Source organism: Glycine max, chromosome 20 (assembly GCF_000004515.6).
Source record: "Glycine max cultivar Williams 82 chromosome 20, Glycine_max_v4.0, whole genome shotgun sequence".
Classification (NCBI taxonomy): Eukaryota; Viridiplantae; Streptophyta; class Magnoliopsida; order Fabales; family Fabaceae; genus Glycine; species Glycine max.
Window position 1 is genome coordinate 5128677 of NC_038256.2, and position 72089 is coordinate 5200765.

Below are 72089 nucleotides of genomic sequence, written 5' to 3' on the forward strand. Positions count from 1 at the left end.
ATAAGAATGTGGGGTACCTCATCTCCCACCAGATTTCCCTCACAGCTCAGCATGACACATCCAGACTTAGATTCTCGACCTTAATTACAGCTTTATGTAAGGCTAGGGGAGTTCAGTCTGACTCTAGATCCTTGGAGAGTCTGAGTCCTACCATTAATTTGGATTATATTAAGAAGAACTATTGGAATCTTGATGATCCAATAGTAACTTTCAGTGGACCCAGGAAGGCCAGAGGGAAGAGATCTGAGGCCCTTTCCACCCTTTCCACTTCATCACCTTCTTCTTCTACCCTTCCTCCCTCTTCATCCACTCAGATTCCAGTGATTCCTCCAACACCTTCACAGATTCCACTACCAGCTCCTCTTTCTACAGGTCCAACAGATTTTATTTTCACTCCTCAGATGCTTCACTCCATGCTCTAGAGCATCCATAGAGGGCTTGGGCTTGGGCTCCATTATGGGCATGGAGGAGTTCGACGCACAGGTGGCCTGACCAGGAGACCAGCCTTCTTCCTCTGGAGGGGGTGGGGCCTCCACAACCTAGGAGCCTGTGACTGAGGAGCCACCAGCATCATCACCAGCAGCAGCAGAGGAGGAGACCACTCCAGCTTAGACCCCACAGCCATCTCCACCATCTGCACCTGCTCTTGAGGAGACTCAGCCATCAGCACTGGATCTTAATGAAGACCAGCCACAGGAGGAGCACGACGTTTAAATTTTCTGAATTTTTAACACTTTAGTTTAATTTCAGTTATTTTATGCTTTATGTCATTTAAATTTCAGCTTTTATGTTTCCGTTCTTTAAATTTCAGCATTTTAATTTTAGTAGCATAGTTGTTTGTTTGTTTGTACAAAAAGCTTGATTGAACAGTGAATTGATTGAACATTGTATGCAGTGGATTGTTTTGTATGAAATGAGTGATTGAAAATGATTTGATTGAGCAAATGTATGAATTGAATGGATTGGGATGATTAAATGATTGTTTAGATCAAGTTTGCCATCGTTAGAAGAGAATGAGCATATGATTGGAATTATGTTTGAAAATGTAAGTCAGTTGTCAAATTGATTGTGAAGGAATGCATTAACTGTATCCCAGTGAAAGTGTGATCTTTAAAATTTTGAGAGAAACGACAATCATTTAGTGCTGATTTTTGTGTGAATCTTTGAAGTAAGGATTGGATGCATGAACTTGAGGATGATGAAGGCCATGTTTGATTATGAATAGCTAATTAGCCAAAAATCTAACCTTGTGATTGAATGAATTATCCCTTGCACCCAGTTTGAGCTGAATGAATTAATTGATTGATTGAACCTCGAGCCTATTCAGTTGTATCTTCTGCTACCTTATTTTAGGTTGTAGGAGAGCATCATCCACAAAAGATGGTTCAAGGCAAATTTGTCCCAAATTTGGGGGAGGCACAAGGTAAGGATTGAAATGGTCAAAGAAAATAGTATATACACATTGTTTATATTTTTTGTGTTAAAAAAAACTGTAAGTATAAATAAAGTTAATAAGTGTGTATGCTATAAATTCAGGTATGAAAGCTAAGTGCCTAAGAAAAAGGGCAAGTATGCAGAAGGAATGAAAAAAAAATAAAAATGATTAAGGTTATTCTATGGATGAATGCTCTCCTAGAACCTAAGCTTTTGAATCCTAGAAAAACCATGAATTGTTGGCAGCCTAACCCCATTACAAGCCTAGAAAGTCCTTCGGATTCATTTTTGTGTGTTCATTACTGTATGATAGGAGATGAAATGCAAAGGTTGGAACTTGTGTTGGTTGTTTATGATGGAATAAGCCTAAACACTTGAGTTTGAGTGAAACAATGACTATGAGGTTTTGGTTGATGATCCTTCCTTGATTTCTGTCATGCTTACTAGCTTATTTCAGCTGTGACTCTAATACTTATGCTCTTATCTTTGAAAAACTGCATGCTTGTGAGAAGTAATTGATTTAAGCATTCTGTGGTATTCAGTTCATATGGTTGATGTCCTTGATGAATCAAACACCATTTTCTTTTGATTGGTCACTGTCTTTGTCACTTGAGGACAAGTGAACTGTTCTTTCTTTGCTTGAGGACAAGCAAAACAGTAAATTTGGGGGAGTTTGTTAATCGCTTTATACGACTAACTTTTGTATAGAAATCATTTTCCAAAGCTTGTATAGTTCCCCAATTTATGGTTATTTTGGAGTAAATTTTGTAAATAAATCTTTTTTTATGGTTAACAATGTCTCTAGAACATTTCCATTGGATTTAATGATGAAATCTGTGCATTTTTAGGTGAAAAAAAGGCTAAGTTTTGAATTGCAAAAAGTAGAAGTTGGGCTAAGCTCAACAGTTGGGCTAAGCGCATATCCACCGCTAAGCGCAGCTTCAGTGCTCTTAGCGCAAAAGAGAATCTGGTAGAGCATCAGCATCAAAGATGCGCACTAAGCGCGAGATCAATGCGCTAAGCATAACAGGTGCCTTCAGCCAGGCTAAGCTCGAGACTAGCGTTAAGCCCAATTTCACTTACTCGCGCTAAGTGTGAGGGTGGCGCTAAGCGCAATGTCGCGATTTCAGACCCTATTTAAAGTCTGTCTTGTGCAGAATTAGGGACACCTTTTATGCCACCTTTTAGGACAGCATTCTAGAGGAGCCACAGGCCTATTTGGGGAAAAGAGCCCTAGAATCAGAAAAGTGGAGCAACTTGTGCATTGAAGCCTAGGTTTTGTCATTTGTGAGAGATTATTGAGTAGAGAGTGAGTGTGAGATGCTGAGAAGAGGAGGAGGAATCCCCCTTCTTGTGTAAGGAACTATCATTCTTTGCTTTTAATCTCATTTATTGTTAGGGTTTCTTTGTAATGGATGGCTAAACATCCTAGTTGGGGATTTCTAATGAACAGCTGATGTAAATACCTAATATCTAATTGATTATGTTTTCTGTGTTCAATGCTTCATTCAATGCTTAATGTTTGTATGCTTTTGGTCTGATCACCCACTTGTGTGCACAATTTGGTGACTTTAGCATTGGGAAATGTATTGTTTCCATAGAACTTGATTGAAGCAGGATCGAAACTTAATCTTACACGAGGGATCTGCGGGTTAAGTTTTGGTTTTCATTATGTTGTTACAATAATGCCATTTAGTTTAGGCCTAGTCTTACATGAGGGATCTGCGGATGAAGCTTAGGCTAAATTAGGCTAAACTAAGCTACTTGAGCTGAGTTGAGTCTTACATGAGGGATCTGCGGATGAAACTCAGTTTAAGTTAGTCTAAACCTAAGAGGACTATCTAAATCGGGCCTAGTCTTACATAAGGGATCCGCGAACGAAGCTTGGATATTCAACCTGACGAGGGATCGAAGGTTTAGTAATTTAGGCTACAACATAGAACACAAGAGCATGATTGATTAGAGAAATATATTTCTATGCATCAGCTTGTTTGTTAGAAAAACCCAACATATCTACCTACTACTATCATTTTATTTACCTTGCATTTTATAGTTTTTAGCATAAAAGTTTAGTTTAAATCCTGTTTGAAATTATCACTTATACATGTTCTCTCAACAATGCTTCGACTCTGAACTTAATTCAGGCTAACATTAGTTCCCTATGTTCGATATACGGATTCATCCGTTTTAATTTTTAATACTTGACGATCCGGTGCGCTTTTCGGTAAACCCCCATTGAAATTTCCTTGAGACATAAATGCTCAAAAAGTAACTGCAATGGGGAGCGATCACTTCACTGTAAGCATTTCATGATATGATGTCCTTAATATGGGGTTTTTTTTTCTTTTGATGTTAATGTGAAAATTATGCACCTGTTCAACGATTTGCTTTGAGAACTTTTTATTCCAATCAAATATATTTTTTACTTAATAGCAATTGTGAGTAAAATATAAATGATAGTATTACTTGTTCCTTTTCTTGATTGAACGAAAAGTGAAATAATTGTGAGTAGTAGTTTATGTAGTTTTGCATAATTGAGTGATAGTGAAAAATGTCATTCTACTTTATAGTTGCTAACACGACTGTGATTGACTTATACCTGGATATTTCAGTTATACTAAGCATTAATTTATTATGTCTATTTCATTCTACTTTTTCTGTTTATTTTATCAAATGGTAGTTGGATAGACTACAACTCTCTTAATAAAGAGAAGTATATTAGAGGAGTCTTAAATTTTCTTGATTTTGCATTTGCGAAATCGTCAAAGGATGGAAAAATTTTATGCCCTTGTACCAAATGTGTCAATTGCAAGTGGCGCTCTTGGATGAATGTTTATGAGCACATCATTAGTAATGGTTTTCTAAAAGGATATGTTACTTGGATCTTTCATGGTGAACAAGTTGGCCCATCTAGTTCTTTAGGTACATCCCAAGTGGAAGGGGAGTTTGATCATGACATGGATACAATGGTTCATGATGCATTCACAATGCATGCAACTAATGAGAGTAATGATACAAATATAAATATGGAGGATGGAGATTCTAGAGCATTCATGAATGGGCCTAGTGTTCAAAAATCTGAAGACAACAATAATTCAGATAAGTTATATCAGATGTTAAGGCAGGCAGAGCAAAGTCTTTATAAAGGTTGTAAGAATTTTACAAAATTGTCATTCCTTGTACATTTGTATCACTTAAAGTGTCTAAATGGGTGGACTGATAAAAGTTTTTCAATTTTGTTAGAGTTGTTAAGTGATGCATTACCAAATGAAAATACTTTGCCAAAATCATTTTATGATACAAAGAAGATTATTTCAGGGTTGGGTCTATCTTATGAAAAAATTCATGTTTGTCCCAATGAATGCATATTGTATAGGAAGGATTTGGCTGATGCTGAAATTTGCCATAAATGCAATTTGTCAAGATGGAAATGCAACTCTGATGATGTTGAATGTAGAAAAAAGATACCAGCAAAGATTCTTCATTGGTTCCCTCTTATACCAAGATTGCAAAGACTTTTTGTATCACCAAAAACAGCTTGTTCTATAATATGGCATGAGGTTGGTCGAACTAAAGATGGAATCCTGAGGCATCCAGCTAATTCATTTGCTTGGAAGGATTTTGATCGTCAGTATCCTGATTTTGCTTGTGACGTTCATAATGTTCGACTAGGTTGTAGAAGCAAAGCTTCATGGTGAATCAAAGGTGATTCAAAAGTGTTTTGATGATAACAATGATGATAACAAAAGGCGATGACAAAAATCTCAAAGATCAATCAAAGAACAACTCAAGTGAATCAAGAACAAGTCAAGAGTTCAAGATAAGAATCAGGAAGAATTCAAGACTCAAGAAGAAAGTCTAGAGTCAAGAATCAAGATTCAAAGTTCAAGATCTCAAGAATCAAGATCAAGATTCAAGACTCAAGATTCAAGAATAAAGAGAAGACTCAATCAAGATAAGTATTAAAAAGTTTTTCAAAACTTTGAATAGCACATGAGTTTTTGACAAAACCTTTTACCAGAGTTTTTACTCTCTGGTAATCAATTACCATATTGTTGTAATCGATTACCAGTAGCAAAATGAGTTTGAAAAAGTTTTCAAACTGAATTTACAACATTCCAATTATTTTCAAAAAAGTTGTAATCGATTGCAATGTTTTGGTAATCGATTACCAGTGCCCTTGAACGTTGAAATTCAAATTCAAATGTGAAGAGTCACATCCTTTCACTTAAAAGCCTTGTGTAATCGATTACACTAATTTGGTAATCGATTACACTAATTTGGTAATCGATTACCAGTGACTCTTTCTGAATAAATCAAAAGATGTAACTCTTCAAAAAGGTTTTGCCTTTTTCAAATTGGTTTTAAGTTTTTCTAAAAGTTATAACTCTTCTAAATTGTCTTCTTGACCAGACATGAAGAGTCTATAAAAGCAAGGCTTTGATTTGCATTTTTCAATTAATTCATTCTATCAATCAATCTTTTCCAATCAATCCTTTACAAGCCTTGAATCTCTTTGAACTTCTTCTTCTTCTTTGTACCAAAAGCTTTCTGAAGTTTTCTGGTTTTCCAAACCTTGAAAACTTGTGCTATTCATCTTTTCATTCTCTTCTCCCTTTGCCAAAAAGAATTCGCCAAGGACTAACCGCCTGAATTCTTTTTGTGTCTCTCTTCTCCCTTTTCCAAAAGAACGAAGGACTAACCGCCTAAATTCTTTTGTGTCTCCCTTCTCCCTTGTCAAAGAATTCAAAATGACACAGTCTTAGAATTCTTTTGATTCTTCCCATTCCCTAATACAAAAGTGTTCAAAGGACTAACTGCCTGAGAATTGTTTTGTATCCCCATTCACAAAGTATCAAAGGTTTAACAGCCTGAGATCTTTGTCTTAACACATTGGAGGGTACATCCTTTGTGGTACAAGTAGAGGGTACATCTACTTGCATTTGACTGAGAACAAGAGAGGGTACATCTCTTGTGGATCAGTTCTAGTGGAGGGTACATCCACTAGGTTCAAAGAGAACAAGGGAGGGTACATCCGTTGTGGATCTTTGCTTGTAAAAGGATTTTTACAAGGTTGAAATAAATCTCAAGGACCGCAGGTCGCTTGGGGACTGGATGTAGGCACGGGTTGTTGCTGAACCAGTTTGAAAACTCTTGTGTGTTTGTTTCCTTCTTCCCTACTCTTTTACTTTCCGCTGTGCATTTAATTTCCGCTTTTACTTTCTATTAAGTTTCTCTTTTACTCCTCATTCTCTTAACAATTTAGTAAAAGCCTTAGAAGAGTAATTTTTTAATTAGTAAAGGTTTAGGAATAATTAATTCAACCCCCCCCCCCTTCTTAATTATTCTGAGGCCACTCGATCCAGCATAGGTTTGGCTACTGATGGCTGTAATCCTTTAAAAACTATGGCAATTTCCCATAGCACTTGGCCTGTTATCTTGATTCCGTACAATCTTCCTCCATAGATGTGTATGAAGCAACCTAATTTTGTACTTTAATTGCTTACTCCTGGTCCAAAAGGTCCAGGTATGAACCTTGATTTTTATATGCAGCCTCTTGTGGAAGAATTAAAGGAATTATGGGAAATTGGGGTAAAAACATTTGATGCATGTAAAAAAAAGTCATCCCAATCATAAGTGGAGATACAATAAAAGATATTTTGATGGAACCCAAGAGTTTAGAGCTCCACCTGATCTACCTAGTGGAGCTTTTGCTTTGAGACAGATGGAATATCATGGAGTTGGGGATTGGTCACCATGGAAAAAGAGAAGTATTTTGTTCACATTGCCTTATTGGCAACATAGTGTGCTCCATCATAATCTTGATGAGAGCGATGCAAACTTCTTTTGATTTGTTTTTATTTGTTCTATTTTAACATTTGGTTATATTTTGAGTATACATGTATTGAACATTTTGTCACATTTATATACGCTTATTCCTTTCTTTAGTTTTTTGTTCTTATTATTCATTACTCTTGTGTTTATTTTTTGTTATGTATAAAAATCACTCAAAATATAATGATGTTATCAGTTTTCAATCAAAATATGTGTGGTTGTTTCCTCAATAGTTTGATTCTTGGTGATTGGAGATTGGTGAAAAGATAGCTTACAAGCAATCTAAATTCGCATTTTAGGTAATTAGTTTATTCTTCTTTTATTTTTGGCATGGTGTTTAAAAAAATCATAGTCAATAAAGTAGCTCTATCTAATTTTTATTTTATTTTATTTTTTGGATTGGTTTATTCAACATACTATGGTAAAGCGCAGAAAGTTGAATATCATTCAAAATGAAGGTCAATCACAAGCAAAAGAGCAATCAATTGAAAGCTCTACTGAAGTGAACTAAAATAACAACTCTTTACTTGAAGAAAATGCACAATTTGAAGGAGATATAAAGATTTTATTAACTTAATTTCTTTATTTTATATTAAATTATTTATAACACAATTTTTTATTAACTAAATCAACAATCACAAACATAACAACACATACAAGAAGAAAGTCATGTTCAGTCTCATACTTCTCTTGAAAGTGCAAGTGAAAGTTCAACTAAAGGTATTATACACATATGCTAGGTGAGTAAATTGGATTATGCTTTTTGACATTCTTGTGCTCAGAAAGCTTATAGATATTTTGCTGATTCGTCCTTCAGTTTGTGACATTTTCATACATCCAATGTTGAACTTCCATGCTATTTGAGTAATAGATGAGATGAAGACATTTACATCTCCAGAATGATATCTGTAGCCAGAAAATAGATATGATGATCAAAAGTGAAACTTCCATGCTTTTTTGGGTTAGAATTATATGTACAATTTTGTTTGAGTTGAGTATCTTTTAGAATATGATAAGATTAAATTTACTAGTGAGTTTCTTTTTTCCATATAGTTCAAATCTGTGTGTGTGTTTGATAAATGTCATATCCATGAATGATTTAGGTAAAAAGAGAACCATAGGTTGTACACATATGCTCGATGTGTGGGACTTGCCAAATGGAGAATTCATACTTGTTGAAGTAGATCATTGGGGCAATCCTATGGGTTGGGAAGGGAAAACTCTACTGAATGCAATTGGGAGCTTGGTAAGGAGACACCAATGTGCTCCTATCAATTTTCTTAGCTGGAAAGACATGCCTGAGGACTATATTACTAACATGGTTGAATTAATTCAGGTCTAGTATAAAACTTTATAAGTGTTGGATCAAGTGGCCTCAGAACAATTAAGAAAGGGGGGATGAATTAATTATTCCTAAACCTTTAATAATTAAAAATTTACTCTTCTAAGGCTTTTACTATGTTGTTAAGAGAATAAGGAGTAGAAGAGAAACTTAACCAAAAGTAAAAGCGGAAATTAAAATGCACAGCGGAAAGTAAAAGAGTAGGGAAGAAGGAAACAAACACACAAGAGTTTTTATACTGGTTCGGCAACAACCCGTGCCTACATCCAGTCCCTAAGCGACCTGCGATCCTTGAGATTTCTTTCAACCTTGTAAAAATCCTTTTACAAGCAAAGATCCACAAGGGATGTACCCTCCCTTGTTCTCTTTGAACCAAGTGGATGTACCCTCCACTAGAACTGATCCACAAGAGATGTACCCTCTCTTGTTCTCAGTCAACAACCCAAGTAGATGTACCCTCTACTTGTACCACAAAGGATATACCCTCCAATGTGTTAAGACAAAGATCTCTGGCGGTTAAACCTTTGATACTTTGTGAATGGGGATACAAAAGAATTCTCAAGCGGTTAGTCCTTTGAAAACTTTTTTATAAGGGAAAGGGAAGAATCAAAAGAATTCTAAGACTGTGTTGTTTTGAATTCTTTGACAAGGGAGAAGAGAGACACAAGAATTCAGGCGCTTAGTCCTTTGTTCTTTTGGAAAAGGTAGAAGAGAGACACAAAAAGAATTCAGGCGGTTAGTCCTTGGCGAATTCTTTTTGGCAAAGGTAGAAGAGATGAAAAAGAATGAATAGCACAAGTTTTCAAGGTTTAGAAAACCAGAAAACTTTGGAAAACTTTTGGCACAAAGAAGAAGAAGTTCAAAGAGATTCAAGGCTTGTAAAGGATTGTATAAGATTAATTGGATTGATATAAAATGCAAAACAAAGCCTTGCTTTTATAGACTCTTCATGTCTGGTCAAGAGGACCATTTAGAAGAGTTATGACTTTTAGAAAAACTTAAAACCAATTTGAAAAAGTCAAAAAACCATTTGAAGAGTTACATCTTTTGATTTATTCAGAAACAATCACTGGTAATTGATTACCAATTAGTGTAATCGATTACACAAGGCTTTTATGTGAAAGGATGTGACTCTTCACATTTGAATTTGAATTTCAACGTTCTAAGGCATTGGTAATCGATTACCAAAACATTGTAATCGATTACAGCTTTTTTGAAATCAATTGGAACGTTGTAAATTCATTTGAAAACTTTTTCAAATTTATTTTGCTACTGGTAATCAATTACAACAATCTGGTAATCAATTGCCAGAGAGTAAAAACTCTTTGGTAAACATGTTTTGAGAAAAATCCATGTGCTACTCAGTTTTTGAAAAAACCTTTTCATACTTATCTTGATTAAGTCTTCTCTTGATTCTTGAATCTTGATTAAGTCTTCTCTTGATTCTTGAATCTTAAGTCTTGAATCTTGATCTTGATTCTTGGAAGCTTGATCCTTGAATCTTGAAGTGTTCTTGATTCTATCTTGAACATCTTGTACTCATTCTTTCTTGATTCTATCTTTCTTGAACTCATTCTTTGATTGACCTTTGAGCTTTTTGTCATCACCTTTGTTATCATCAAAACATCTTTGAATCATTCTTGATTCATCATGAAGCTTTGCTTCTACAATAAGTGTTGTTTCATCTGGCTTCTTGTAAAATTTTATGTCTTCTAATGTCTAACAAAATGATCTTTTTTGTTTGTTAATGATACTCATAATAGAGTAAGTTTCGATTTGTTCCTGAATTAACTGAACAAACAAAGAAAATATTGATTGATGACATAAGTTTGAAATGGAGGTGATTTAAATATGAACTAAAATCAAAAGGATATGATGAGAGCAAAACTAAGGAGGAAATGGTTGCTTACATCCCAGATCCAAGGATTGATCCTTCTCAATATCGTGATTTAGCACATTATTGGTGTTCTGAGAAAGGACATGTATACATGACAATGTCACCAACCTTTTGCTAACATAACAATTATATATTATATGTTTATTTTTATTATTGACTTTTTATATTTGTTGGTTATAGAAAATAAGCAACATCAACAAAAAGAGCCACTCAAAATATGAGGACTTGCATTGCATGGGAACCAAGAATCTTCCAAGACAGATTCATGAGATGGTTTGTCTTTTTTATATTTTTTAATATTAAATTGCTTAATACAAATACAATGATTGATTTTTTTAACTAATGTTAGACAACAAAGGCTAAGGGAGTGCAACCTTCTAGGGCATAAATTTATATTGACACTCGAACTCGAAAAGATGGAAGCATTGTTACTGAAAAGGCTTCTATTGTAATTGTAAGAATTTTAATTTTAATTTCAATACTTTTTCTTTGTTTTGCTTAATTTTCTAATAGAAGGTTATGGGGTGAGGAGGAGTAACTATTGTGGAGATGAGTTTTGTTTAGTGAAATTGAAGTATTGAGGATATTGATGTATGGTAATAATTTATAAGGTGTATTTACGTAGGATGAACTAAAAAAGAAAATGGTTGAAGCAGAGAGTTCACAAAATTTACAAAGCACCCAAGATTCTACTAATTAGACAAATGATATATATTCAAAAGTCTAAGGACCTGAAAAAAGAGGATGCGTGCATTGTCTTGGCAAGCTTCCACATCAAGCAAGTTCATCTCAAAGCTCTTAAGCAAACAATAGAATTCAAAAGTTGGAGAATTTGCTTGAAAACCTTGTCGTTGTGCTTAAAGTGTGATTTGCAAAAGATCCAAAAATTAATCAAGTCTTAGAAGCTATAGATGAGGAGGTATGAATTTATAATTCAACGATTTAACTATGATATGATACTTTACAAAGAAAAAACATTCTTTTAATTTAGGTACCTACAAATGGTTCTACTAGTAAAAATCATCAAACTACAAACAATCTCAACTAGAGGTGAGTTGAAATTTAATAGTTAATATGTTGACAATGCCATTTTTGTTAGCATATGGTATAGCTTGCAGTGTATCCGTACTATCTATGTATGTAGTAAGTTGACATTTAATAATTAATATGTTGACATTTTTGTTATTTCAAGAACATGGTTTAGATGGTAATGAAGATGTAAGCCAGTGACAAAATGTTCAAGTGTTTGGTTTTTACTTCATCTATTTGTCCAGCAACTCGAATTAACTCTTTTATACATTTAGAAATTTAGAAATTTGTTACATTTTAGTGATGATTCCCTCCATATAAAGAGCAAGGTCATGGTGCACCAAAAATATACACGTAGGAAGGACCATGCACATGGTACTAAAAAACAAGGCAAAGTGAATTGGAAAATTTTCTATAGCACTACTGATGCTAAATCATTTCACAATGACAAATGGATCAAGGGCTACAATATGTTAAAAAGCACACAACCCAGTTACAATAATCACAAATCAAGCTAACAAAAATCTAATTGTATGTAGCAGGTTGTTGTAACTTTCCAAAAGCCATGTTGCAGCAGATCTCTAACTTTGTGCAGCATAATAATAAGCTCATGTATCTATACTCATGTATATTTAATTAAAAATTATAATCAATAAAGAGTGTAATTAGGAACTATTTTTATTATTATTATATGGCATTTACCTACAGAAGACCGTAGGTACAAGTAAATTGACTTTTACCTACAGTTAGAGATTATAGGTATAAATTAATATCTTTTACCTACACATTTGAAATTTTCGGTGTTACCTATAGTGATAGTCAAATTTGACTGTAGGTAAAAATATATCTTTAGGTAAAGCCTATAGTGACAGACTATTAGTTGTAGGTGTATATCCCCTCAAAGTTGACACCCAAAATGTCCGTAGGACAAAGTCTTTTATACATCTACCTATGGATTTTGGACTTCTAGTGACGAATTTTGTCTATAGGTATAAGTCATTTTCCTTGTAATTTCTCCCAAATTTTCATTACTCTATATAACTAAATGTAAAGGAATTCCAGTAATTTAAACATCCTGCGTGCAAGAAAAAAAAAGACAAAAAATAACAAGGAATCAAAAGCAATCTTTAAACATAGATAAAATAACAGAATTTGAATCATCTTCTATTTTTAATCCCTAAAACGAATCTCAACCACTATTAACAATGACTAGTCATTTTCTGCTCAAAAGGATATTTATACTAGATTCTTTGATTTTGTTTTTTCCAAACTCCTAATGCCCCAATCAAACAAAAAGATATAGCATAAATCTGCATACACTACCTAAACCAACCACAGTGAGGAAACCCCAACCTTAGTTCCCAGTTTCCAACTTTGAAAGATAGAGAACTAATCAAAAGGATATGTTCTTGTGTGATGTTGGCAGGTTCGGTATTTCAAAAGCTAATTCTTATGTTGTTGTTTAGAACTTCTAAAGTCTACAAATAACTTATGATTAGAACTTATAAATAATAAGAGATTTGAACTCATGTACACAAATCAAGTCAAGTTAGTCTCTTATAATTCAAATGTTGAAAATACAAGCCTAACACACATATCCTTTTTTAATAAACATTCAAAGTTCTAGCCTAAAAAGCCCATACCCTAAAAACACATAGAAAATCATCAAAAAGGTTATAGAATGCTCCATGCTCACAAAATAATCAGCACATTACCAGTAGGACAAAAGTAATTGACAAATTGCAAGATTATTCATAGTGAAGAGTTAGCTTTAAACAAAAAGTCAGTGTATCTCTTGTTTTTAGATGCGGTGAGTTGAAGCAGAGCAGCCATTGAACTCACCAATTAACAGATTGAACTTCAAATCGAAGAAACATATGCATAACAAATCAGAATTAGCAAATCGAAATTAACAGATCAAACTTCAAATTAATTAAAGGAGTGCACATTTAGGATTTAAACTCACCAAACAAGAGAATAAGATGGGATGTGAGAAAGGATCGTATGTGGTGACACCCTTTACCCCGACATACATATAGTGAAAGGAAACATAGAATAGCGGGAGTAACTTAAAAAGATTTACTTCACAACTCAATATAAAATTTCTCAACGGAGTACAAATTTTACATTCACCAATTAACCAAGTTAAAATTTATCGGTAAGAATATAAAAACATGTTTCGACTCCAAACAAAGACCGTACCGATATTACAACTAAAATTCCAATGAGAAACATAGCAGTAAATCATGTTCAACTACATATCTCAAACTAGCATATGAAAAAAACAACATAAAATCTTAAGGCCCGATGTCACATCATATCAGAGCACAGTATAGTGTCTCAACGTGCTTTAGCATGAGCTTTTCTATAGCCATCCACCTAACTATTTGCTCCCATGAACAGAAGATTCAAGATTATCATAGGATCCAAACACAAACAACACACAATGAGTGAGTTATCACATTCATAGCTAATAGAGAGAAATGAGACAACATGTAGATATACATATCATATAAATGAAATATAGCTTACTTAAACACAGCTCACATCATTCAATCACTTATCGTACAACATCACGTCTTAACACAACACATCTCACACATTTTCACATCATTCACGTACTCAAAGATCAAAACATGATATCACTCAACCAGTCAATAATGATCAATACACAAGCATTATGTAATAGATATACTAAGACTCAATCCTAGATGTAATGTAGTACCATGTCAGTGAAAAACCTCGTCGGACGCTTAGGAGTACATGACATGACAAATCATACATTGGTAAGTCAAGTCACTCTCACTAGGTAAAATCATAGGGAGACCACCCATGATCACACTGTATTGCGAGAATGCTCCAACTATGTGAGATTGACACAGGCTTAAATGAGCATTCAAAATGAGTGTATTTACCCTTAAGGCCTAGATTCTGAAGATTCCGCAAGGGTTTCTCCTTCTTGATTCAGGTCCAACTCAAAAAATATTTTAACACACAGACTCTATCTATGAACTAAACAAAACACATGACTCTTCAATTATTTTGAAAATAATTTTAACTCGTCACGTCTCAAAGTGGTTCAACTCGTTGGGTTCCCACAGTGGATTCCATCACAATACTCGTCGTGCAAAAATTTGTTGTCCTCAAAGGACCCACAATCGTGTGATTGTGTGGTTCATAACTCACAATTCAATGCACATAATATCTCAATACACACGTGATCTCATAATTTAACACATACTCAACTTGTCACTTACACACAGTTCATCACACTTTCATAACCCCAAGACAACATGTTATCACACTTCATGCATCATATACATATCACACAATAATAAATTAATATGTTATGTTCATATGATTAATCATCTCATTAAAACAGGCATTTAAAATCATATATGTGCCACTAGAGTTTGATATGCAATACACACAAACTACTCAATTGTTTTTAAAATCATTTTAACTCGTCGCACCTCAAATTAATTAAACTCATCGGGTTCCCACAATGGAGCCCATCATAAAACTCATCGCACATTAACTCATCGCCCTTAAAGGGTCTTACAATTATGTGATTGTACAGTTCATAGCTCACAACTCAAAGCGTACAAAATCTCAATACACATGTATCTTATAATTCAACACATACTTAATTTATCACATACTCTCAATCTCAATCACAATGTTATAATCCCAAAGTAACATGTTATCAGACTTCATGAATCATATAAACATCACACAGTATTAATATTTACATGGCACAAAACATGTATATATTAAATTGAACTATATTATTTTCAATTAAAAAGATTTAATAAATAATTAAACTAAAAATGCATTGAAAGTATTTATTGTTGAATCTTAATATATTAATTTTCTTCAATTTAATTTTATTATTTGAACTATTAATTCCTAATTTATTTTAACAATTCATATACATATATATGTCTTATAATCATCAACACGTAATAAGCTTATGAGACTAAAACATGACAAAGAATGTTTCCAACAATATAATTCTCACGCTAATCTATTAAATCTCGTCCTATTCTTTATATAGCTTTATATTTATCCAATTGATTCAAGAGCAAAGCACAATCATGCGCATTCGCATGGTATCATGGAGTATTATTTAAAAATCTTTCCAACCATCATCAATAAGAAAAATACGGAGATTGTCGGCAGTTAATTGAACAATAATATATTAAAATCAAATAGATATCTTGTGACACAAATATACTGAAAGTGCACTCAATTCACTATAATAAAGCAATCAAACGTACAATTTATAGATACGAGAAACAAGAGAGAGACACACATTATAATCATAGATAAATATTTAAAGCATGAAACAATGGAATAGAACATATCAATTTCATAACAATTTCACATCGGAACATCAATTGGTTCATCAAACACAGTCAATTCGTGACTAAAAGAATGAAAACAAAATTGAATTTCATAAAACAACCATAAATTGATCTTCTAGGGATCCCTATACATGTTCATTCTAATATTCAAGCGTGAGTAACTCATCCCTTACCTCTAAGCGGCTCACATGTGTAGTCCGATAATGATAGCGGCGTTTCTAGCGGTTCCCTAACATTCCATAAGTTTTTTCTCTGGTTACTCTGCTAGGGTTTCCAAGCGTTAAAGAGAAGGAGAAGGGATTGGAGCATCAATTTGACTATCTCTGTGCAAGGGGCATATCTCTCTCTACAAAAATTATTTTATAAATTCCAACAGTGGGGATGTGCGAAAATAAGTTTGGAAGATATTATTTAGATTTTAGGACGATCCAACGATTAACGAGTCTGGGATAGTAGTTTTACTTGGATAGCTTTGAGTGTATGTGGGAAAGAGAGGGTTTTGGAAAATGAAGGGAGAACAAATTTGGAAGGAAGAAAGAGCGTGGAGACGTATCATAATTATAAAAATTGACCTAATATGTCTCTATTTATAGCTAGGATTCTGAGTCTACTAATTATTTTATTTTTTCTTTATTTTATTATTTCATAAAAAAGAATTCTATTTTACTTTATTAAATAAATAAATAAAACATCCTTTTTATTTTCTAAAAATATATTTATTTTAGTTACCTTAAAACCTTTATTATAATTAATAAAAATATTTCTCCTTATTTATTTAATTACAAAAATTTCATTATTTTTCTAATACTTTATTTATTTTAAAATAAAACCCTTTTTAATTTAATTAAAAAAAACATGGTGTTAAATATGCGAGAGAGAAGCTCGTATGCGAGAGACTAGTGTCAAGACTAAGAATCGAAAATCGTGGTGGCCGAAAATGACTTTGATGGCTATGGCTCAGTCGGGATATGCTAGGTGCACCCAGCAATATTGCTGGTGCACCCAGCAATTTATTGAAACTACCATTTTACCCTTCATTAAAAAAGTTTAAAATATTGAAATAGTTTTCTTCTCCTCTCCCGGAATCACTAAGCCTTCTTCTTGCTTCTGCTTTTCTTCCTTTGCGAGCCTTCTTCCGCGAGCCTTCTCGTTCTTCCTTCCGCGAGCCTTCTTCCGCGAGCCTTCTTCCGCGAGCCTGCTTCGGTTGGACGCCATTTCCGTTCGAGGTAGGTGTCCCTAATCTTCCCTTTGCTTTTATTATGCACTGTAGTTGTAGCATTTAGGGTAGGTTAGAAGAACCTTAGGTTAGCGGAACCGTAGGGTAGAAGACGAGAGCAGGAGACGCCGGAAAAAATGGGGAAATGGCTGACGACGGAGTCTTCCGGAAGACCCGTTAGGGGTTCTTCCGGAAGTTCCGGAAGAACGTTTTCCGGAAAGTTTCCGGAAGAAGTGTTCTTCCGGAAGTAACCAAACGTCTTCCGGAAGAACACTTCTTCCGGAAGACTTCCGGAAAACGTCTTCCGGGAACTTTCCGGAAGAAGTGGTTCATCCGGAAGAATTCCGGAAGACGCGCACTTCCGGAAGAAGTTTCAAAGTTCCGGAAGACCTTTCCGGAAGAACCCTTCTTCCGGAGTGTTTCCGGAAGAACCACTTCTTCCGGAAGTGGTTTTTTTGTTTTTTTTTTGTGTTTTTTTTTAAAAATTTTTTTTAAACAGAAATTGTTTTGTTTTTTTTTAAATGAATTATTTTATTTATTTTGGTTATTTTGTTTTTTAGATTTTATGAAAAATGAAGTTTGGGTTTTTGATGTCATATTTTTTTTATAATTTAAATTGTGTATTTTTACTAAATATTAATTTGTAAATTAATTTTTTTTTATAAAAGTAGTTGTGTTTGTTTTTGTTTATTGTTTTTTTTAAAATTAGTGTTTTTTCTTTAAAAATGAAGTTGTCTATTTTTATAATTAAAGTTGTGTGTTTTGGAAGTTTTATAAAAATACTAATTTTTTATAATTAATTAGTTTATTTTATTATAAATGAAGTATTTTATTTACTAAAAAAATTGTGGATGTTTACTAAATAATTTTTTTTTTACATTAGTTGTTTAATTTTTTTAAAAAATTAAGTTGTGGATGTTTAGTAATGAATTATTTTTATATTAGTTGTGTTTTGTTTTTATAAATGAAGTTGTTTATTTTTTTTTTAAAAAAATTAACTTGTTGATGTTTACTAAGTAATTTAGTTGTGTTTTTTTTTAGAAATGAAGTTTCTTATTTTTTTTTTTAAATTAAGAGTTGGATGTTTACTAATTAATTTTTTTTACATTAGTTGTGTTTTTTTTTATAAATGAAGTTGTTTATTTTTTTTTAAAAATTAAGTTGTGGATGTTTAGTAATGAATTATTTTTATATTAGTTGTGTTTTTTTTTTATAAATGAAGTTGTTTAATTTTTTTTAAAAAAATTAAGTTGTGCATGTTTATTAATAATTTTATTTTACATTAGTTGTTTTTTTTTATATAAATGAAGTTGTTTAATTTTTTTTTAAAATTAGGTCGTGTATGTGTGAAAATAATTTGATTTAAGTTAGTCTTATTTGTTTATAAATAAAGTTGATTTTTTATAAAGAAAATTGTGTATATTTTGACCGAAAAAAATACGTGTTCGACATGATTTACAGATCATGGCCAGAACACGAGGTTTAGGTCGTGCCATAGGTAGAGTTGTAGGCAGAGATGAATTTGTTTAATTTTTTTAAAAAAAAATTAAGTTGTGCATGTTTATTAATAATGAAGTTTTACATTAGTTGTTCATCAGATGACTACGGAGGGACGTGATATGGCTGAGGACGTCGCTGACATGACTGATGATGTCCCTGAGCAGCCTACGGAGGCACCTGAGATGCGTGCGGACGCACAGGGTGCTGATAGTGGTGAGGGGTCAGATGGTGATGATGCTGCAGAGGGATTCCCTGGTGGTCCACGTGACCCGTCAGTGCTCACATCATTTGCCGAGCATGTTGCACATGCCGTGTGGAGTGGACAGGTATTTTAATTTGTTAATTATTTGTCATTGTTTATTTATTTGTTTATGATTAATTTTTTTTTAATAATTGTATAATTTGTACTTCAAATCAGGAACGTCCTGATTTGAAGTTAGTGTCACATGGGAGGAAGCTGACACTGATTGGGAGGCCAGTGCCTGAGATTGAAGGCCTGGTGGCTGCCACAGGATTAAGTCCACTGATAGATTGTTCAGTTATTACTGGCGATCCTGGACTTATATCCGCATTTGTGGAGAGGTGGCACAGTGAGACTAGCACCTTCCACCTTCCAGTAGGAGAGCTGACGATCACATTGGATGATGTGTCGTCCATTCTACATTTGCCCATCACTGGCGCCTTGCACAGTTTCCACGCTCTTTCTACGGAGGAGGCCAGATTCTTGCTCACGGAGTTGCTGGAAGTGTCTGCGGAGGAGGCCAGAGCCGAGACAGCGCTCACACGTGGAGCATATGTACGATTAGGATGGGTTCGTGACATTTATGAGACCAGATGTCAGGCCCGGCGGTGGATTGTCGCAGCTCGCGCTTATTTGCTGCACCTTGTCGGTTGCACTCTTTTTGCTAATAAGAGTGCAACATACGTGCATGTGGTCCATCTTGACGCTTTCCGGGACCTCGCTCATAGTGGTGGTTACGCTTGGGGGGTTGCCGCGCTGGTTCATATGTACGACCAGTTAGATGAGGCTTGTAGGACCACCACCAGACAGCTTGCGAGGTACTTGACGCTATTTCAGGTAAATTTTGTGTTTATTAATATGTTAGGTTCGATTATGATTTAAACATGTTTTTATGTTATGTTAACCTCAATTATTGTGTAGTGCTGGATCTATGAGCACTTCCCTAGTGTGCATCAGTGCGTGACTGACGACACATACCAGGAGACGTCCCCACGTGCTTCCCGGTGGTTGACGTCGAAGGCGCACATGAAGGGCATCACAGGAGCACCCTACAGGGCACGTTGTGATGGTTTGACCGTCACAGATGTGTCCTGGTTGCCGTACACGGAGCATCGGGGTGTTAGGGCGTTTCAGGAGATTTCATCGTTCCAGGGTCAGCTCAGATGGGGTCCTATGATCGTCGCAGTTCGACCGGAGAGGGTGGTACGCCAGTTCGGTTACATCCAGAGCATCCCTCCGCCGCCTGTTAGTGCACGATTGTCACAGGATCAGATAGATGACAGGTGGATGGAGTTTGCGGATCACTTACTACCTGCGGGTCAGCCTTGTTTAGTGCCTGGGCAGGTATCTGCGGATTACATTGAGTGGTTTTTCCGCATATCTCACCCTTTCATGACACCGACCCAGGCAGCTGACCAGCAGAGGGATGCACCAGCTGCAGACCCTGAGGACTACATACAGCCGCCCAGCCCCCAGGTTCCAGTGGCATTTGACCCCCCTCCATATGTGGTAAGATTATTTGCGCGTTTAATGTTTTATGAGTTGTTGTTTATTTTGAATTTCATAATAAATGTTTTTACTGACTTTGACAGGATGATTACGAGGGATATGAGGCGATTGCACAGAGGTTGGAGCGTGTGCTCAACCTTAGGATAGTCACTGCAGGCACAGAGTTATATGACATTATGCAGGACTGCCTGACGATCGCGAGAGGGGGACCCAGTGCTGATGGGACGGTCAGGGCTCGTCAGAGACGCCGCACGGACCATTGATCATTGTATTTATTTTGTTGTGTTGTAGTTGACATGAATATTTGTAATTATTACAGTTTTTGTTTAATATAGTTGACGTGTTTTGCACAGTTTATTATTTTATAATATAGTTTGTTATTCCGATTGTTTGTGGTTCTTAAGCGAAGTTTACGGTTGTTTTAAATTTATTTTTAAAAAAAGGGAACCTAGAATCATGAGTTTTGTTTGTAAGAATTACATAAAAAATAAAAGTTTTTAAAATGATTAATAATTCATAAGTGAACCATTTTTCCATGTTCAAGTACCCATGTTTGTAAGAATTACATAAATGAACCCTTTTTCCATGTTTGTAAGAATTACATAAAAAACAAAGCCTCAAAATCGAAAAAAATAGGAAATGAACCCTTTTTCCATGTTCAAGTACCCATGTTTGGGATTTTTTTGCGTGGGTGTGCCTGTGCCCTGAGACAATGGAGGGCGGCCATTTCTCATGTTTGGACGTCAAAGAATCCAAAAAAAATAGTCCCGTTCCCCAGTTCCGTCAACTAACACGTCAAAACAAAGCCTCAAAATCGAAAAAAATAGGAAATGAACCCTTTTTCCATGTTCAAGTACCCATGTTTGGGATTTTTTTGCGTGGGTGTGCCTGTGCCCTGAGACAATGGAGGGCGGCCATTTCTCATGTTTGGACGTCAAAGAATCCAAAAAAAATAGTCCCGTTCCCCAGTTCCGTCAACTAACACGTCAAAACAAAGCCTCAAAATCCAAAAAAATAGGAAATGAACCCTTTTTCCATGTTCAAGTAAATAATTACTGTAATAACCGAATTCATGATTGGCCTAAAGCAAGCAGAGCTAGCATGCACAGTTCCATTATAGGCTACATAACAGCATATTAGACCTAATCATCTTGCTTGTTTACAATGTGATAAACGGATTAATTAAAGGATCCTAAAAAAGATCAAATCTTCCAAATGCACAGAAGCTCCACGATCACAATCTTCAAAACCTATTCATTAAAGAAGCAAGAGAGTTCATTAAAGTTCAAACTTGGAATATTCTTATTCCCCTTGTATTCTTGTAACTCTCGCAAGCATACTCATCGTCACCATTAAAACGCATTCACGCATAGAAGGCGGCGCGCACATTCTCCAAGCAATTAATAGCCACCTTAAGTTACATATGATTCACTCTCATCATCGTATATTCCTATTTCGTATTCATATAAATTGCCAACTTCCTTTCATATTCCCCACGTTCTACTACTGTTTCAGCAAGGAAGGGACTTATAATCCTTCTTCAATACTTCAACGTCTTTATATATCTTCGTGTCTGGAGCATGATCATGGAGTCTCAGCCACTTATGGGTTGGAGCTCTTTCTACGAAATAGATGAAGAACCATTTCCATTTACGTGCCAATTTTCTTACAGGTAAACTATGAAACTTCTGTTCTATATCTTGATGCCATGATGAAATAGGAAATGATACACTCAAAGCGAATTTGGTTACCTGTATCGGTGAATGGCTTCCAGTAGTGAATTTCATCCAAAAATTGTTTAACTTTGTTTACAAAAAAATAGACACGCGTAAATGTGTAGTCAAGTCAGCCAATGTGTTGTCGCTAATGTGTAGTCAAGTCAACCAATGTGTTGTTGAGCGACTGCTAGTTTCAAAATGTGTACTGAAGTCAACCAATGTGTTGTCATGCTCAAACTGTAACACGCATGCATGTCATTATGTGTTGTCAATTATGACAATGATGTATGCTGTACGCGTAAATGATTTTTGTTGGACCAACAATTTCCTTGCTTAACCAAACGAGTAGTTGATAATATTAATTGGTTAGTGACGGGTTACAACGAATTATATCGCATAATGAATACAAATAAATAAACAATGAATGTTTAGTCTTCATTTAGGTCTACATAGTGTGTTTTGAATGACATCAAGCTTGTGTATTCCTGCATTCTACTAATATATGGAATTGCCCATTGCTTTGCCTGAGAATAACAATTGGTTGACCACAACAGCGCTGGGGGCGGCAACGGACAATGGTCTTTCAAATAAACCTGTTGTACATGAACAAACATTATATCATGCGCTGACCGTGCCAAACGAACAAGCGAAGTCATTGCATAATTGTTACACTAACTATATTCAATGTACCTGAACAAAATGATTTCCAAACACGTGACCGACACATATGATGCGGTGGCCAGAAGAGTCAGGTGGTGGTTGACTTCTAAGAGGGAAAAATGTCATGCTTTGTTGTTGGGACAACGATACAAGGATTACGTTATACCGTGAAGCAATCACATATCCCATGTCTGTTATATCCATCCACTTGTCCACACTAACCTGAATGAACCAAACATACACATGTAAGTAATTTAAACATTGTTATTAAAAAAAATTAACCTAAAAACATACCTTTGAAAATCCATCAACAAGTAGGGACAACTTTAATTGTTCAAATCTCTCTGTGCCACCGAAGAGGTTCATGTACTCATGCGACCACCTGCCAAGTTCTTTAAGCAATTCATTACGCACTAACGGCCACGAATCTTCCCCCATACCTAATAAAGCGCCAATGGACCGATATCCACAGTTACCGTCCGCTTTCACATCCACAACGTCACGAATGAAACCTTGAAAGAATGACGCAAATTGATCCAACATCGGGATGATCCTTGTTGGCTGACGCGGTTGAGAACATGATGCACTTCGTTTCACTGGAGAGTTGCTGCTTTGAACAGAATGAAAAGCATCAACATACTCCCAGTAAGACGGATCACGCTTTGTGGATGTTTGACTTCTTTTCATCGGTTTCTTCGGTGCACCTTTAGTGTTCACCTTTGATGGAGGAGGGCACATAGAGTTATGATCAGGGTATGCGATTTCTCGAAGTTTACTCTTCAGATTTACTTTGCCAGCCACATCAAGTTCATCAAACCTTTTAGATATGACCTCTATTTCTTCCTTGATGGTGACTTCCGTCTCACATAACCCTTGGTCTGAAAAGCAAAGTCTCCTCCAAAAAAGATGGACTGACTCCAATGGGATGCTGCTAGCAGTATACCTAGAAAGCTCACATGCACAAGGAAGCCCGTGCGTGCTTCTCATCACACAACCACAAGAAGAGAGATTGTTGCCGAGATAACGTAGACGGTCAATCTCAGAAGCAATCTGATTTAAAGCATCCCTCGAAACCATCCCAAGAAGCCTCTTGTATAAGGTTTTTTTATATACATGGCCAACCACATGCGTACTGGTTTCAAAGGATGCTTTAATTTCGACGTGTTGCAGCGTGATCATGTTGTTCATGGCATCCCAAACACTACATAGGTCTCCAACGCTATTTTGTAGTACTCTTTTGAGAGCCCAATGAGCTGATTCAACCCTACATTTAAAATACACAACAAACATGAAAATATACAACAATTAAATACCATTTAATATTAATCGTTACTAACAAATAAAATCAGTTGTTAATACCTGTTTGTTGTTGTGTTGCCTAGGTGCATGACCTTATTCGTCCATGCTGTAATAAATTTTTCCTTGTGGGGGATAATCCATGTGTCGTTAACATAGTCAACGAACATCGGCCAAGGCGAACAAGCAACTTGAAACTTCTGATATGACTCATGGAACTCGTATTCGGACGGACAATCAACCAAAGTACCCCAGTTATCCATTACATAGTCCCACGCATTTTTTTCCCCGATTAAAGATTTGCACTTCGCCTTCACATTCTTATCGATATGAAACCTGCACAACAAATTAGTAGACTCGGGAAACACAGTTTTCACTGCATTCATCAGTGCTAGGTCTCTGTCAGTGACAATAACAAGAGGGAGGCGATCGTGTCTTAAAAATAGGCCTCGAAATCGTTCCAAAGCCCATACAATATTATTAACACGCTCAGCCTCCAGATATGCAAACCCAGCAGAGAATGTCATCGCCGTTGGTGTCACTCCAACAAAGTCAAGTAGTGGGAGTCTGTACCTGTTTGTTTTGTAGGTACTGTCTATAAAAAACACTAGATGACATGCATTGCATAACTTTACTGCATCTGGGTGACACCAAAACAGATCACGCACCACAACTTCATCCTTCAATCTATGCCAATGAATGTATTGATCACGTTCGAGAAGCTTCATCAGATGCTGCATTTCGGTATCAGCTCCTCTTATTGAAGAACGATATGCACTTCTTGCATTGTAAATTTGCTTTATCGTGGTGTAACTGTCGGCATTGTGTTCCTTCAACGTTAGCAAGATGTTTTTCGGTTTCACCATCGACTTTGTCATATCAGCAATAATTTTCTTTTCTTCCTTAGTCAATCGCCCGGCGTATGGATGTCCAACTAAGGACTCAAATTATCTCGAGTAGCGAATACCTACAACGCAACCCTAACACATTAATTTTCGTACAAACCATCAATTCAACCAATGACTCAAATTATCTATGATTACCTGAGATGTATTAAAAGCATTTGAACAATCGACATGTCGTTCATTCACTCCACATTCTTCTTGATTATCATAATCATAATCCATATGAACTTCTTGTGACATCGCAAAGTCATACCTCCATTGATCTTCGTCCATCTTAAGGACATATGCATCATACACAAGTACATTCAAATTATCATATAACCACATCCAAAAATTTACTACACCTTAAATAACAAACATATTAATAGGACATATGCATCATACACGACTATATTAAAATTATCACTATATTCTAAATTTATAACTACATTATTTACTTAAACTAAACTTATCACTATAATAAACAACTAATAAAACATTTTTGTACCATTATACATTTAAGTTACCTAAATCATTTAATATTATACCATTATACCTAATTAAATCAATAATCCACAACATATATAAACCAGAAATAAAAAAAAATTATAAAACAGAAATATATATATATATATATATATATATATATATATATATATACCATTATAAAACAAAAAAAATTATAATCCACAATATATATCATTATACCTAATTAAACCAATAATTCATTATTAACTAACAGAAATATATATAAAACAGAAATTAAAAAAATTATAAAACAGAAATTAAAATAAATTAGTAATAATTTAACATTCCGGAAGAAGGTCTTCCGGAAGTTACGAAGGCCAATTCCGGAAGACCTTCTTCCGGAATTGGGCTTCTTAACTTCCGGAAGACCTTCATCCGGAAGTGGTCATTCCGGACCTTCCTCCTTCTGTGCCTAAAATTTCTTCCGGATACATTTTTTATTGTTTTTCTTCTCTAAAAGCTAACCGGAAAACGAAATAAACGCGTACCTCCGACAAAATAGGAACAACAGCCACTAATAAAACTTCAAATACGGAACACGGGACCACCAAATCTTCAAATACTTCACTTCACGGGACCACCAACAGACTGCTGAAGGGACCACCACCGAAACAACAGCAAACGGAAGAAGAAACAAAGCAAACGGAAGAAGAAACAAAGCAAACGGAAGAAGAAAGAAAGAAAGCGCAGTAAAACACAGCCTGAAGAAGAAAGAAAGAAAGCGCAGTAAAACACAGCCTGAAGACGTTAATTTAAAGAAATTTACACAAGGGAAAAATCGTCATTACATACGCATTAAAAAAAAAAACTAACTTCCGGAAGAAGCTTCTTCCGGAAGACAATGGAATTCTTCCGGAAGAAGCTTCTTCCGGAAACATTCCGGATGACGTTCTTCCGGAAATTGTCTGTGAGTATTTCCGGAAGACACAAATTATTCTTCCGGAAGAAGATTCTTCCGGAAACTTTCCGGAAAAATTATTTCCGGAAACTTTCCGGAAGAACCTTCTTCCGGAAGAATAATTGCTGAAGGGCAGTTTCGCCACTTCACTGTTTGCTGGGTGCCCCAGCAATAATGCTGGGTGCACGTAGCAACTCCCGGCTCAGTCACATCTTCACTTGGGCACAATTTTATTGGGGCTTTTTATAGAGATGGATGAGAGGGAGATTCTATCGGTTCAGAGTTAGAAGACAAGGCCTATGGTGACCCGAATCAACATTTGTGGCGGCAAAGCAGAGGTAAGGTGTCAGGGAGAGAGAGTTTGGGGGTTGGGTTTGAGGGTTCAACCAGAGGTTGGGCTTGAACAAAAAATTCAATGTGTTTTTGGTTATAAAATTTCACGATGTGAAAAGATGTCTAAAAATAAAGCATTTAATTTTAACTAGGAGAATCATTTTAGTAGCTAATGCATAGGTAATTAGCTTTAAAATAACTACTAAATTTATTGGTAGCTAAAATTTGTAGCAAATCTGAACAATTCTTGTAGTGTTATTTACTTAGATACACATTAATTAATATAAAATAATGTCTTCCGTACTTTGTAATGAAATGAAAAATTAAAATATTCATATCTTTCATAATAATAGGTTAAATTGTTTCTAAATACAACAAAATACAATTCAACATCTCTTCTCGTATTTTGTATTTTGTGTATTTATTAAATAAGAAGTTAAAAATACAATAGGTTTTATTATAAAGTAAAATATTTGTCATATTCAAAATATATAAATAAATTAATATTTTTTATTTTAAGTATTAATTTAAAAAACTAGACCTTACTAATGGATATAAGAAATCAATTATAGAAAACATTTGCAAATCACGTTAAAGAAATATTACAAAATACATTAGGATGCACTAATAATACATTTTCAATGAAAAAATTATGTGAAAAATTATAGGAAAAAAATTGTCATATGTGAATCATTGATGTCTTTTGACCAATATTTGTATGATAGTCAAGGTATTGAACCCACAATCTATCTCCATTAAAGCAAAGGTTGATTATACTATGGTTTGGGTTTGCTTCTTAATTATAAATATGGTCTATTATGATGAAAGTTTTTGTTTGTCTTTGGCTTAGTCATCGGTAAGACAAGTGGACATCAAAACTCTAAAAACATCACAAGGGAGATTTGTGATAGTCTTTATGCAAATTGTTCTTAACAAGTCTATCATTGGAAAAGTCCAGGTCATGTAGATTAGTATAAGGTGGTTTATTAAGAATTCAAGATTTTCTCCAAGTGTGGATGTGATAGTAACATTTCTCAAGATGATCCAACTTCTCCTTTTTCCTCCTCTAAAGCCAAGCATAGTGATGAAATCACTCACAGTTGGTTCAGCAACCAAAATGTCACTAACACTAATGGTAGAGTTATTGCACCAATCAGCTAGCAATAAAGAATCAACCATTAATGCCATCATTTAAGGAAAAAAAAATCATGGTGATTGGATAAAATGTAATATCATTTTTTAAAGTGTGGATGTTATGGTCACATTTCTTAAGATTGTCCAACTTCACCTTCTCCTCCTTTGAAGCCAAGCGCTGGCAATGAAATCACTAGCAGTTGATGGAACGGCCAAAATGTCACTAGCACTAATGGTGAAGTTATTGCCCCCACTACCTAGTGATATAGAATCATTCATTAATGTCATCATTCAATGAAAAGAATCATGGTGATTGGGTGGTGTTGGAATATCAAGTTTTTAAAGTGTGGGTGTTATGGTCACAACATCACCTTCTCCTCCTCTAAAGTCATGTATGGTGCTGAAATCATTAGCATTGGTACAACAATCAAAATGTCACTAGCACTAATGGCAAAGTTATTGCACCCATTACCTAGTAATAAAGAATCAATCATTAATGTAATCATTCGAGGAATATTTTAATGGTGATTGGATGGTTGTAGCAAGGGAAAAAGCAACCTTATCATGGAGTTAATGTAAAAAAATGAATTCCTGACAAAAATAATGATGCATGAAAAAAAATTCAAATCACTGATCTTTAATGCAACAAAATTAGTGCTACATAGTACCACAAATAGATAATGTAAATTTGGATCATAGCACATCTCAAAACCCCAAGCATACCAATTAAGAAGAAAAGCCATAAAAGTAATGAAAAGGCCAAAATCACACCATGCCAATAAGTAAATTGGTAGAAAATGATAGGACCATTGAATATGATTATAACTTCTTCAGAGATACCAAAATCCATTAATAATAACGCTAAAGGAAATACTAGTTGAGAGAATCCAATGTTGATAAAAGAAAATAGTGCGGCTATGGATATGTCCATCCAAACCATACAAAATGAACTTGTACCTAATTATAATCATCCAATGAGTATAGATGGACACTTGACTGAGAAATGCAAGGCTTGAGACCCAATACTTATATGAAATTTATAAATAAAAATCTATAATAGATACAAATATTATATATATATATATATATATATATATATAGAGAGAGAGAGAGAGAGAGAGAGAGAGAGAGAGAGAAAGGCTTGCTACTTTACCGCTATTAAAATTTAAGGTGTAAATTAGCAAGGTACACCTTTTCAGTTGGACAAAAAACCATTCAATTTTATTTGATGCAAATAATTTAAGGGTAATAATGTTATTTTCTATTCCTTAATGCTCTTTTCTTCTCTCTCCTTTATGGTAACTTGGAACTTCATTGAAACGTGATTGTCTCGCTCTATGCAGTTAAATAGAGAAAAAAACCATTATTTGTGTATCTCTCTCTCTTTTTCTCCGGCAACCTTATTCTCAACTACTATTAGGGTTTTATTTCACGTTAGATTCAACTTATAGGTCAAGTGTAATCAAATCATGATATAGTAACTGAATTATCGTCCAAGTTGTCTTCCAAAGGGATAAAGAAGGGATTTCATGTAATTATTTAACTAAGAACTAGGTTTTTGTATTATTATTTTGTGATTTTCACGAAATAAAAAAACATAAAATAAATTGCAATAAAAATTAAATAACAATAAAATAATTAAGTAAAGATAGAAATACTAGACTTGGATGGGAATGTCAATTTTGATTGTCTAAGTTTGGACTTGAAATTCGCTCGATCCAATGTAACTTCACAATTCTCTACTCACTTATCTTGCTCATCCTTAATTCGCTAATGCATTCTATCTTAGTTCCTGCATGGTTGCAGATTCTAAACTTCTTGCCTGATACCAAATCCCTTGGACATACTAGCACAAAAAATCAACATTAATGGTTGAGAATTAGTGAGACTTAACCAAAAAGGAAAACGCGAGGGAGTCATCACCAACCTTTATTCGAGGGAAAACGTTAGAAAAACCAAAAAGGGGTCTGCGAATTTTGAAAAGAAGGGTTTGGGAGTTGTTTACGCACAGGAAAGGTATTAGCACCCCATGCGCCCATCACAAGGGACGATGGCCTTTAATCGAGTGTGCTTAACATGACTTTAAAATTATGTATTTTCCCCTTTTATGTTTCTTTATTTTTTGAGGTCGACAAGGGTGTTGCCCTTGCTCCTACGTATCCTCAAGTGCGATGAGGAATTCAGACCTATGTAGTTCTTTAAAGTGAGAAAGTTGTGTGTCAAGTTGATTTTAGGCTTTTGAAAGATTCATTTTTAACTAACAAGAAAAAAATACCATTAAGGCGTTGGACCTTGAGCGATCTCAAGTGACTTTAATGAAAAGAAATTCAGTTATATTTTGATTTCATCTTGGTTTTATACATTAACTTTCAATCTTTTTAAAAAGATGATTTACAACACTAATCATCGGTTGAAGTTTACTTTACAAGAAGAAAAGAGATTATTTATGATAAGAGAAGGAGATGAAGATGCACAAAACAACAAAGAGGACCCCTAAGGGTGCATAGATCGTATCAAATCCTTAAAACAAAAAACTAACCTGATGACAAACGAAAAACACCAAACGAAGAACGATGTAGAAGTCGATTACGGTCGCAATTCGATAATGCCTCGGCCTCATTTTCTTTTCTTTCTTCTTCTTCGCACTTCTTTCTCTCAAAATCTCTCAATGCTGAACCTTGGAACCCCTTCCTCAGCCTCCCTCACGCCTGTTTATTGCAAAAAATGGCCTTTGGAACCATGGCAGCTCGCCCAGGCGAGCTGATGCTTCATCCTAAAGTAAGTTGGCACGCCCAGGCGAGATGGTTCCTTCACCCTAAGCAATTTGGGGGCCCAGGCGAGCCAGAGGCTAGTCTGGGCGAGCTGGGGTCCATAAAACTCCCTGAAATGACCCTTTTGCCCCTCACTTTTGGTATCTTTCGCATTCTTGATCAAAACAATGAAGGATCATCTGTTTTGCACTGTAACTGGCATTCAACACCGTAAGTCGACTAGCAAGGATCAAAAGATCAAAAAAAGATAGTCCCCGAACGAAATTAGGGTATGACAGTTTCCCATCTTTACTTATCTTTTATTGGAGATAAAAGGAAAGTAAAGATAAGGACACTAATTTCGTCCGAGCGATCTTGCTATTCGACCGGGCAACTGGCAAAAACCAAGGAAGTGAAACTGAGAAAACATGAGGGCATTGAAGTTTTGTAGAATGGAAGACATATGAAGTTCTTCATTTTTTTTCAAAGCATAGAAGCAGAGGACGTCGAGTCCTATGAAGCACAAAGACCAGGACATTGAGTCCTATAAAAGACCAAAGACTTTGAAGTCTTATAAAGTGTAAAAGACGAAATACATGTAAGTCTTTGAAATGTAAATGAAGACATTGTAGTATTTTGAAAGCGTAAATGACTGAAGACATTGAAGTCTTGGAAATGTAAATAAAAACATTGCAGTCTTTTGAAAACGTAAATGACTGAAGACATTGAAGTCTTGGAAATGTAAATGAAGACATTGTATTCTTTTGAAAGCGTAAATAACTGAAGACATTGAAGTCTTCGAAATTTAAATGAAGACATTGTAGTCTTTTGAAATGTAAATGACAGAGGACTTTGAGTCCTATGAAAGCATAAAGACAGAGGACTTTGAGTCCTATGAAAGATAGAGGCAAGGACTTTGAGTCCTGTGAAAGATAAAAACGAGGACTTTAAGTCTTGTGAAAGATAAAAGCGAGGACTTTAAGTCCCATGAAAGATAAAAGCGAGGACTTTGAGTCCTATGAAACAAGCCAATAGGTACTAGTACCAAAGGGCTCAACCTTATCAGAAAGCAAGAGGTTGACTCTTTGAAAGGTCCTCTCATCCTAAACTCAAAAGATAGGGCATTAGATTTAGGAAATTGGTATATAAAGGGAAACCTATGCACTTATAGCCTAATATGAACATGATTTTTGGGATGCAGATGCATGCAACCTTCACCTTGAAATGCTAGTGATGCAAAAGGTTTTGAATCATGAAAATTGTGTAATACTCATGACATTCTTTCCTATTTTGATTGTGATTTGATTTTTTTGCTTTTTTCTTCTTGTGGAAAACACAGATTGACTGTCTCTTTCTGAAAGACGTGATAACTCATGAAACCTCATCCTATCTTTTTGCAAATCTCCTCGGGGACTCCCTCATAGTGCATGTTTTGTTTGATTTAGTCACTTGACAATTTTGGAGTGACGACAATGGAGCCGTTTGACATTTAATCAATCAATTGGAACATTGATCCTAGGGTTTTCCCTTTTCTTTTTAAAAACTTTGATTATTCTGCACAGCAAGAAAATATATCACTTTGGGATCGATCGTGCGCCCCATTGAAGGATGGCAATGGATTGTCACACATTGGTATGTGACCAAATGAAACTTTCTTGACTTAAGATTATAGAGTGATGACAAGGGTCTGTCGATCCCACTGAAGCTTGATGGCTTGGGCTGATCTCGAAAGAAATTATACAACAAAGGCCACTCTTGGATTCAAAAGGAATCCTAAGGAGTCTGCATGAGCGACTAACATCAAATATACCCTATTATCACAATTGTCTTTGGGCATTTTCCACGAGCTCCTGGTTGAATGAGTTTTCTTCTCAAATGTGCAAGTGGGAAACCTCGAGGATTCTTTTATATATATATATATTCAACAATCACAAGCATGTGCAGGTTTCATTCCAGAATCCCAACTTAAAAGCAAAATTAGTCATTCCTTGATCCACATGGGCTTTATTGGGCTTGTAACGTGGTCAGGGGTAAGAGGGCTATCAAAGAAATGATTAGAGAGGCTCAAAGAGTGTTTAAGGGTTACATTGAGTAAGAACCTCGAGTGCGTTGTTTGTACCTTTTGGGTTGGGCTCTACTCCTTTTTGTCTTATACATTAATCCTTATTGCACTTTTTATGCCTTCCTTGTAAAATCTGGAGATCTTTTGTCTCTCTCTCTCTCTCTCTCTCTCTCTCTTTTTCTTTACTCGCCTTTGGCGGATTTTCTTTTCTTTTTCTTTTCTTTTTCTTTTCATTATTGCCCAACTTCATGCATGCATTATTTGCATTGCTCTTCCTGGTGGTTTAGCGGTGGTTCCTACTCAGGGTTTCTATTTTGTTCCTGTTGTTTTTGTTGTGTTGTTTTTAGAAAACAAATATGCCTTGGCTTGGAGAGGGAAGCAAAGGATGAATTAGTGTTTGGGATATTGAAACATGACCATGTGTTATTTCAAATCTTGACTTGGATCCTTTTAAAGTTTGGATTTTGGGACCAAACCTCTGGTAAACATGCTCCTGATTTTTTTTTCATTTTTTTTCTTTTTTATTAACCCTAAATTTTGCCTAGGCCGCCCTTTCGGGTTTTCAACCTACCGGGTGAGAACTTTTGATCTGCCCCTACGTTTGCTTGAGGTTCATGCATGGTGCCTCTCATTGTCCTAGTGTAGGGCTCTTAGGTATCTATTCATGTCTTTGGTCATGACCTTGTAGCAAGAAAAAATAAAAGAAACTGTGCAGGTTCTCAAAAATGAATTTTCGAGGATGAGAAATATTTAAAGGATTTTCAATTGACAGATTAAGTGAAATGACTCTTTCTCTTGACAACTCACTTTTCTCTTAAAGAGACAACTTTTAAGAATGATAAAATTAGGTCACGTGAATGTTTGTAATTCTTATTTTTGATTTAAAACATAGTCGATCAAATGTTTTTTTTTTACTTCTTACTTTACTCGTTGTTTATGGCACCTTCACCGAACATGGAGAACGAGCAATTTTCGATTGAACAAACTTGGAGATCAACTCAAGAGTGCAGGGCACTCGAGCAAACAAACCAACAAATTATATTCACATTCCAGTGAAAGTTAAATAAGCAAAGTTGTAATTGTGGAAGAATGAGAGACAAGGACATCAAATTTATCCATATTATTAGCATTGTAACTGTTGTTTATAGTAATGGCATAAACTTAAAAATTCTAATGAGTCATTGGAGACATCTAACAACAACCTTCAAATTGCCCTATGCATAATGTGGCTTGCCAACATCAGAATTCACAAGTGATTATCCTCCTCAAATTTTAGCCAGCCCGCATCAATTAGACTTTTCACCTTATGTTTCAGGGACATACAATGCTCAATGGAATGTCTCGGGACTCCTCCATGATAAGCACATTTGCATTCGAGTAGTATCCTCAAAAAAATGGAGGTTGAGGAGCCTTGGCTGGGATTATGGCTACCATTGCACTATTGAGCAGATATGGGAGTAAGTTAGCATATGACACCAAAATTTGGGTGAATTCTACAGACTTCTTTGTTGAAAAATTCCTTTCCTGGTTGGTGTTTTGGTATTGAATGTGCAACAGGCGGGTTTTGTGGCTGATTTAGGGGTGGCCTTTGTGGATGATTGGGTCTTCTTGGCTAATAGGATGGTGGGTAATGAGAAGGGTTGATATTGGCTGAGTATTGACATTGTTGAGCTAGTGGGAAATTTGGCCATGTGGGAATGGCAGTCATAGCATGGGTTCCTCCCTCCTTCTTATTCTCTCCATTTGCCCTAGGCTTCCCATTCATCAAAGCAGTATAATCAAATTTGCCTCTTTTCAGACCCACTTTGATCCTTTCGTCGACAAAAACAAAATCGGCAAAGCTTAAGGGCGTGTAACCCACCATCTTCTCATAGTAGAACACTGGTAACGTATCTACTATCATTGTTATCATCTCCCTTTCCATCATTGGGGGCGCTACTTGAGCTGCCAAATCCCTCCACCTTTGGGCATATTCTTTAAAAGATTCATGCTCTTTTTTACACATGTTCTGTAGTTGCATTCTATCCAAAGCCATATCTGAATTATACTGATACTTCCTAATGAAGGAAACCATTAGGTCCTTCCTGATGCAATCCTTCCCCACAAGGGCATTGGATATAACACTCCAAGAAGATTGGGCCAGAGATGCAAGAGAAGGCCCTAGGGTTCTCATGAGCCTTATGGTAGATTTCGGGCCCATGGGCTAAGTATGAGCCCACTTATCTTTGTACATATTAGATTAAGGTTTCATTAATTTTGGTCCTTGTATTTAGGACTCCATAATGTAGGTAGGGTACCCTAGAAATATAGGATTTTTCAGCCCTTGTATTTTAAGGCACCTAGACTAGTTTTTGTATTAAGGGTAGTTTTGTAATTTCACATGCACTAAGTGAATATTTGAAGTGTGTGGCTGGAAATAAATTTAATTGAATTGGTAGAAGCCCAATCCAATTAAATTTTAGAGGGGGAGGTGAGCATTTGCTTACTACACCCCATTGCCACATCATATAGTCACACTTTGTGCATGTCCTTCATGCTTTACATGCCTCATGACACCTAAGCACACTTAGTGGAGAATCTTGGAATTGATCTTGGATTAGTGGGCTGAACCATAACTAAAATTCACTAATCATAATTAGTGAAATTTTGGCTACAAAATTTGGCTCCACAAATTCAAGTGAAATTTGAATTGAAATTCAAATTTCCCTCCAATTTTGTGTGACACTAAGGCTATAAATAGAGGTCATGTGTGTGCATTTTTTTCAACTTTGATCATTTGAAAATTAAACTTCAGATTTCAAAGCTCTTTTAGAGCACAAAATTTCGTACTCTTCTCTTCCTCTCCCTTGATTCATCTCCTTTTTCCTTCAAGCTCTTATCCATAACCTCCTATGGTGGTAAGCTTCTTCTAGACTCATCTTCTCCTTGAAGTGGCGTCTCCTCTCTCTCTTCCTTCTCCATTCTGCTGCCATTCATCTTCCAAGAAGCAAAGGAATCCATTGATGAAGAAGATCGTAGGCCTACAAGCTCCAATGGAGCATACATCATGTGGTATCAGAGCATCTTCATCTAGGTGATGTTCTTTTGCTTCCTCTATCTTTTTGTTCAGTGAATTCTCTTTAATTCCTTGTTCTTCATCTTATTATCCATGTATATCCTCCATTTTCTTGTGGTTTGGTGCTGTTTAGAGTAGATTAAAAAAAAATAAACCAATTAAATCTTAGATCTACACTTGTTCTTGCATTTCTATGGTTCAAATTTTGTAGATCTACTCTTCAATCATGTTTTTGTGTTGATTTTAGGTTCTATCATTTTTCATTCATAATATTCTTGTGCGGAACCTTAGATCTAAATTTTCTTCCAAAATATTGATTAGAAAAAAAAACACAAAAATCTAAGTGTAAATCACTTAATCCATGTTGTCTTAGAGTTATGTTTAGTCATAGTAATTGTCACATTATGTTCTAAGTTTGTGTTGAATTTTTATTTTTGTTGATTGAATTCTAGATACATTTGTTCATGTATTCTTGTCATTCTTAGCCTATCTTTTGAATTTTGAGTCTAATTCATGCATGTTATTTAGTTCATAACATGTTCTAAATCAATTCCTAGAAGTAGTCTTGTTGTTGAACTTTTTTTTTTTTTTTCTAAGTTTCCTACATTATGCTTATGATGAAGTTGAGTTGTGGTTCTGAGTTGTGGCTTGATTTGTGAATCAAAATAAGTCTTAACCTCTCTTGAATTGTGTTATTCAAGATAATTGAGCATAAGCAAACACAAATTGTAACTATCCAAGTCTTAAGCAACATAAACACTACTCTTGATTTCTAGGTTGAAATCACTGGTGCTGGCAGCTTGAACATACAAACTTGAATAAATTAATGGTAATTGGTCACTACGTTTTTTGAGCTTAAACTTTTACTGAATTTTCTAGACATCCGGAAAAAAATTATAAAAAAATAACCAAGTGATTTGGATTAAAGGAAAAAATAAGAAAAATCACACAAGTTGGCAGAAAAATCAGTGTCCAGAAAAAAAAATGAAAGGGAAGTGTGCTTGTTGTTTTGGCTCAAAATTTGTTCTATAATTGGTGCCTATTTTATACCAATCCTCGTTCTGAAATTTCAATTGAAAGTTAGTGTGAAAAAAAAAGTTCCAAAACTAGAGGTTTCTTGAGTCTTTTTTTTATTTTTAGTTTTACTACTCTACTCTAGAGCCATTCTTGGTTTCTCTTTGAGTCCTAGCTTGCTTTTGTGTGCTTTTCATTGCTTTAATTGTTGAATAATCCTTGAAAATTTGTCTTGTTAAAAATCAATTGGTTTAGCTTTCATTTCATTTTTTTTGTCTTTGGTTATTGCTTGTCTCTTTGTTTCCTTGCTTGTGAGTTGTCATATAGAGAATTGGAAAGGAGGATTGGTGTCATCCCTTGAAGAATTTGAGTAAAGAAGCAAGGGGCCAACCCCCTTAAAGAGATGAATGACTAGGGCATACTTATGCTATGCATGACAAATGTAATTATGAGATCGACATGAGATGCCCGAAGAACCATTATTTCCTAGTTAACCATCCATTAGGTGTCATGTTCACATGATTTTCAATAATTGTTTTTAAGAGAAATGAGTGTATAATCCCAACATGATTTGTTTATAGCTATCATCATGGTATCCAACACATGTAACTAAGAATGTGGTGTAAACTTCATTCTTCATTGTGACTGTCTTTTGTTTTTGTTTTTTTTTTTTTTTTTTGCAGAGGAAAATGCAAGGATCATGCATAAGTGAACATAACATACGAACAATGAAAATAGAATGTATGCAGTTGGCAGAACAAAAGCATGCTAAATGAAGATGTATGATAATGCAATGACTCATGCAAATGCAATGCATGAATGTGATAAATGATAAATGATAAATGCAAGAATGATATGTTCATTATGATGCCATGAAGAGATGCATGATGCAAATCAAGGAACAAGCCAGAGTGAGTTTGCTATGTGCCCCCTAATTCAGGAACCTAATGGAAAGGATCCAAAAGTCCACTTCTAGTGATAATTCCCAAGGGTGGTTTCATGTAACTTTACTGGCTTCTAGAGATATCATCCTCTTAGGTAATACATTGTGGCAATAGGGACTATCATCGACAATGCATCACTAAAAGAGGAAAACTCTAGATGAGGCTTCACTATTATCAAGCGAGTCGGAGACCCAACATGACCATAGATCGACCTCCACCCCTTATGGCTCACATAGACCCGGGTATAGGGCCTAATATCTCAATGTGTGTGCAAGGTGTAGGTGCCATGTGTGCATAGAAAAAAAATATTTCTAACTATGAATGTAATAGATAGACAAACACACACCAAACACAACAACATAGGAAAGGTTATATACAAATTTGGACAAAACAAAAGATAAAAGAAAAAAGGGAACATAAATAAAGAAGAAGTCACAATAAAAACATTGCACACTGATTAAATGGCCTAAATCTCTCTCTAACAAGTCCCTAGTGAAGTCGCCAACTGTCGCAACCTACCCTTCGGCGAGAGGGCGAGGCAAGATAAATAGAGCGTCTTCCCAACAGGAAAACGCGTGGGAGTCACCACCAACCTTTATTCGAGGGAAAACGTTAGAAAAACCAAAAAGGGGTCTGCAAATTTTGAAAAGAATGGTTCAAGAGTTGTTTACGCATAGGGAAGGTATTAGCACCCCATGCGCCCATCACAAGGGACAATAGCCTATAATCGAGTGTGCGTAACGTGAATTCAAATTTATGTATTTTCCCTTTTTATGTTTCTTTATTTTTTGAGATCGATAAGAGTGTTGCCATTGCTCCTACGTATCCTCGGGTGCGATGAGGAATTCAGACCTACGTAGTTCTTTAAAGTGAGAAAGTTGTGTGTCGAGTTGATTTTAGGCTTTTGAAAGATTCATTTTTAACTAACAAGAAAAAGATACCGTTAAGGCGTTGGACCTTGAGCGATATCAAGTGACTTTAATGAAAAGAAATTCAGTTATATGTTGATTTCATCTTGGTTTTATTCATTAACTTTCAATCTCTTTAAAAAGATGATTTACGGTACTAATGATTGGTTAAAGTTTACTTTACTAGAAGAAAAAAGATTACTGATGATAAGAGAAGGAGATGAAGATGCACAAAACAACAAAGAGGACCCCTAAGGATGCATAGATTGTATCAAAATCCTTAAAACAAAAAACTAATCGGATGATGAATGAAGAACACCGAACGAAGAACGATGTAGAAGTCGATTACGGTCGCAATTCGGTAATGCCTCGACCTTGTTTTCTCTTCTTTCTTTTTCTTCTCACTTCTTTCTCTCAAAATCTCCCAATGTTGAACCTTGGAACCCCTTCCTTAGCCTCCCTCAAACCTATTTATTGCAAAAAATGGCCTTTGGAACCATGGCAGCTCGCCCAGGCGAGCTGATGCTTCATCCTGAAGTAAGGTGGTGCGCCCAAGCAAGCTGGTTCGTTCACCCCTAAGAAATTTGGGGGCCCAGGCGAGCCAGGGTCCAGAAAACTCCCTGAAATGACCCTTTTGCCCCTCGCTGTCGGTATCTTTCGCATTCTTGATCAAAACAATGAATGATCATCTGTTTCGCACTGTAACTGGCATTCAACACTGTAAGTTGACTAGCAAGGATCAAAAGATCAACACACGATAGTCCCCGTATGAAATTAGGGTATGACACTACTTTAAAAAGTAAGGACTCGAAAACAAAATTAAACTAAGAATCAAAAACAAAAAAGCAAATTAAAACTAAAGACTAAAGAATGTTTAAGGGTGATATTGAGTAAGAACCTTGAGAGCCTTGCTTGTACTTTTATTCATTTCAACTTTTTAGGCTGGGATCTACCCCATTTGTCTTAAACATTAATCCTCAATGCACTTTTGTGCCTTCCTTGTAAAATTTGGAGGACTTTTGTCTCTTTTTGCTTCACTCGCCTTTGGCGGATTTTTTTTTTTGTATTTCATTCTTGCCCAACCTAGAGCTTAATATACCTCATGCATTTGTTGTTTGCATTGTTATTCCCACCAGTTTGGTGGTGGTTCCAACTCAGGGTTTGTTTCTTTCTTTTGTTTTTTTTTAAAAAAATTATACTTTAGCTCAGAGGGGGTAGCAAGGGATAAATTAGTGTTTGAGATGAAAAAACATGACCATGTGTCATTTCAAATCTTGACCAAAGACTCTTACAATTGGATTTTGGGACAAAACCTCTGAGAAACACACTCTTGATTGTTTTTTTCTTTTTTTTATTATTACTCGATCTTTTGCCTAGGTCGCCCTTTCGGGTTTTCAACCTACCGGGTGAGAACTTCTTATCTGCCCCCTAGGTTCACCTGATGCTTATGCATAGTGCCTGACATTGCCTCGGTGTAGGGTTCAGAGGTATCTGATGTTGTCGTTTGTCAACTTCTTGTAGAAGGAAGAAATAAAAGAAACTGTGCAGATTCTCGAAAGAGAACTTTCAAGGACAAGAAATATTTGAAGGATTTTCAATTGACAGATTAAGCCAAATGACTAAGCTCTTCAGAATTTTTTTTTAAGAAAGACAAAATGAGGTCACATGAATGCTTGTACTTATTATTTATTTATTTGAAACACAGTCAATCAAATGTTTATTCAATTTTACTTGTTTCTCACGACACCCCCATCAAACGTGTAGAACATGCAATTTTTTATTGGGAAAACTTGGAGATAAACTCTAGAGCACATGTTAGTTGAGCAAACAAGCTAGCGACATACATTTATATTCCACTGAAGGTTAACTAAATATGCAAAGATGTAATTGTGAGAGAACGAGAGACAATGGCATCAAATTCATCCATATTATTAGCATTATGACTGTTGTTTATAGTAATAGCATAAACTTGAAAATCCTAATGAGTCCATGGAAACATCCAACAACAACCTTCAAATTGCCCCAAGCATCATGCATAGTATTGCTTGACGACATCAGAATTCACAAGTGATTGTCCCCCTCAAATCTTAACCAGCCTGCTTTAATCAAACTTTGCACCTTATGTTTCAGGGTCATACAATGCTCAATGGAATGCCTCTAAACTCCTCCATGATAATAACATGTCACATTCTAGTTGTATCCTTGATGAAATAGAGGTTGAGTTTGTCGGGCTTGTGGCTACCATTGCATTATTGAGAAGATATAGGAGTAAGTCAGCATATGATATCAGGATTAGGGTGAACTCTATAGACTTCTTTTTTGGAAAATTCCTTCTCTGGTTGGTGTTTTGGTTGGTATTAGGGGTGGTGTTCAGTCTTGGCTGTGCAACGGGTGGATTTTGTGGCCAATTTACGGGTGGCCTCTGTGGTTGATTGGGTGTTCTTGGTTGGTAGGGTGGTGGGTAATGAGCAGGACTGATATTGGCTGAGTGGTGATATTGCTGAGGAGGATATTGGTACATGGGATTATAAGGGGGTAGTGGAAAGTTTGGCCACGCTGGAACTTCAGCCACAACATGAAGTTCTCCCTCCTTCTTCCTCTCACCACTCCTGTCAGGTTCCCTATTACCAGGATTCATAGAAGCAACATAACTAAATTTCTCTTTCCTCGGACCTGCGTCAATTCTCTCGCCAGCAAACACTAGATCTATAAAACTCGAAGGCATGTGTCCATTATCATGGTTATCATATCTCTCGCCGTCATGGGGGTACTACTTGAGTCGCCAAATCTGATGCAATCCTACACCCCAAGGGCATTGGATAGAAGACTCCAAGAAGATTGGGCCAGAGATGCAAGAGAAGGCCCTAGGGTTCTCATGAGCCTTAGGGTAGATTTCGGGCCCATGGACTAAGTATGACCCCACTTATCTTTATACATATTAGATTAAGGTTTAATTATTTTTGGGCCTTGTATTTAGGGTTTCATAATGTAGGTAGAATACCCTAGAAATGTAGGATTTTTCAGCCCTTATATTTTAAGGCACCTAAACTAGTTTTTGCATTAGGGGTAGTTTTGTAACTTCATATGCAATAAGTGAATATTTGATGAGTGTGTTGGAAAATAAATTTAATTGAATTGGAAGAAGCCCAATCCAATTAAATTTTAGAGGGGGAGGTGAGCATTTGCTTGCTACACCCCATTGCCACATCATATAGTCACACTTTGTGCATGTGCTTCATGCTTTACATGCCTCATGACACCTAAGCACACTTAGTGAAGAATCTTGGACTTGATCTTGGATTAGTGGCTGAACCATAGCTAAAATTCACTAATCATAATTTGTCAAATTTTGGCTCCACAAATTCAATTTCAAATTCAAGTGAAATTTGAATTGAAATTCAAATTTCCCTCCAATTTTGTGTGATACTTAGGCTATAAATAGAGACCATGTGTGAACATTTTTTCAACTTTGATCATTTGAGAATTACACTTCAAAGTTCAAACCTTATTTGAGGCATAAAATTTCGTGTTTTTTCTCTCCTTCTCCCTCCACTCATCTTCTCCTACCTTCAAGCTCTTATCTATGGCTTCCTATGGTGGTGAGCTTGTTCTTGTCTCATCTTCTCCTTGAAGTGGCATCTCCAATAATTTCTCTTCTTCTCTATTCTGCTTCCATTGATCATTCAAAGAATACAAAACATGCTCATCATCTCTTCATCATTGTTGTCATCTATTCCTTCATGGCCTCCATATCGGCCTTTACCTGTTTTATGTCACTCATTATCCTTGTCTTGGCACACGTCTAGTAAGGGTGACGTAAAGCGCAATCTTTCTTTCTTAGCACAATGACTACTTTTTTTCTTATTTCAAGTAAAGAGTATAATTATCAATGCATAACAATATGACAAAACAAATTAGCATGAAATGCATGTGAATGATAAGTTGTTGAAGTATTGCGAATTTTACACAGAACACTCAATAGATCATGGGGTCGAATCAAATCTAATTTTTATTAAAACAATTTTCTTCATTACATCCTGTTAGAGTCAAAGTACAACTGGAAATAAAACATGGTTACATCAGTGGTTCTTAATTATGAAAGTCACTAGCTCAATCATGTGTTGGCAGTAGTCAAAGAGGCTATGTAAACCTGATCCATCTTCTGCCCCAACTTTCAAGAGTTGTCTACTTCCATACTTTGACCTTGACTTGATAAAACCCTTTCTTAAAAGACTACTTGGTTCGACCCCATGTTCCAAGGAATAGAAATTTTGATTGTCAATACTTCGGCAACCTATGATAGAGATGAATGATCAAGACATAATTATGCTATGCATGGCAGTTGTATTTATGAGATCGACACGAGACGCCTAAAAGACCACCCTTTCTTGTTAACAATGCATTAGGCACCATGTTCACGTGATTTTCAATTATTTTCAGGAGAAAGGAGTGTATAACCCCAACATGGTTTGTTTATAGCTATCACCATGGTACCCAACACATGTAACTAAGAATGGGGTGTAAACTTTCACGTTTCTTGTGACTTTTTGGCGATGCAAAGGAAAATGCAAGGCATGAGCAACTATATGGCAGTATTATGCATGAGTGAGCATAACTTGCGAATGATGACAATAGAATGTATATAATTGTATGAACAAAAAAACATGTTAAATGAATATGTATGGAAATGCAATGACTTATGCAAATGTGGTGCATGAATATGATAAATGATGAATGCAGAAATGATATGTCCATCATGATGCCATGAAGAAATGTATGATATGATCAAGGAAACAAGACAGGGTGAGTTTGCTTAGTGTCCCTAATTCAGGAACCTAACGGAAAAGGTCTAAAAGTCCACTATCCAGTGACAACTTCCAATGGTAGTTTCATGTAACCTCATCGGCCTCTAGAGATATCATTCTCTTAGGTAACAACATTGTGATGATAGGGACTACTAGCAGTAATGCATCACCAAAAGAGGAAAACTCTAGATGAGACTTCACTGTCATAAGGCTAGTCGGAGGCCCAGCATGACAACAGATCAACCTCCACTCCCTATTTCTCACACAGACCCGGGTATAGGGTCCAATATCTCAAAGTGTGAAAAAAAAAGCATAGGTGTCATGTGTGAACGAAGCAACCTAAGAATTATCCAACCCCACCTACAAAACAACCAGAAAATTCCCAAGCGGACACAACAAGTATAGCACATGCCGTCTACAATAGGATTTAATGACACAATTTATTTTTAACTACGAAGGTAATGGATACAAGGATACACACCAAGAAGTAACAATGTAGCAAATGTTATATAGAAGCATGAGTGACACAAAGAATAAAAGAAACAAGATCAAAGAAAAACAACAAAAAGAACGGTAGTGGAATGAAATGATAACGAATGGGAACACAACGAAAGGATAAAAGAGAAAGGGAAAATAATAAAAAAAGAAAAAAGTCACGATAAAATTACCTACTCTATCAAATGGCTTAACTCTCTAACTATTCCCCAGTGGAGTCGCAATTTGTCACAACGTGGGTCACAATGAGACGACGGAATAAAAATTAGATAAATAAATAAATTTTCCAAAAATGGGAAACTTGGGGAGTCGTCACCAACGTTTATTTAAGGAAAACATCGGAAAAACAAAAAAAGATAAGGAATGCTCATGAAAATGGCAGCCTTTAATCGAGTACGCTAAAAATAAAATGACTTTTAATTATTTATCTTCCCTTGAAAACATGCATTATATTTTGTTATATTTTCTTTTATTTAGAAAAGGAAATCAATTTTTTTTAGGAACAAAAGGGATTTTATTTTTTTTAGTTTTTTTTTTTGGTTGACAAGGGATTTGCCCTCACTCCTATGTATCACCAGGTGCATTGAGAAAATCAAACTTATGTAGTTCTTTGTAGAAAAAGAGCTTGTGTGTTGAGTTGATTTTATTTTGTTCTATTATGTATTATTTACTTTTTTTAAAAAAATGATATTGATTTTGCGGTAAACTCTATGAAGTCAAGCGAGTCGGAGACCCAACATGGTATTCATAAAATTTACTCACACTTTATTGAAACACCGCTAAGCAAGTCGGAGATCCAACATGGAGTGCGTGGAACATGAAAAAAAGGAGAGTTGAGTGTTCATTTATGAGAGAATTTTATCTTTTTAAGAAAAGACTTTAGTTTTGTGGTAAACTTTGTGAACTCAAGCAAATCGGAGACCCAATATGGTGTTCACAAAATTTACTCACACGTTATTGAAACACCCCCAAGCAAGTCGAAGACCCAGCATGGAGTGCACATAGTGTAAGCGTGTACTAAAGAATGCCAATATGGATTTGTAAAAATAAATAAATAATTGACATAGTGCTATGAAATCATATATCAGATAAATAGAATGAGAGTAGAAAGGGATACAATAAAAGTGGAGAGTACACTTAGTAATTAAGGATGTGGGATTAAAACATGGGGAAAATAAGATGAATAACGAGATATTTATAAGACTTTATTGATTAAACTAACTAGCTAGACAATGATAAAAAAAATCACATTGAAGAATAAAATAGACAATAGAGACGATAAAGAAATAAAATAAAGTAAAGAGCTATCCATTAATATTTATAATTATTTTTATTTTCCTTTTCTTTTTTTGTCAAAGTCAAAGGGTTGACTTGGATTTAGTCAACACTGACGGAGTTCTGACAAGGTGGGCCTAGTCACCATCTTAAGTGGCAAGGATGCATTTATAAATAAGGAATGTAACCATTAGTTTTATTTTATTTTGGACTTCATAAAAAAATGGGCTAGGACCAAAATGGAAAAGGTGCATGTGCTGAAAAAGAAATGTAAATAGTTGTTTTCATTTAATTTTAGACTTCGCAAAAATGGGCAAGGCCCAATATGAAAAAAAAGGTGCATGTCTAGAAAAAGGTGGTGTAAATAGTTGTTTTCATTTTATTTCAGAGCAAAAATAGATTAGGCCCAAAATAAAAAAGGGATGCATGTGTTAAAAATGGGGTGTAAACAATAATTTGTTTTTTTTGGGTTGGGTTGGAATCGAGTCAGGGCAACCTGGCCCAACCCTTGATTATCCAACAAGGTTGGAAAACCCTAGTTGCCTCACCCAAAAATGGCACGACCAAAGGGAACCACCACCACAAAGGGTGGCGCACCTCCCTAGCGCCACTGGTGATGCAATCCTACCCCCAAAGATATTGGACAGAAGACTCCAAGAAGATTGGGCTAGAGCTGCTAAAGAAGGTCCTAGGGTTCTCACGAACCTTAGGGTAGATTTCTGAACCCATGGACGAAGTTTGGATCCACTCTTCTTTGTAAATATTAGAATAGGTTTTTCCTTCTTTTGGACCTTGTATTTTGGTCATTCTAGTTGTATAGGGTTTTAGTCTTGTATTTTAGGGCATTTTGAGTAGACTTTATAGCAGGGACTTTTTTGTATTTTCATGTATTTTAGAATGGGGGTTAGCTTAGCTATTATAGAGTGTGTGTAGCTAAGTTCTTGCTTGTCTTCTCAAGGAGATGAGCTTAGCTATTAAAGGGGTGTGTGTAGCTAAGCTCTAGCTTCTCTAGGAATCTTCTCAATGAAGTTTCTCAAGGAGGTGAGCTTAGTTATTAGAAGGGTGCGTGTAGCTAAGTTCTAGCTTATCAAGGAAGCTACCTAGGCTATAAATAGAAGCATCTGTAACACTTGTTGTAACTTTGATGAGTGAGAGTCTTGTGAGACACACTTCAAAGTTCAACTTCCCTCCCTCTTTTCCTCCTTCACTATCATGCTCCCTCCCCCTCCCTCCCCCCCCCCCCCCTCTCTCTTTCTTTTCCTCCATCGAAACTTCTTCTCTAAGCTTCTTATCCTAGGCACTCTCTTGGTGGTGAAGCTCCTTTTTCCATGGCTTATTCCCTAGTGGATGATGCCTCCTCTCACCTCTTCTGCTTTATCTTCCACTGCATGTCCATGGTGGAAAATCACCATAGAAGGACCTCATTGAAGCTCAAAGATCTAGCCTCCATAGAAGCCTCACAAGTAAGCTTCCATCAACTGGTGCAGGCGGTGTGACGCAAGGCCGCCAGGAGGAGAACGATGGTGCGAAAGAGGCACCACGGTGGTGGCGCACGATAATTCTCTTGAAAACGTAAAATGATGGAAGAAAAAGAGGAACAAAAGAAAGGGATTATGGAATGTGAAAAAAAAATCATCAAATAAAGTCCCTTGAAAAAAAATGACAATACCAACATGTAAAGATCTTGCTGGTGCCCATGGAGCTCACTGACGAGACGAACAACGAGGCTTTGTAGGAGAAGAAGAAGAAGAAGAGAACACGGGAGAGGAAGAAGAAGAGAGGAAGGGGGAGAAGAGGGAAGAACGTGAGAGAGTGAGGGAATGAAGGGTTACCTGGTGACCACTCCCTCTTCTCTGACGATGTTGCCAAATGGCACCACCGGATTGGTCTATTTTTCCTCCTCGGGATTCGCATTGCTTTTCTTTTTTTTTTATTGTTCTTTTTTTTCATCATTCATTTTTTGTTTCTTTTCTTTTCTTCCTCTCCAAATACTGCATTCAATTACTTGCTTGTATTGTCCTTTGGAGGTTTGGAGAGGAAGAATTCTTTTTCACATTTTTTATGTTCTTGTTTATCATTGTATGCAGTATTTGTCCACTTCTTGTATTTTTTGTATAATTGGTTTGTTTTATAAGTTTGTTTGCATTGTTTGTGCATTTTTTGTAGACTCTTTTGTATAATTATTGACAATAATGACAAATTTTCATTTATCTAGACTACTCATGATTTTTACCTTTATTTTGAATAAATTGTCACTTTAAAAATCTTTATATTTTATAAAACTTGTTGATAATGTAATTTATAATTTGATTGATCATAATGTTGAATCTATAATATATAATGTGTTAGCACATAAAACAAAAAGATAGAAAGAAATGTAAAACATAAACTTGTGTAAGATTTCAAGATGGAATTAATTATTAATAAACACCTTTAAGAAGTGATTTTCTACATGGACTTTAAATCGAGGTAGAAAGTGACCACTTTTTATGATCCCACTTTTCACAGAAGTTGTGGAAACTGATGGAAAAGCCTTCCAAAATTAATGTAAAAGACTTTTTTTGTGGTGATTGATATATATATATATATATATATATATATATATATATATATATATATATATATTAAAGTAACTAATAAAAAAAATTAAGAATAAAATTGTTGTTATTAGTCTCCAAACTTTATTTGAGGGATTAAAAAGAATATATTTTTAGTCTCCTAATATGAAGTTGGGAACTAAAACAACATTTTACAAATTTAAGAATTAAAAATTTAATTGCGAGACCAAAATAAAAAATATCCTAAATTTAAAGGAATAAAATTATATTTAAGTATTTCTTTTAGTTCTAGATATTGTAATCTCCATTTAAAAAGGCGTGCTCCCATTTGTTCTCTGTTGTATCCTTCAACTCAACTTCTTATTAGAAATTGCTCTGTTTTTAGTGTTATAAAATATTATAAAATTTATAGTTGCAAGTTACTCTTACAATTGGAGACTATTGAAGTATATATAGCTCATGAGAATAACTATAAGACTATAATATAATTGCAAATACAAACACAAATAACTGCAAATTAACAAACATGAAGGGTAAGATGCACTTGACACCTTTATTGGTTCCTAGTATTAGAAAGTTGGGAACTCAACTTGGGAGCCACATTTCCCTCTAGGGAACACAGGGCATTCAATGAAGTTAGAGCCCGAGGTGTCCACACACAAGTAAACTTGGTAAAGCTGGTTGTTACGTGATGTGTCCACATTGCACTCAATATATGGAGTATACCCAATTGCATTCTTTATAGCTCCCTTGATGCTGCTTAGGCTGTAAAACCCTCCATCTGGTTGTATTCCTGTTAGTCCAAAAATGCATTTCTAAGTGAGAATATATACTAGCATAAACATTGGCAGTATAAATTAAATGTGATCAAGTTGTTTAACCTCATTTTTATTTGGAGTAAATTAGATAATTTCGGTATGAATATACAATAATAATAATATTAAAATATGTTATTTATCCTTATAAATATAAAAATATTTGAAATTTATTCTTGTAAAATTTTCAATATATTTTTTCCCTTTACAAAATTAAAAGGTATTATTTTTTTTATTTAGGATAAAATTCGGATATCAATTATATGCATAATTGATATAAAAAAATTCAAATTTTATATCAATTTTATGCACAATCGATATAAAAAAAATATTACATTTCTATTGATTATGCATTATTATTGTAAGTTTGAATTTATCCGAATTTACTTTTAAAAAAATAATATATTTTAATTTTATGAGAATAAAAAATATACTAAAAATTATACAGAGATGAGTTGTGAATATTTTTATAGTAATATAGTACCAGCATTTGTAAGAGCTTGGAGGAGGTTGGCTCTCTGCTTGAGATCGAGAGCTGTTTCAAAATAGTCATGTTGTTTAAGGACTGACTGAGAGCAAGTGCCGTGTTTCTCCCATTCGTGGGTCCAGAATTGAACCCCATTCCCACTTGGGCATGCTAGTGTGGGCCAGTTCCTCTGCAAGCTACTAGTGAGGTCTGATATCTGCCACAATATGTAATTTAATTATTAATGTAAAAGCATTTAAGTGGCTAATTAAGCAAGACTTTTTTAATTAGTGGGACAGTCACAAGAAAAGGTAGAACACGAAATTGAAGTATAAAAAAAGAATATTCTTTTCTTTGATTTCTTTTAAGCTTTTTCTGTGCTTAGCAGTTGTGCCACGAGTATTTAATTCAAAGGGTACTAAAAAGCTTAAAAAATTTGTAGAAATACGCATAAAAAGAGGACACAAGCGGACGGTTGTGTTGCTTAAAACAGAAAGTGGAACTTTAGGAAACGATTGTCTTGTGAGGGAACAAAAAGGCAACGGATTTTTATAGGATAAGGCACTATAATCCAATGAAGCATTATTTATTTAGCTTAACACATTAAGTAATGGTTTACCGGACAGAGAAGTAATCTTGATTCAAAAGAAGCAAGAAAGTACATTGGTCTTTTTTTACCATCATATTAATACAAAATATTAAATAATTTTATCAATGATTAATATTTTTCAGAAAATTTCACTGACCAACTTAATAAGATTATGTCTTCTCAATCATATTTTTTTTTATTCATAAAACAATATTTTTAATTATAACAATAGTTACATAGCAATTAGTTCTAAATTTGCCACCCTGGAAAACTGTAACTTTATTACCATCACGGTATTAGAGTTTATAGTAAGCACACCTTGTTCAATCAACTAGTTAAATCTCAGTCTAATCATTTTACACCCAAAAAAACATATGAGAATTGGCGTAGGATAAAGTACCTGAGATGGCTGAAAACGATTGTTTGAATCACAGTTAGATGGGTATGAACCATCTTTGTAATTAGGCCAAAGCCCATGAATGCCAAAATCTGCAGCGGGTTTTCCAGTTGTAGGGTAGCAACAGCTGTTCTGTGTCGTGTCACAATATGATCCTGGCCACTGCAAATGCAAAATCCAAGAACAATCATTTTGGTTATAAGAAGAAAAAAAAGAATAAATTTTTTACTAACAGAATTAATGAATGATCTTCAGCAATATTAAAGACAGAATCTATTCTAACCTGCTGAACAAAGTAGTAGAAATCAAAATCCTGTGAAACACAGAGAACGGACAAATGCAGAATCAGCAAAAGCTTCACAAAGATGGACTCTTTAGATTCCATTTTTTGCCTCTATTTTACTAATTAGTCTCAGCAAAATTTGGTGAGATTTATACTATGGCAATGGTATGAAATGGTGGTGGTGGATTGATGAATTTATATAGAGATGAGATGAGAGGGAAGGTGAGTAGGTGTGGTGTGGAAGCTTGGAGTATCAAAGGTACATAGTAACGTCTATAGCTCAACCGTCTTAATCAACCTATCATGGTTTACGTGCTAAAGTGCATAACTAATTACACAATGATAGTAACATGTCGGTTCACTCTTTTGTTTCTTTTGATAGTCCTCATACACTGTATTGGTGGGAAAACAGTGTTAGTGTAGTTTATAATAGGGAGGGGGTTGCAAATTGCATGGATTTATTTTTATTTTATTTTTATGTTTCTGCTTATACACGTTTAAGGATGATAAAAATCATAAATATTCATTTTGGTTAAAAGGTGAAAGATCGTAACTCATAAAAGATAAAAAATTCAAATTAATTCATAAATGTGTAAAAAAATATAATAAATTAATCCTCATTAAATTTATAAGATTATTTTTATTATTAAGTTGTAATGTTGAAGAATATTTTAATAATAAATTATAGTTTTTAAAACTCAATTTGATATTAAGTTACAAAATTTAATAATTAATTTATCATTTTATTATCTGTTTGACAAATTTATTATATTTTTTATATATTCAAAACTAAATTCAAATTTTTTATTTATTAAAAATCAATTTATCACCGCCTAACATTTTTAGAATTAAAATAAGTATTTAGTATTTACCCATGATACTCATAGAACATTAGAATCAAACCCAGTTTTTTTTTTGGGGGACGGGTGGGTAAATAATACTTTGGGTACCTGTACAAAAACCCCAAATTGGAGACTGCTCTGACCAAATAAATGCGTTCCAATGCGGGACCAAAAAAACAACGTTGTGTTTACATGGAAAATAGCGCTCTTACTAGAAAGTCTATCTTACCAACTTGGTGGGAACTGGGAAGAGGAAAAATGTTCTTGTACGCCGTACGGAAAATTGAAACGGCCATTTCTTCAAACAATGTAAATTTTTTTCTTACGCATTTATACATTGCAATTCGTAAGGCTACATTTACCCCCACAAACACATAAACTTCGTATAATGTTTACAAATTTCCAAAAGCAACTCAGCCTGCTAAGGGTTGTTCAGAACCGAAGCAATTCAAAAAAATAATCAAACATCGATCCAAACGACCAATAACTGATTAGAATCAAACTTTTTTGGATTTTTTTGAATTTGTTTTTCCTTGAACTGATTAGGACCAATGTATGAGTTGCTTTTAAAAAATCAATTTTCGATTGGCTCTATTTTTTCTAGAGCAACATTTCAAGTAAAAGTACTTTTAATATTATTTAAATAATTTTTATTTTATTAACATACTTTTATACAAAAAATACCTATATATATAAATCACATTACAGTAAATTTTAATTTTGTGTTGAGAGCTGGGGTTTCGTGGGACCATTTGTTCAATTTCACAATTTTCTGTCATTCACATCACTTGCGTGTTCGTTTAGAACTATATTTTGATATGTAGCTCATAAGAAAATGAGCAATAAATCCAAGATAATATTATAGGTAACAAACGTGACAAATTTGAAAATCCATATTAGACTAGAAAATTTAGGTTAAAATGTAACTTTTTGTATTCTTATTTTTTTTAAAAAAAATTATTTTAGTTTCTCATCTATTTTTTAATTGAGATATTTTATCTCTCAATTTTAAATAATTTATAATTTTAATCTCATATTTTTTAAATGAGACATTTCGTCTCTCATTTTAAAAAAAAATCTACAATTTTAGTTGTGACAAACTTCAAATATTGATCTATATATTATATAAACGTTGACAGAAACATGTCTATTTATTTTTCACATGACAAATGTTTTTTAAATTATTTAATTGCTAACAAGTTTAATTTATTAACAATAAAAGAATTAAAAAATACATCGTCAAGTATGAAACTGATAAAGAAAACTAAAATTGTAAATTTTTTAAAAGTGAAAGATGAAATATCTCAATTAAAAAATAAAAAGACTAAAATAGTATATATTTTAAAAGTGAGAGACAAAATGTCTCAATTAAAAAATAAAATGACTAAAATCATGAATTTAAAGAAATAGGGAGACAAAAATTACATTTTAGCCTAATAATTAACATTTTTCATCATAATATTGTCTCCTACATTATTTATTTTTCTTGTTTAATTATTACTCTCTTATAGGTCATACTCTTATATATTTCTTGTGTGATAGAAAATTTAAAAACCCATACTTCTTGCTGAAATTAATGCTTCATTATTAAATTCTAATCAATTAAAATTAAACAAAGAAATAAAAAAAAGCAGTTAATTAAAAAAGTATCAGTATTCATACCTAAAAAATTAAAATAATACATACATTAAAAGTAACTCTCAAAAGGATTAATTTTTCAAAAAAAAAAAAACAAAACCTAGCGCAACCCCAATTGAAAAATAGCCTAACCAAAAATAAACAAATAACTATCATAATCAATTTCTCTATCTTAATTAAAATTATGACTAAATTATAATTTTGATCCTTTAATTTTTCAAATCTACCATTTTAATTCCTGGATTTTAATGTAACATTTGATCTCTTAATTTTATAAATTGATGATTTTGATTCTCCTAATAGATTACTAACAAATAATTTTGATTAAATGAATTATAAAGTTAATTATTTATTAATCAAAACTATTAATGATTAAAAATTGAATAAAAAAATTATTAATCATAATTTTCACAATACTGTGTTTCTCAATTTTTTCGTAAACACTTCTTCTATCTTCATTGTCACACATGATTCCACCAACAGTAACATTACATTAGGGTTAATATTCTTTTATTAAAGTTTTTTAATGATTATAATTTTTATTTAATTTAATATCTCTAATAATTATAATTATTAGTTAATAATTTATCAAGAAAACTAAAATTACAAATTTATAAAATTAAAAAAATCAATTGTTATAATTAAAAATCAATGAGACCAAAATCATAAATTTAAAAAACTAGAAACTAAAATTACAATTAAGCCTACAATTATTTATCTTCCAAACTAACTAACACGTAGACTGATAGAAGGGTCTGAAGGAGAAGATAGTGAGCAACAGAGGTGAATTTGGAGTTTGTGACTTATTTTTTGTGGCTATGGAGTTCACCTTTCATGAAATCTTGTTAATGATATTGATGGCTTAAATGGGTGAGAATTGACTCTCTCTCTCTTTAGCACTTTTTTAATTAATTAAAATTTATTAAAAATTATCAATTTTTATGAGTCTCACTCTTCTCATCTAATGTTATCTCTCTCCTTCTCAATCAGTACATTCACTCCCTTTGTATATTTTGATTATTTCTTTTCTTCTTTCTTTGAGTGAGACTTTCACTTCACAGTTCAGCAATAGTAAAGAATTCTGTTCCACTAATTTTATTTCCATTTTATTTTTTATTTTATTTTCTTTAATTATTTAAATCATAAAAAATTATATTAGAAAACTTATAATAAAAAATATTAATAATTTTTTTTATTTTTTTATGAATACAAAAAATATTTTCTAAAGTAGCATTACAAAACTTTTTTCTTACTAAAGTAATCATGTGAATAGTATTTGATGAAAATAAATTCAAACTTTTTTAACATGATTTTTTTATTTTAAATCATAATAAGCAAAAAGTTAAGATTAATAAATTGAAAAGTTCTGTTATCTTTAGATACTTTTACTTAAATTTTAAAATATATAATCTTTTATGCTTCATTTTTTTAATAGACCAAAATTATATTTTGGTTGAGCTTGATCAACCGCACATGCTTTGAAGCAAAGTTCAAAGATCTAGAAATAAGCAATCTACACACATATGGCTGCGCTCAGAACTCACTAATATAAGAATTCCTACATTTTCTTTTGATTGGAATAGAATATTATAAATTCGGTATTTGATGTAGGAAAGTGCAGTATTAATATATAGCACAAACAAACCCTTTATTGCCATTGATGAAAATTTGAATACATTACTCATTATTGGGCAACATTCAGTTGTAATATTACCAATATATTACAATATTTGATAACAAAGCAAATAATGTTCAAATTGCTAAGTTGGGGTGATTTAATTTGCTACATCACGATGATATTGTAAAGTGCAACACACACAACTAGAAGATGGGAAACTCCACCATGTCTGTACAACTTTTTCTACTTGGTAGTATTGGACATTCAATGAAGCTGGAGGCATATTTATCGGCACAAAGATATATCTCATTAAGCTGGCGATTACCAGATGGATCAGTGTTGCATGTTATGCCAGGTTCTAACCCAATTGCTTGTGTTATTGCTTTTGTTATGTTGACAATGCTGTAAAGGTTTCCATCTGGTTTGATTCCTGCATCAAATATATGTCACACGCCTGATTAAGACTTGTTTCTCCCAAAAGAACAAAAATATATGATTTATAAAATAGGAATCTCTGACAAAAACAGGAAACTTTTATAAGAATATTGTTGATTAAGATTAATTAGCTAGGTATATTTTGGAGAGGTTTGGTAGTTGGGAAGGGATATATGGGTTCAAGTGATAGGGAGATGATGGATTGGAATCTACCACTAACGTAACATAATTAATACAACATATTAATTACTAACATTTGCTAAAAGAAATTAGATACATTTTGATTGTAAGAGATTCTAAACTGAATAATAAAGAAAATATACAGTCCCTCCAGGCTTCAAATATATATAAAAAAATCCTTAAATAAATTGGTCTCAAATATCAATAAATTTAACTAATTTTATTTTATTTGTTGAGATCAATATCCTTCATTTGTTTTATTTTTAATGATTCTTTCTTATTTTTCATAACAAATTTTAAACAAGGATAGCTCAGAAAAAAAAATATTTTTAAATAAACTTATGACAATTAAATAATATTAATTAATTTTTTCTGAATTAACTATATTTCTTAACGAATGTAATTAAAATAATTTTTTTTCTTTCATATATTTCCAACAGGAGTAAGCAATGAATTAGAAGATCTACATTTAAGACACCAAAATTACCATTATATTGAAGGATTTGAAGGAGGTCTACACGGTCCTTGAGGTTCAAAGTAGCTTCAAAATATGCATGTTGATCAAGGATTAAGTCAGAGCAAGTGCCATGTTTGTCCCATTCATGTTTCCAGAACCTTGTATTATCACTGCTTGTTTTGTTGTTCTCTGTCTTTTTGCTGCCTGCACAAGAGAGTGATGCCCAGCCTTTTTCAGCTCTTGGAATCAGGTCAGTGATCTGGTCCATAAAAAAAAAAAAAACCAAATATTTATTTCAATGTGCATTCTTTGAGTTACCTTAGATTGATTTGTTATTCTACCAAATACAAAAACATAACAGCTATATATTACTAATGAAAAAGTGAAGAAAAATGCTGGTATTTTAATGTGGTGTGCAAATATGTACCTTAGATTGGTTAAATGGATTTTCAGCAATATTGCAATTGGATGGAAATGATCCATTGCTGAAATTAGGCCACAATCCATGAATGCTGAAGTTTGATACTGGTTTCCCTGTTAGAGGAAAGCAGCAACTTTTTTTTGTGTCACAGAATGAACCTGGCCACTGCATTGAGGCGCACACATTATGATTAAACTTCTATACATAAGGATAATTTATCATACTCTATAAAAGATCACAGCGAATTTTTTTTATATCCATGGGAATCAAACAAGATCCATTCAAAGATAAAACAATTAAAAAATATATTTTAAATCCACCAACAAAAAAATATTTATTATTGATTTTTATAAAATAAAAAAAGTCACATATGTTGGCAAAAATATTCAACATATAATTTTTTTAAATTAAATTCTTTTCTCTTTAAATTTGCTTTAAACTCCTCTCACCGTTGGATTGATCCTAAAATCAAAGATAAACATCAGAAAATTTATAAAAAAATTCATGCATTTTAATCAACCAGTTAATAGAATTGATAAAAAGGAAAATGTCTCATGCTCACCTGTTGTACGAAGTAAAAAAAATCAAAATCCCGTGAAATCCAAATGTTGCCAAAAGATAGTAGCATCAAAAGCTTGATGGCAATTGTGCTGATACTTATCATCTCTGTCTCTCTCCCTTATTTCCTTGCACAATTTTCTTCTAAATTTGAGTTGTTAGTGCTGATAGCTACATATGGTAGTTGTTTTTATAGTAGATTCTGAGTATGGAAACTTGCCCGTTTATACTACTTGTGTGAAGCACTGGTGAATAAACATTATTAGATATCTGTAGAATGTAGATATGGGACATGCATATTTGAAGGGAATATACAGTACACTTTGACTCTGATGTGATTTTTCAAGAAATAATATAATATGCCATATACCATGTATTTAGCTAATAATAAATACTATTATATAAAAACAAATCCAGAAGACTCAGCCCAATATATTTTGGGTTTACAAAATGTACAGCTAAGGGGTTATTATTAATATTATAGTTTGATGTAAACCGACAAAGGCACGTTGTTATTAGGTTGGAATTGTACTGGATAAGTCCTATAATGAGTTCACATCTTGGATCTTGGATCTGAGTGTTCATGAGTTGGGATTAATCTATGATCTAATTTAACCTGATTATATTGGATTAGATCTTTTAAATATTTGGTTAAATTTGATCCAACCCGATCAAATACAGGTTAGATAATGGATTTTATTTTTTTAAGTTATTATTTTTATTTCAATCTTGATACAAGGTGCCTAGGGCATCGCCTAAAAGAATTACATGCAACTCAGTAGTACAAGAAGACCAGTGCGTCAAAGGTTGATCATATCATTGCTGGAACCAAACTTAACAAGCCCGTTAACGATTCTGTTCCCCTCTCAAAGAACATGTTGAAAGGAGAGACTCCAAGTATTTGTTAATAAGGAGCGAATTTTAGCTATCAAAGGCGCATACGGATGAACAGAGGATACGCCTTGGTTGATAAAATCAAGAGAACTTTGCTGTCTGACTCACTAATGATAGAGACAAACAGGAACGGGACCAGAAAAAAATGATAGGGGGGAGACAAAAAAAATTGCCTAATAAATTTTATTTTATAAAATTAAGGATGGATGGAAAATATATATATATATATATATATATATATATATATATATATAATTTTATCAAAATAAAGTATTTCAATCATAAATTATTTTAAATTTGAAAATACCAAAATTTATAACAAAAGACACTTATTAAAAGATAATGTATGTGTGTATGAATTAATACTAAATTGTGGAATATTGTAAAATATGAGATCTTGAACGTAAAAAAGGGCATTTGTAAATTCTAAAATATAATGAGAAATCAACTATCTAAGTGAGTGTAAGAGAGGGGGCTCCCAAAATGAGAAGCGAAGCAGTGCACCGCGTGCGTATTGGGGTAGTCTAAAGTACATGTTACTTTGTTGGTTTCTTAGATAAAAAAGATAAAGATAAGCATAAGAGATTGTTCCCCAGCAGAAAAATTAACAATTTATGTATACGGGTTGACAATAGAGGCTTACATGTAATCCACATTGATCTTGATAGTATGTTGATGAGGAGGAAACCAACGAACCAACTGAAGGCTCTGATGATTGGAGAATGTCGAAGGAGCTATTGCTTTTAAATATGCTACTCTAAATACACAATAAACTAGAGGATAAACGGTTATTTTCTTTGCGGGCTAAACTAGGCTCTGATGACTTCAACGCCTTCACAACTTCTAAGGTTTGGACCTTGGTAATGACATTTCTAAAGAAGTCGAAGATGGAATCATCGGAGTTGAAGACAGGTTTGGGGTAAGAAACGACTTTGGAAATCTGAGATGGCGAAGGTGCGATATTTGTGGTGGTGGTGACGAGGTGGTCGATTTTTTGTTCATGGTGATGCTGGATATGCCAATCCTTTTATCCTCATTTTTGGTTCGTATTTATATATTTTTTATTTCTTTCTATTTTTTGTTCTTGTTATTTCAACTGAATTTGGATTGGAATATGTGTTTCTTTTGTCCAGTTTTGTTAGTGTTTTTCGATTTATGGAATTTGATTGTTATCATTTCTCTCCAATTACAAGCTTATTGCTTTCATGGCTTGTTAGGAATCTTCTGGATATTCTTTATGTTTAGATTAGAAGCATATTTTGTTCGTTGTTTCTCAATTGATTTACAATTTCATTGAACTGCCATTTTCTCTTGTTGTGCTCTTATATGCCCTAATCTATTTTTTTTCTTTTTTTGTATTAGTTTTCTAGAAGATGCATATCTTTTACCTAGCTTTTAGCTTTTTAAAGATCAATCTGAAGTTTTTGTTCTATACTCTATAGTGCCAAAAAATAGAGTATTTTGTATTTGGAATTTTGGATTGTCTCTCAGAAAAATCGAACCTTGGAAATACAGTTTTCTAAGTTAAGAAAGATCAATGGTTTTAGGCATAATGGACGCATGTGAAAAAGCGCACCCCATCAAGCTGCTGAAGCAATTGTGCAGTGCAAATAATGATAGTAAAAGTTGTGCATTAGCTTTCTTCATGTTCATATTATCAATTAAAATCATTGGAAGATAGGAAGTGATCGTAGTATCATTTATTTTATTTACTGGTTTTGTTTCTTTGTTCTCATTTTTAGTTTCCTTTTTCCTGAGTGAGTCTGATTTGAGGGGTTCCATTTGGTGATACCCTATCATTAATTCCTTTTTTTCTTTATTTCAATCATGAATTTGAGAGTTTATATTGTTGGTTGTTGTCCTATAATGCTATAACACTTCGAATTTAAATCTTTTTTACTTTGACTTTCAATCTAATTTTTATCCTCCCTCTCCTTTGATCATCGTAGCATCCCAAGGCTCACTAAATGAAATAATGCATTTGCTTCTAATTATAAGTACTTAGGTGACTGGGAATTGCAAAGAAGTACTCTAGTCTTTACCTTATTTTCTTTATTATTCCCTCATGTCTTAAAACCGGTTTGAGTTTGGAGTTATCATTCATAATGCCTATGGATTGGCATAATTTGTTTGGTGTGTTGACATTTTTTAATTTTTTCTTAAAAAAATATATTCTAAGACGATTTTTTGAAAAATTATCTTAGAAACATGATATTTTAAGATGATTTTCTGATAAAATTGTCTAAATCTTTCAAGTTAAGACGGTTGAAAATTCATATAAAAAGTGAACACTTTACACGACAATGACTTCGACGATGATTCTGAAACCATGGTTGAATGTGTTTTGAAATCAACATTAAAAGTTTTTATCCTAGTAGTGTTACATTGCAAATCACATGGGAGCTGAGGGCCAAAAATGATGGATATTTCAAATATAGTTCATGAGTCATGACACAAGATTGAAGGCTTTCTTTTCTGACCAATTCCTTGGAAAAATGTAAATTAACTAGGAATGTATATATGCAAATACATCCCCGATGCATGTTAATATATATCACATCTGGTACCCATACATAATTAGTAGAGTTGTTGAACTAGTTTCATAGAAGTTTTAAGAACACAACTTCATATGATTCACTATGTGTCTCACAGAAAGATAGGTACCCAATATTCCAATGAATATACCTACGAAGAGAATTACAATTATGACGATCAACTCCAACCCAAATTGCCGAGCAGCTTTGTTCATCTTCAAGTAACAGATGCAAGGGAACAACAATGAGATTGTCACGCTAAAAAATGCACCAATAAATGCCATAACATAACCGAAAAACGGCATGAATAGTGCCATAAGCACGGTGCTGACCAAAATGGTTGTTCTAACCAAAATGGCAATAGGCTTTCTTTTGCAGAGAAGCCATTTTTCCTCAATAGCATTAGCTATTGGGGTGATTAGTACAGCATACTTAGTGAAAGGATTGATTATTGTGCTATAAATAGCTAATTTAGTACTTATTTTCTTTGATGGTAGATTTAAGGTTATTTGAGACATCAAATAATCTCCAAACATTGCGTAGCCTAAAACAGCAATGGTTCCATAGATAATAGTGCTTGCTACAAAGCAAACAATCAAAACCTGCAATTGACAAACAATTGTCATTATTTCTACAAAAATTGAAGAAGTGAGGGGAATCTAGCTTATTACTCCATGTAAAGGTAAATAAAAGGGTCTTGCTCACCGGTGGAACAATGTCTTAAAAATACTGAGGAATTAAAAGAGAAATGATTTTACCAAAAAATCATGTGGAAGTGTAGTTTAAAATCATTGGAAAATGAATTTTTTGGCATCTCAAAAAAAATATCCTTTTACTTTTTTATCGGGTGTTTTGACTTAATTAGGACAATAAATAAAGATTTAAATATATTTTTTATTCTTAATAAATATTTTATTTGTGTTTATTTGCTAATAAATTTTTATTTTAGGTTGAGTCTTTAATAAAATAACAATTTTATTTTTGATCATTGACATTTTATTTTAGTCTTTGAGAAATTAGTAAATTTTATATTTTTTTTTATAAAAAAATTTCATTAATAATTAATCGGAACTAAAACAAAATACGTTAATTTATCTGAGAACAAATATAAATTTATCAAAGATTAAAATAAAATATTAAGGACCAAAAATAAAATTATTATTTTTATCATAAACTCAATACAAAATAAAAATATATTAGAAAATAAAATATAAAAATAAAATATTAGAAATCAAAAACATATTCAAATTTAAATAAAATTAGCTTATTCACTTTGAACAATATGTAAAGTAAGGATTTTCCTCTAGCATTATAAGTTACCTTGCCAAACTGGCTTCTATCGTTCATAGAGTTGATCAATGTGGGCATCACTCCATGTGCACAGTAACAGAATGCAAAAAGGCTCACAGCAGTAGTCAATCCCTCCCAATTTACTAATTGGCCACTTTCATGAAACCCAACACCATCAATTTCACCCACCCACACAACACAACCAATCAAAACAATAGAAACCATTACCCCACCAAGAGAAACATAAGCCAAAGCTCCCAAACTTCTCAACCATGTTGTTGGTAGTATGACCAAAGCAGCTAGCACCACAAAACCACTTTTACCTTCAATTCTAAGGCTACCAATTTTGAAGTTCATATGAGGAAACAATTTTTCTAGATTGTCGCCTTCCAATATCAGAAGCTCAACGGCCACTAAAAACAATTCTATGTATATGAATGTAGAGATCATAGCTCTTCCTCTTAGCCCAAATGCAACCTCACCTATGTCAGGGTAAGATTTGATTAGTGGATGCTTGTTCATACACCTCTGTAGAAGTAACCCCGTGTACCAAAACATCATTGCAAAAACAATTAGCAGAATGAAACTCAACCACCCTCCTTGAGAAACTGCATATGGTATTGAGAGTATTCCAATACCTGAAAAACCATACAATCCTATTATAATCTCAAAGCTTAAGCATAGACTGTTAACTACTTGTAGCTAAATTAACTATAGTTTAGTCGGTAGAACTTGGAATGAGCTATTGAATTTTCTTAGTTTATTTGGTTCCACGTTAGATACTTGATTTGATTATAGGTGCATAAGTTTTCTTATGTTTGATTTTACGTTAAAAAAGAGTTTAAAATTTTATGAGTTAAAGTAATTTTAAGTAATTCTGTATTAAATCTAGAATTTTATATTGAGTTTTACTCTTAATTTTTTGATTTTATATTAATAATATTAAAACATGAAATGAATTCAGAAACAATTTAAACTACGACCAATTTAATTCAAAATCAATTTTAACAATAAATGATCATCCAAACACGCACTTACACTTGAAATTCTGTAATTTTAATTACTTACACGGTGCTTTAGATGTTATTCGCCATTTACTAACAGAAATATAGAGGAAAAGGAAAAATGGGATGAAGCTCAAATTATAGTGATGCCAGAAAGTAGTTGAATATGAATCAGAATGAAAAGGCATGCAATTTTACCTGACGATATAATGATTGAGAGATTATCATGTTTCTAACACTCTGTCCTGCACCACTTTCAAAGAATATTCTTACCCCACATGTTTTGCAAATTGAAATTGCATAGAAGAACCAACATGTTATTCAAAAATATTTCCGAGGCTAGTATAGCGTGTAACGTCTATAATATTTTGGCTAAAATAGTCATTTATATTTTTAATTATATTCAGTTGATATCTTATGTTTTAAAAAAATTTATTTAATTTTTTATGTTTTGAAAGCGATATGATCCATGTAATTCATCTCACTTGTGGGATAAGGATATGTTGTTGTATGTTTTTAAAGTGAGTCAACGTGACCTCTTTTAAAATAATAATTTTATTATTATTTTGAGATACAATTTTAAATTATTTTTTTATTAATTTGAGGCATTATGGAATAGAATTAATGTTAAAATTACCAGGTCATAAATAAATATGGTGAAAATCACTTTAAAAATAAATCTTACAAAAATAAAATAAAAATCTAATATTAAATTTTTATTTTTTGTGTTCTATCATTTTCATGTAGTTGAATCAAGTGAGACAAATTTCATGTCTCGAATCCATCAAAAAAGACTAAAAAACATGTCCCAAAATATTAAAAAATGATCATTATTTTAAAAAGATCATTTTAATTCACTTTAAAGACATAAAAAAAATTCAATTGAAATTTATAAAACATAACATACCATACTGAATATAATAAAAATAAATAAATGGCAGAGTTTGAGAGATAGAATGAAAAACCTGTCAAAGTGTTGATACCATTGAAACAAGTTTTGATGAAGGTGGTTCCCTGCTCAGAATTTGAAACTTCAAGTTGGCTTTGGCTCTCCATATATTTTCTGTAGTATGCAAGCCAACCTTGGCTGCCCTTACACTATATATATTTGGTCAAGTTAGTGTAACATATGGTTTATTCAATGCATGATTCTCAATAATGACAGAATATGCACTCAAGTCGGAATACCAAAAACAGTAACCGGATCATGAAAGAGATGTGACTTATAAGTTAGTTTGACTAGACAACCACCATGCATCATTATTAATTAATAAATAATGTTAGGTGCTCTTTTTTATTAAAATGTTAGGCGCTTTTCTATTTAGGAGACGAGCAATCACACTATCGATTCTGCCTTCACCTGTCATGCACCACTTTATATGGCTACTCTTGCATGATGAAGGTTCTAGAGGGGGCAAGTACTTTTTTAAGAAAAACATCCAATGAATAAATTAATATTAATTTACTTATTGTTAAAAGTATTTTAAACAATAGACCGAAATTTTTGGAAAATGGATAGAACTAAAATGCATGCTAATTATTTTTGTGATGATTGAGAATTAGAAAGTGTGGATATAATGAATAGTTAATAAGATACAGAGATTAAATAAAATATGATAATATGGTACGAAGATACGATTTTTTTTTTTTTGCTATCGATAAAATAGAAAGATGATCATACAACAAAACTTAAAATATAATTAAATTTGATATAACTATAATACAATGCAAAAAAATTATATAAAACATCTATCAATCTTAAATTAAACTTACCGGCTCAAGTCCCGTGGTTGATAAAAAAAAAACTAAAAAACTAATCTTAGATTAAAAAAAGAGAATTAAAGTTAAAAGAAAAGTACAAGTCATATAATTTGAATCAATCTATTTAAACTTATTTATTAAAATAAGTGTTTATTTTAATAAAAATGAGTATTTTTTATTTTAGTATGTTTGTCTAAATTGATTCTGTTTTAAAAAAAAACTGTTTATTTTAAGAAGCAAATCATATCTATTTCTTAAATAAGCGGTTTTATAAAAGCATTTATTTAAAAAAATTAATTTAAACAAACTCGTCATTTATCTACCGTAAATTCTCATATTTATTTATATAATCATTTGCAAATAAACAACATTTAATTAAAAAAACATTAATAAAGTATTTTATTAAATAACTAACATGCATCGTTAGTCTGAGTAGATCTATGCTTAAATTTCGTTAGTAAGATATTGAGTTTAAATTTTATGAATTAAAAATAAAATATGATTGAGAAAAAAAAATTCTAATAAAAATATCAATCAAACTTTTTAATAAAAATTAATCATCAACATGGTTAATAAATATTCCACACACATATAACTAATGTGAGTACATCATTGACACAGTAAAATGTTCGTGCTTCCTTAATTGAAAACTTAAATTTCATGTCTTCTATTAATTAGGCAAGAATTTAATCTTCTTCAAAAACTTTTTTCTTTGAAATTATGTGACATTTTAGACAGTAATAAACATGCTCAAAATTAATATAATTGTCAAGATGGACACCGATTAATACAACAAACCTTTTTTTTTATCTATTTTAATTGTTATCTACGTGGTCTAAAATTAGATGTAGTTATTGATCTAATCATCATTTCTACTCAAACAAATGAACAATAATGATTGAATTACTAGGATTGGCTTAATGATGAAAGGTTTAAATAATATACATATAACGTCACATGTTCTAATTAATTTTAATGCAACCATTGTCAGGATGAATCTAGAAATGTATCAAGATTCAAAGAGAATCGATTTTTTTACATAATTATTTGAATATTTAATTTTTAATAAATGATTAATAAGTTTCACAAAAATATTATTATTAATTTTATGTATAAAATTAGAGATAGAATTCACTATCGATCGGGAGGAAATTAAACAAATATCAACTTAATATTTTTTGTTTACATATGTGTATTTTTTTTTCTTTTCTTTCAATATAAGGGTCTTGATGAAGGGGCTCAAGGCCTATGTCTTTCTCTAGTCCCTTCTCTTGGATACGTCCCTTATCATTGTACACCAAAGAAAAAATGAAAAATAAATATTCATCATGATTTTATTATTATTTAAATGTATTCTTGTTCTTTCTTTTCTTGTCTTTCTTTTTGCATGATTTTTATAAATTAGTTTTAATAAAAAATTAGGAATTAATTTTATAGTTTACTCTTGAAATTTTTTTAGAGGAAGAATACATGCCAGAACATGACATTCTTGGTGACTGGCCCTGTATTGAGCGTGTGCAACATCATTTTTATGTCATTCAAATCAAGTTTTTTTAGTATTTTGTCAAAATTCTAATTACATTTGTCTAGCTGTCTGACATTGCACTTAAAGAAAGCAAGTTTCATTATCTTATCTTTATAAAGATCCATGCATCAGTTTGCTTTACGAAGCATCATATAAAAGTATGGAGAAAAAAAATAAGAAAGTAGAAAAAATAAACCAATAATGATATATGTGAGTACGTACGCAATTGTTACATGCACCACAATCCATGCTTTGATGCAGACGTATATAATCATCGTGGAAGTTTGGGTAAAGTTTATAATGCTTTAGACACAAAAACAGTTTCAAATAAATATTATAGAAGGACTAGCACAAAAGTGTATCATTAGATTGCCGACTGCTCAACATGTTATGGCCACATGCGTAATTTTTATCATAATTTTGATTCCATCATATAGCACCGAAAAGGAAAAAGATCATTCCATCCTTAGTGCTTCTGAATCAGATATAAATTAGGTTAAATGGTGTGACAATCTTGTCAGTTGTCACACCCTCCAGAAATAGTAAAAGAAAGAATTAGGGTCGACCCCTACGGCCTTACTAACGAGTGAGTGTTTGAATTGAAGATGGTTCGTATATAATAAAAATTAAAGTCACATCACCCTCAATATATATATACGAAAACAGCATATTACAGTTGGAGAAAGATCCAAAACAAGATGTTTTTATCACTTTGTTTCAGTGCAAACAGAGGAAAGAAAGATAATGTGGAGAGAAATAGAGTTAGATTAGAGCATTTCAAATTTTCAATTGTTTCAATAAAGGAAGAGAGAAAAAATGAGTGAAAACAAAAAAGAAAGCAAATTTTGATACGGATGCTGCCTAAGTGAGTGTGTTGTCTTGATTTGTCCCTATTTTATATATCAATGTCTTTCTCACACTAAGAATTGAAAATGAATTGAAAAAAAAAGTACTTAATTCAGCACTACACGGAAGGTGTTTTAAGTTGTCTATGGTCTAAAGAACCAAGGTAAATAATAAATTGATGACATTTTTTAAATTAAATATAAATACACTAATTCGATTCCAGAATAACTAAAAATAAGCTATTTCATATCAGTTCAAAATAATCAATGTGAAATTGGTTATTTTATATCAATTTTAACAAATAACGTGTCTGATGAAATTGTTTCCAGTCTCTTACAAATTCGAACTCTCTTCCATTGTTGTCTCATTCTCTTTTAATCTCTCTTTCACTTTCCTCCCACGAAACCTTATTGTAGCACCAACATCACTTCTCATTTTTACCGCCACCGCCACCACATGCGTGCCACAACCACACCATTCCCTTTTGACCTCCCTCTCGTTGTTGCTCCTCAAACTTTCAAAACCACATCACAACAACACTGTCACCATATGTCATTTCCTCTTCCACCAACATGTCACCACACCATTTCCCTTACAAACTCACTCTAACTCCACTCCTCAAACCCTCAAACCCTATTACGACATAGTCCTCGTCTCCATCGTTGTCGCCATGATAATAATTTAAGTGCAGGTAAGAACACTTCTTCACCATTTTTATTTTATCATTTTCTTCATTATTTTGTTCTTATTTTTTTGTTCTCTTAATGCTTTTTGAATCTTGAGTTGAAGGCTTTGTGCATCACCCGCGATTGCCTTTGTCGCTGACGTCACCAAAACCAACACATGTCACCCATCTTTGGTACGATTCATTTTGTCCTAGGTTTTTGATTATGTTCTATAAATTGTGATTGGTGCAATAATGATCGAGTCTAATTTTCATGTTCTAAATGGATGAAGGACATGTAGTTGTGGTACATGATTATAGTAAATTTTGGTTCAGAAAGAGAGTTGAATTGGACTAATGTGGTATGTCAAAACTTATGAAAATGTCAATTGTCTATTACTTTATTGTTTTAAAATAACTACAAAAAGGGTATTTTTGATGGCCAAAATCCATCGGTAACCCCGAAAATCCGTCGATAATTCAAAATTTTAAAAGGACAAAAATCCGTTGAAAAAATGCTCATAAGAAATTTTAACCGAACAATTTTTGTTGTCTGTCCGAAATTTCTGACAGATATTTTCGTCGGTAATTTTCGACGGAAATTTTTGACAGATATTTCCGACAAAATGTTTCTGTGGGAAATTACTGACAGATATTTTCATTGGAAATTTCTAATGGATATTTCCTTCTGTAATTCTACTTTATCAAGATTTTTTTTTCATTTTGATTATTTAATATCGATAATTTAGGGATTATTTTTTGCACTTATATTATTTAACGTCAAAATTTTAATTAACACATACATTTAATTAATGAAATACTCAAATTCATAAATCCAAAAAAACTAGAAAAATCAATCATTCAGTTAAATTGAAAATAAATCTAAAAGAAAAGCACAATGTGTAATATGTCAATAGTAATTTTGTGTTGCTAAGTTAGTAATCAAAATATTCATTGGGAGAGTGTCTCTGTTAGCCATTGTCTTGTTGCTGGTCATTTGGTTGTTGGTCATCTGGTTGGTCATTGTCTTGTTGCCGTTATTGGTCCTATTGCTGCTAGTCTTAATATTGCTGGTGTGATTGTTGATGTTGATGAATAATGTTTCATGCTTCAGGAGATAGGAACTGAAGGACAACTGATTGAAATGCATGTATCTCCTCCTTTGATTGACGAAGCTCCTCCCTTAGTCGACTAATCCCCACTAAATCTTGAGTGCGACTAGAAGATCCTTGTGTATGTTGCATGAAGTTGTCATCTCCACATTTATAAGTATGAACAAAATCTCCACTACCGTAAAGGTGTCCCTTACGCTTTGGTCCCGCAGTTGCACCCCAACACCAAGTCCTAAGTCTTTGTTCTTCAACAAGGCCTAAAGGAGTAAGTTGTGATTCACCAACACTTGATACAACATCAAACACAGCTTGAGATAGTCTAGCCTCAAATTCTTTCTGTCATTCATAAACAGTTATTATTTCATAAATATAATAAATATTTTTAAAAATAAAAAATGCAAGATAATGGTTTCACATGTGTATGCCTAGATCTATCATTGACAAATTGATTAGTATCCTTTCGTAAATGAGTTTGCTAAAAGATCTTATCTACGTATGCAGATTGACCAAGCTCTTCTGACTATTAACAAACATTATAAAATAAACATTAAGTGATAAATTAAACAAGAACAAAGAAGAATGTATTATAATTTTAATATACATACCAAGCGAATGGCATGTGCATACACCCACCCTTTTCATATGCCTTTTTTTTTGCATGTGCACACTTGGAACGATACCTAGATGCATTCCAATGTGATTATAGATCGTTTTAGACACGACTTCAATCCAATATGATCTTTTATTTTTATTTTGACCATCCCTAAACATCTCAAAAAGTCTATGAGAGGCTTTCAAGTTAAAATTTTTCGTAATTTCATTATCTTCCTCAAGTCTCGAGACTAATTTTCTCTAAAATATCACAAAGTTATGAAATGTTACACAATTAGCAAAATACCAATTTTACAATTTCAGATCAAATAAAACAAAATCATAATTACTATCCATTTTAACCATTGAAATAATTCATTAAGATGTGAATAAGTTACCTTAAAACGCTGGAAAAAGAGTTTCTAGTGATCTTTTGGAATTGCTCCTCGTGTAGGCCATGGGTTAGCAAATTGTTGCCTAATGGGCAATGTGATAGCCTTTGCCGCAACCTTAGATGAATGAAACCTAAATAGAAAAAGTAATTCATGAAAAGTATATAATGATAATTATTTAAATTTTGTAATACTCACGCTCCATTAATAAGTGTAACCGTAGGATGATCATTGAGAGGGGAGAGGGGGGGGGGGGGAGGAGCTCTTCCATGGCCTCGTCTTCATCAGTATGCATGTTCACTACAGTCGGGGATGGGGATGGTGTGGATGTAGGTACCGGGGACGGCCCACATGTATCAATCGAAGATGGTGATGGTCTAACTTTAGTTAGAGGTGGAGATGGTGTAGGTGTAACATCTAAAGATCTAATTGGCATCAATACAATAAATCGAGATGGGGTAGATGATGGCAGACTATTTCTAGGTGGTAGTAGTCTAACCAAATATCATTTTTTCTTCCCACTTGTCCCTTTCCCACTAGAGTCATGTGACGGGGATCGGGGAAGGTCAGTGAAAAAAATGATGGTACTCACAAATCAAGAAGGGGGTGAATTGGTTTTCAAAACAAAATGAACTTTTAAAACCAGAGTTGCAAAAACTTTTTTTGTACGGATCATATCACAAAAATTTTATAAACCAAACTCAATCAATACTGAATCAATCCCTCATTTACCCAAGATCCTTGTTAGAGTTCTTTCTTTCAAAAAGATATTTTCTTAAACCTTTAGAAAATTTATCAAGACTAGAATGAGAAAGAAAAATAAGATCAAGAGAAGAAGTACACAACCTTTTTATATTGGTTCACTCTTTATCACTATAGAAGCTAATTCAGTTATCTAATCCAAAACTCAAATTAGATTTTCACTATGCATATAGAATCCTTACAAGCAATCTACGATTCCAACCCTGGAAAAAGAGACTTAGGCACCTAACACTAGGGTCTTTTTTGAATAAGAGCATAAGAGAAATCTACCCTTAGTCCAAACTAGAATCACATATTCTAGCATGACTTCAATGATTCATGCACAAACAAAAGATGTGTAAAACCATACATGAAAAACCAAAGAGTAAAGATAGACACAACCTGATCAATCCTTTTCTTCTCTTCTTTCTTTAACTAATAACAACACATGCTCTTGGCTTAATTAGAAGCTTATTTCATTGTATATTGAAGAGAACACAAGCTGGTTATTTATGGAGAAAATAGTTATAATCACATGTAATCGATTAAATCTACAAGATAATCAATTAATTCAATGAAGTAATCGATTAGATTATCTTTTTAATCGATTAAAGTGTTCTTCCCAAAAACTGGAAACAGCTCAAGAATAATGTAATCGATTAGATACTCAAAGTAATCGATTGAAGTATTCTTGTTCACTTCCGAAACACTTATAGAAAGAGAAGTAATCGATTATATCACATGGTAATCGATTAAAGCACAGACTCCTAAATAAATCAATCATTGTCTCAAAAATAATTGTGTAATCGATTACGATAAGGTTGTAATCAATTAAACTGATACGAGACATAACTCTACAAGTTTAAGACAACTTGTGTAGTCGATAATGATAAGGTTATAATGATTAAAATAGAGATTTTTGCCTTCTGAAGAAATTTTCTAACTTTAGAAACTTTTTTCTCACTTACTCATGATGATGCATGATGCACAAAAGATATGATATAGACTAAGATGCAACATTCAATATAACAATCAATACAAATGTCACTCAAAGAAGTTGGATATGTAAAAGAAAAAACATCTTCAAGTTTTTCTCCAAGCTTCAAGCTTTAGTCTTCATGTTGCTCCCCTCATCTCTAACAGTAACACCATCAGATGACATATCTATATATAGAAAAATAATATTACAAATAATTAATCAAATAGAATATTGGGATGAATTAAAATTAGATAACTAATAGAATTCCATTTCACACCAAAAATAAAATACACTAATAAAGTGTTCAAGTAGTACAACAAAACAAAGATGTCACTAATAACAAACATCAATGTCTAATCCTCTTCAGAATTGTAAACATCAAAGTCATCTTCTAATTCTCCTTCATTTTCTTGTTCAACATTATATGATTCTCCATTCAAATTATTTAATTCTTCTTCGTTTGTCAATAGATTAACTGGGTCTACTTCTTCAACAACACCTCTTAAATGCTGCAATCCAGAAATACCTTCAACATCAATGACTTCGTTGGCATGTGACATTTCTTCTACTTGGTAAGGCACATCATCTTTTACATTATTGGATTCTATGTAACCCCTTAGTTTCATTTTAATTGCAACACACCAACCACGCTTGTCCCTTATTGCTGGATATGGCACATAATACACTTGTCTTACATTATGTGCACTGATGAATGGGTCAAACAAATTATATATTTTATCCATTTGAATTTCCACAATATCATATTTAGGATCAACTATTGTTCCTCTACTCGTTGGATCAAACCAATGACAATAAAATAATATTACTCGCTTAGGATAGCTTGTAGTATTATACTCTAGCTCATATATATGTTGAATGACCCCATAAAAATCATTTATGCCTTCTTTTGTAAGGCCCTTTACGTGAACCCTACTATTTATCATTTTCTTCCCCCTCAGTCCATGCTTGAGTATGGAATTTGTACCCATTGACAAAATATGTGTGTCATTCTTTAACGTAACTTATAGGACCATACGATAAATCCTTTAAGTGTTGGTTTCTTACATTTATAGGCTTATTTATAACCTACGAATATAAAGAGCATGAACAATTATATTTTATTTACCATAAAATAGAAAAATAAAATAAACTATAACATACATACTTGTTCCTAGAACCAAGTAGGAAAATTTGTATCTAGATTACGAGTAAAGACATTTGATTGGGACTGCAAGAATGAACTATCCAAATATAATGTATGAAGGGTCAATATTTGGAGTATAATGCAATTGACAACAATAATTATTAAAAACCAAATGGCATAGATGGTCCAACATACTCAAGGTATGGCTTAACTTCGGTATAGTTAA

At 33.5% G+C, this 72089-nt stretch overlaps 3 protein-coding genes and 1 long non-coding RNA gene across 5 annotated transcripts; all 4 read right to left on the reverse strand.

The window, feature by feature from the left end:
- Positions 1 to 22581: 22581 nt before the first annotated feature.
- Positions 22582 to 22841, reverse strand: LOC121174377 (uncharacterized). Its single transcript, XR_005890435.1, has 2 exons — positions 22779 to 22841; positions 22582 to 22681 (listed from the first exon to the last, which is right to left on the reverse strand). It is a non-coding gene; the product is annotated as an uncharacterized lncRNA (long non-coding RNA).
- A 25249-nt stretch (positions 22842 to 48090) lies between these two features.
- Positions 48091 to 50450, reverse strand: LOC100305644 (putative ribonuclease 1). Its single transcript, NM_001251520.2, is given in 4 exon segments — positions 48091 to 48480; positions 48987 to 49185; positions 49958 to 50116; positions 50238 to 50450. Coding segments are annotated over 4 exon segments (684 nt in total). The 5' UTR covers positions 50340 to 50450; the 3' UTR covers positions 48091 to 48256.
- A 3993-nt stretch (positions 50451 to 54443) lies between these two features.
- On the reverse strand, positions 54444 to 56549 carry LOC100527255 (uncharacterized). The gene is made up of 4 exons (NM_001250157.2): positions 56391 to 56549; positions 55835 to 55993; positions 55438 to 55666; positions 54444 to 54765 (listed from the first exon to the last, which is right to left on the reverse strand). Exons 1-4 carry the CDS (start codon positions 56490 to 56492, stop codon positions 54539 to 54541), a joined length of 717 nt encoding a protein of 238 aa, NP_001237086.1. The 5' UTR covers positions 56493 to 56549; the 3' UTR covers positions 54444 to 54538.
- Positions 56550 to 59778: 3229 nt separating this feature from the next.
- On the reverse strand, positions 59779 to 63261 carry LOC100812006 (amino acid transporter AVT1I). Of its 2 annotated transcripts, none has more exons than XM_003556690.5 (3): positions 63074 to 63261; positions 61135 to 61742; positions 59779 to 60416 (listed from the first exon to the last, which is right to left on the reverse strand). In XM_003556690.5, the coding sequence occupies exons 1-3, from the start codon at positions 63162 to 63164 to the stop codon at positions 59892 to 59894; spliced, it is 1224 nt and encodes a 407-aa protein (XP_003556738.1). In that variant the 5' UTR covers positions 63165 to 63261; the 3' UTR covers positions 59779 to 59891. The 2 variants fall into 2 exon arrangements, with proteins under 2 accessions (XP_003556738.1, XP_014627842.1); XM_014772356.3 differs by lacking the exon at positions 63074 to 63261 and adding an exon at positions 62307 to 63000.
- Between the last annotated feature and the right edge of the window lie 8828 nt (positions 63262 to 72089).

What these genes read in the sequence shown, in the direction of transcription:
- LOC100527255 (NM_001250157.2), bottom strand. Translation starts at nt 56,492, where the DNA reads ATGATAAGTATCAGCACAATTGCCATCAAGCTTTTGATGCTACTATCT. An exon ending in TTTTTTACTTCGTACAACAG is followed by an intron (nt 55,994 to 56,390) that starts GTGAGCATGAGA and finishes GCCTCAATGCAG; the next exon opens with TGGCCAGGTTCATTCTGTGA. An exon ending in TCAAATCCTTCAATATAATG is followed by an intron (nt 54,766 to 55,437) that starts GTAATTTTGGTG and finishes TATTTGATGCAG; the next exon opens with GAATCAAACCAGATGGAAAC.
- LOC100812006 (XM_003556690.5), bottom strand. Translation starts at nt 63,164, where the DNA reads ATGGAGAGCCAAAGCCAACTTGAAGTTTCAAATTCTGAGCAGGGAACC. An exon ending in TGGTATCAACACTTTGACAG is followed by an intron (nt 61,743 to 63,073) that starts GTTTTTCATTCT and finishes ATGGTTTTTCAG; the next exon opens with GTATTGGAATACTCTCAATA. An exon ending in ATAGAAGCCAGTTTGGCAAG is followed by an intron (nt 60,417 to 61,134) that starts GTAACTTATAAT and finishes TGTCAATTGCAG; the next exon opens with GTTTTGATTGTTTGCTTTGT.